General features: G+C 42.3%; 1 protein-coding gene and 1 long non-coding RNA gene across 7 annotated transcripts; both read left to right on the top strand.

The window, feature by feature from the left end:
- Positions 1-29,395: 29,395 nt before the first annotated feature.
- Positions 29,396-64,315, top strand: TIPARP (TCDD inducible poly(ADP-ribose) polymerase). 6 transcript variants are annotated; one of them, XM_072996108.2, is made up of 6 exons: positions 29,396-29,525; positions 33,674-34,676; positions 59,497-59,665; positions 60,899-61,080; positions 62,728-63,000; positions 63,542-64,315. In XM_072996108.2, exons 2-6 carry the CDS (start codon positions 33,760-33,762, stop codon positions 63,987-63,989), a joined length of 1,989 nt encoding a protein of 662 aa, XP_072852209.2. In that variant the 5' UTR covers positions 29,396-29,525; positions 33,674-33,759; the 3' UTR covers positions 63,990-64,315. The 6 variants fall into 6 exon arrangements, with proteins under 6 accessions (XP_072852209.2, XP_020637611.3, XP_020637609.3 ...); XM_020781952.3 differs by lacking the exon at positions 29,396-29,525 and adding an exon at positions 30,001-30,712; XM_020781950.3 differs by lacking the exon at positions 29,396-29,525 and adding an exon at positions 30,002-30,940.
- On the top strand, positions 39,314-59,121 carry LOC144587793 (uncharacterized). Its single transcript, XR_013542940.1, has 2 exons — positions 39,314-46,589; positions 51,895-59,121. It is a non-coding gene; the product is annotated as an uncharacterized LOC144587793 (long non-coding RNA).
- Positions 64,316-72,089: the final 7,774 nt, after the last annotated feature.

Below are 72,089 nucleotides of genomic sequence, written 5' to 3'. Positions count from 1 at the left end.
TCAGATGAAGGAGGAGTGAAAACTGGGGGATGAAACATCAATAATTGAAGATATGCAGATGACACCATCTTATGGGCAGAAAGCAACAATGACTTGAAACAACTTTTAGTGAGAGTGTCACGGCAGGACTACAGTTGAATATTAAGAAAATGAAAATCATGAGTACAGAAGAACTACACAACTTTAGCAATAACAATGAAGAAATTTAAATAGTGAAAGATCCGGTATACCTTGGTTCAATCATCCGTCCAAATGGAGACTGCAGCCAAGAAATCAGAAGAAGACTGAGACTCAGTAGGGCAGGGATGAAGGAATTAGAAAAGCACATCACATGTAAGGGTGGTCACTGGAGAGCAAGACCAAGCTCATCCACACTCTTGTATTCCCAATCACTATGTATGGATGTGAAAGCTGGACAGTGAAGAAGGCTGACATTTTAAAAATGGCTCTTGAATTACAGTGCTGGAGGAGAGCTTTTTTGATACTTCAGGTTGCTAGAAAGACAAAAGAGGGGTCCTAGATTAAATCAAGCCTGAACTATCTGTGGAGGCAAAAATGTTGAAACTGAGGCAGTCCTGCTTTGGGTACATCATGGGAAGGCAGGATTCTCTGGAAAAGATAATAATGATGGGAGAAGTTGCAGTTAGCAGAAAATGAGCAGGACCAAAGACGAGAATAACTGAGTCCCTGAAGGAAATCACAGGCGTGAGTTTACAAGAGCTGAAGAGGACTGTTTAGGACAGGGCATTCTGGAGATCTCTCATTCATGGAGTCACCATACATTGGGGGCAACTCAGCAGCATGTAACAACCGCAACAGTGGAAGCATGTATCCTCTTCATGGCTATATGAAGGAGAAGGAGACAGGCAGGAGAAAAGCTGTAACGCTGAGATTTCCTGACACTTACTCTTGTAAGTGTTTTAATTTACATGTAAACACAATGGGGGGACCAAACTTTAGGTCTTAAAAGGTAATTTAAAAAACTTGCTAGAACCAGGATTAGTTCTTTAAAAGTTCAAAAGACTCAGGGAGAAAAACTGAGGATGCAATTTGGAAGCGAACAAGCAGCCTACTTCTCCCTAGGTTGTCTGCATTGTAAACAAATGCATATACTGTATTCCGGTGCAGTTTGCTTTTGGAAAAGAATTAATTAAAGTTTAGCCTCTCTTGCTGAGGGCACAGAAAATGTGTATTTAGAAATGAGATCATGCCTTCATGGTGGTCACGGTTGCTGCCTATATGTGTGGCATAGCCTCAGAAATCGCTCTGTAATCCTTTGGCTTGTGTCACGACATCTCATCTTAAATTACATGGCTGCCTAATGAAAATACAAACACATGCATTTTGATTCTGCACAGCTATATATAGCCACTGGGAATTTGGTTTGTCTGTGTGAGCGCAATCATTTGGTGCAATTACCTCCATCCTGAGAAGTGTTGCTCCTCCCCAAGCCCTGTTCTTTGCTCAGGCTGAGCAGCTGAACATTTATATATTTAGATTCAGATTTTCTCCTCACTGTTCATATATACAACTGAGCAAAAAGAAAAGTCTTTCAGTTATGAAATTGAGAGCCACCCCATGGATTTGGGGTCAGGAGAATCAAGAGCAGAAAAATCACCAAGTCATTCTCTCTGGGATAGGAGTCTTGTTTTTCCTCTTCTTTCTTTCTTTCTTTCTTTCTTTCTTTCTTTCTTTCTTTCTTTCTTTCTTTCTTTCTTTCTTTCTTTCTTTCTTTCTTTCTTTCTTTCTTTCTTTCTTTCTTTCTTTCTTTCTTTCTTTCTTTCTTTCTTTCTTTCTTTCTTTCTCCTCACACACAGCCTTCTTTTTCATTTTTTTATTTGCCAGTATTTATAGCTGTGGGAACAGCATTTGTCCTTTTCAGGAGATAGGGTGATGATGGTGATCAGCCTGTTTTTGTTGTGGATGTATTGTTGTGATAAGGGGGAGATCCCTCGTCCTTGTGGCTGGCTAGAGTTCACTGATCATGACACAAAAAAAGACCAGCTAAAGACACCCATCAATCACAGTGACAGATAATCTCTCCCCCTTATCACAACAATACATCCACAACAAAAACACACTGATTACCATCATCACCCTATCTCCTGAAAAGGACAAAAGCTGTTCCCACAGCTATGAATACTCAACTATCCAACAAACAGCAACAGAGCATGGACAGAGTTCCTACTCCAGTCCTCTGAAGATGCCGGCCACAGAGACTGGCAAAGCGTCAGGAAGAACAACCTTCAGAACACGTCCAAAGAGCCCAAAAAATCCACAACAACCATCAGATTCCGGCCGTGAAAGCCTTCGGGGATAAAATTACTCCATCTAGTTTGCTTTCCTTCTGAAGGGCAGAATTTGGAAACGTTTCTTCTCAGGACTAGAACTTTCTAAACGGCCAACCCACATGGCATGATTGGCCGTCTGGGCTGGGAGGCTCTGGGAGTTGTAATCTAAAAACATTTTCCCCCAAGCGCTGTTCAGGACTTTTCAGGGGTACAAAGGAACGTTCCATCCAGTGAATCCAAGGCCTCAAAGAGATGCATGCACACCTGTTTTCGGCCCCAGTACCCTCAGCTCTTCAGTGGTGGATAAGAAATTGTAGTGGAGCTTGAATCAAAAAGCATTCACTGGTGGGTTAGAGATGGGGGCTCACAATACTATGTGCTGTGGCATTTGGGATGACCTCTAGGGTCCATAGGATGGCACCCCCTTAGACTTACATTGTTATCGTTTTCAAAACACTAGTCATGTTAGTCTGCGTAAGCCTATCCAGATTAAAACAAAGACGACAACAGAAACATTAGAACACCTTAACAACTGTTATACAGTATTTGTTATATTCCACCGATCAAGTCTGAGGAAGTGGATATGGTCTTTAATTTGTCTGGGTATAACCCCTTTGACTGTATTTCTTCATAACACAATTCAACAATTCACAGAGGGAAGGCATGGCCTCGCCAACATAGTCATCACCTCTAGGGAACATATTTATTGAGGTATATAAAATGCAGTAATGGTGTAAGCAATCCTGCTGCCTGAGACGAGAGGTCATGGTGCATCTCCACAACCCCCAATGGCCCCTATGGCCATTGGACATGAGCTACCATTGTCTATCCTGTGGCTCACTCTGAGGAGCCCCCAGGAAAGTGGATCTATGCTGAAAAAGTGCCCAGCACACATCTTCAGAAGCAATTTGTTTGGTTCTGAGAGAGGGAGAGGCATTCTTCCTCGGAGGCACTTCTGGGAGAAGAGCTGCAGGTACAGGCAGCCTCCCAATACCTCCCTCCCACAACACCTGACTCTGAGGAAAGTCGACCTTTGGGCCTTGCGATCTCTCTGGGGAACCAAACTGGCTGCTTTCACCAGTCAGTCTGGCTCCCCAGAGAGCCTTCCATCTGACTTGCTATAAGGGAGAGTGAGCCAAAAAGTGGGTGGATCCTCCAGATATACTTGCTCATTGCTTACCTACTGCAGTGTTTGCTCTCAGAAGAACCTGGTGGGGCAGTAAGATTGCCAGGTCTCGGGGGCATCAGCCAAAGTCTCAGGGAATTGCTAGGCTTCCCTTGGCTTCCAGGTGTGGAGATAAACTTCAGGGCTTGAAAAGAATACATTTTGAATTAGGCTTACAAGGTGGCCTTATTATTAATTGGTGCCGAGGCTCATTGACAGTGCGCACAGGCATGTGTATGTATGTTGTGCTTTCACAACAATGGTGCACCAAAAAGCTGGGAGAAATGGAAGGGGAGTGAGGAGAAAGCCATCAGGCATGTGCAGGCAGGTCCATTGTATCCCCTGGAGAAAAGGAGGAAGCACTGTCACTTTTGAGCTACCTTGTTTTATTACTCTGAAAACAGCAGCAGCACAGAATCTATAGGGTGGGAGGGAAGGTTGATTCTAACAAAAGTCCTACCAGGAATGGTGGGAACTGCTTATACCTGTATTTTGTTGCCTCCCAGACACCAAGAAATGTCCTCACCCCCACCTGACCAGAAGGCCCTGAGGTCCTGTTATCTGATCAACTGTGTTTATTTAAAATCTGGGCCCATTTACCCAGATCTCCTTCACGACTGTCTCCAGATCAGCTGGTCCACAAGCAGTCCTTGCCCCCTTCATCCTTGACTGCCTTGCCTCTTTGACATCACAAGGCCTGGTTTTAGGTTTTGTCCCTGAAATCTCATGCAGTGGAACGTTGAAGCTCTGGCAATGCTATCAGGGATGCTGGCAGGTCTTTGGATCTGAGTCCAAAGTTTGAGTCCGAGTCTTTGATACCATCTCCAGAGTCCCAAGCTCCAAGCCTGAGTCCCTATTAAAAACAAGCTCCCCCCCCCTGAAAGAGGGAGGGGTCTGACTCATTGAGTCAAGTCTGAGTCACTGAAGCAAAAACTGAGTCAAATCTAAGTCCAGTCACAGTTTTGACTTAAGTCTAACTTGACATCAAGTCCCACAACTTGATTCTCTATCACTGCTACCCTAACCCTTTGCATGTCTTTCTTTCTTTCTTTCTTTCTTTCTTTCTTTCTTTCTTTCTTTCTTTCTTTCTTTCTTTCTTTCTTTCTTTCTTTCTTTCTTTCTTTCTTCTCTCTCTCTCTCTCTCTCTCTCTCTCTCTCTCTCTCTTTCTTTCTCTCTTTTTCTAATGCTAATTTCCTGCATTGCCTACATTCCCATGGTTCCACAGTCCAAGCAGAGTGGAAGCCACATGCTGGGCTTCTCTTGATGTCTGGAGCACATACATATTCCATTTGGCTTCCCTATGGACTCAACTGCATCTTTAACAGAAGCTGAGGCACAGCTCTTGCTAGACTGTGCCATAGCCAGGATGAGGCAAATGAGTTTGTGACGGCTACAGTGATTCCCAATGAAGACTGGTGCAAAGATTAGCCTATACACCAGATTCCTGTTATCTGAATGTAAACTTTTCTATTTTTTTTGTTAGATTCTTGTACAAGACATTTATGTTTGAATTGCATCTTTAGTGCATATATCTATATTTTGTAAAGTGATCTCAGTGTTTGTTATATGGCTATGTTAACCAATGTATTAAATCTCCATTTTGTATTAAGCATTTATTTGGTTATTGTATCTGTCTTAACTCATCTGTTATGTTGATATATTGTCCTCTTGGTGTTAGGTTTATTCCTTTCTTAATGAGCCCTATAAATCCTGTATGGCACTAAGTCCTCTGGCTATTTTTATACCGCACGTAACATTTCTTTTGCAGAAAATGGACATTGTTATGTGTACATGCGCGCATACACAGAGGCACACACTTTACAAGTGGTACACAAGGCTCTGTGCACCACAAAATCCCAAAAGCCCCACACGAAAGGTACCACACTTCTAGACTTGCTTGTGTGTGTATTCTGTGTGGTTAAGTCAGAACCAATCTATAGCAACCCAAATAGGGCTTTTAAGTTACACAAGATTTTTCTTTACCAATTTTACCAGTTCCACTCCCCCAATGAGTGTTCATGACTAAGTATTCAAGCCCTCTTCTAGACTTGATTAGTTGGTCTTTAATCTCAGTAAAAGAGATGCTACTGATCTGGGAGTCCTGTTGGGGACTTCTCCCATTTGTGGAATTTTTAACCCACCCTCCTCTACTCCATCATGGCACCACATCAGGCAAAAAAAAAATCCCCCTTTCATCTAGCATTAGCTGATAAAACACCCCATCCTACATTGCAGAGTTTCCCACAATGATCTATAATAGAGATGTGAAACACTGCAGTAGAATCAAATGTAAGAGGAATAACAAGATATCCATTGGACGCAGCAGCAGCGGCATAACCAGATTTGTTAAAGGAAGAGTTTTAAAAGCACAGACAGAAAAAGCCTGCTTAAATAAATAGGGTTGCCACCTAGCAATGAGGTTTCCCTATCATCATCATAAACTCAGCATCAGGTGGATTTCTCTGAAGGAAGAACACCAGAGTTGCAGCACCCACTTGGAGAAGAGGTTCCCTTTAGATGCCACCTACCTAAATTTCAGTGATGGATGGAATGAAAGCAGGCCCTCTGGGAAAAGGCAGGTTTATAGTTTGGACATAGATTTGTATGATTGGAGTCAGATAGTATCTGCCAACTACAGGCGGATTCAGAATGAATGCAATATTGTGGCTGAGCTATGACTCAGTCCAAACCAGAACCCACACATCATTTTGGGGCCCAGTGCAAACTTGTTGCACATGCTCCCTTCCACATACCATGGCTTTATCCCATACATCAGAACACTGGAAGACCCAAGGTGGCACAGGAGCCAACCAAATAACTGAGGGCAGTGGGAAGCCCACAAGCAGGAAAGGATGGGATCCTACTTATGTGGTCAAAACCTTCCTGTTCCAGAAGGCTTTTAATTGAAATAACAACTGTGGGTCCTGATGATGGCAATTCTAATTGTATTTTAATTGTATTTTAATTGTATTTTAATCATATTATTGTATTGAATTTTAATTATTGTAAGCCGCCCAGAGACCTCTGGGTAGAGTGGGCGGCATATAAATTAAATAAATAAATAAATAAATAAAATGTTTGCCATTAAATGATCTCTTCAGTGAATTTATTTAATCCTTTTTTGGAGCCGTCTATGCTGGGATATGTGCAGTCTCATGAGTCATGAAAGGAAAATCTTAAATTCTGAAATGTTCTTTTGTATATTTTTGAAACTCTAACATTTTCTACAGTTCTACAAAATACTCCCTCACACTCAGTCGGCACCTCATATTTTGCTATTTTTCTGTGACATGGCATCCAGTCTGAAGATGCTTTATTGTATCCTATAAAATTTGCTGGATATTTTCTATGTTTTTGTTGGCAGCCACAGAGGTTCCCAATGTCTTTAAAATCATGTCCCTCATTTTTCTGCTGCCTTCCCTCGTTCCCACCAGTTCTCCTTTATCTCCGTCACCACACAAGGAACTGTAGGACTGGTGATACTGGAGATGCATGTCACAGAGTATTGGCAGTCTGTTGTCTGCACAGGCCTACCCAATGGCCTTGCCAAAGGCAATATACCTGTGTGTATTATAGTGACACACACATAGCAGCTGGGTAATATGGAACCTGACTGGTAAAAATCAAGGCTGTGAACCAAGAGTGTTCCAACCAAGGCAGAGAATCAGCTCACTTGAGTTGCTCTCTTGAGAAGCCTCTAGTCTTGGTGAAAGTGGACAAAGATGCAACAACACTTGCACTATGCCTCTGTGTATGGGCTATACATTGTGCATGCAGTAAATGTTTATCCATCAGTTGCTGGGGAATGGAAGATGGAAGATGCCTTTTACACTCAAGTAAAGATGGGCTCCTTAGCAGCAGCTTATTAGCCACTGTGTGAGCAGAAAAGGATCAAAAGGATTTTGGTCTGATTCAGCATGACTCTTCTTACTAAGGTCTACGTGCCTATGGGGGGTAGTTATGATGGATACACCATTTGGGTGTTCCCCATATGTCTTTCCTTTCTCTTTGCCTATAGACTGATAATTCTCAGGGATGACATCACTTCCTCTGTCCATAATTTCCCAGACATGTAACTTTGCAGACTAGATATTTGTGTTTAGGTGGAATTTTTATTACAAAAGGTTTCCTTTTCTCTGAAGGCTGTGGGTTGCTTAAGTAAACACTGTGCTTCCATGCATATCTCACATGTTTTGGGGCAAATAATGAAGCACATACCTTTTGGAAAGGCATAAGAATATAATTCAAATTCCCCATTGCTATTGATAAGGCTTCTCCCAAGGTCACAAGGAATGCTAATCAGAACACTGAGTGTGAGCAAGTTTGTGCAGGAAAAGAGTTTTAACCTGAGGACATAACCAGTTAGCAACGGTCCACACCCTGTGCCCTATTAAGAAGAAAGCCACCTTAGGCTGACTGGTTAGCATGGGATGTCTGGCTGTTGATCTCTTTGTTTGGAAAGCAACAGAGAAAGGACTCAAAATAGAAGAGATTTCTTCCTGTATCTTTCCAATCTATGATTAATAAGAATTGTGGGCCGTCAAGTCAGTTAACCCTTTTCAGCAGTTCCAAGGCAGAGAGTACCACTCCCTTCTTGAGGGGCAAGCTGAGACTGTGCAGCTTGCCAAGGCCACACAGGCTGACTATACTCACAGAAGCCACAGTAGGAAATTGAACTCTCAACCTCTGGCACCACAGCCAGTTAACTAAAAGACTATCTAGCCACCTAGTACATGATTAGACTAATCAAACCATTAATCCTTAGAGGATATGTAAGGACTTATAGTAGAAAAGCAAACAGAAATCAAATGCGTCAGGAAAAGCAGCCAGGTGTTCTGGTTTGATCTGCATTTACCTGGAGAAGAAGCTCTGCCTCTGACATTTTGAAATCTTGTTGATCCTGCTCAGTTCATTCTTGCTGGAACCACTAGCAAAAGCCTCACTTAACCCATTTTGTGGCAGAAAATGCTATTTTAGAGCCACCCTATCCACACTGGTAAAAGAAACACACCAATCTATTCTGTTTCCTAGGTCCCAATGCTGGGTCTAGAGACATTTCTAGCTTCTCCCCAAATATCCATTTTTGCTGTTCCAGCACCACCTATCACACTGCCAGCAGCTGCTGAGAAGTGTCTAGTGCAGAATGGGTGATCTCCAGAGGATTGGGAGCCCATCCGTGGAACTTAAAAGCGCAAACCCACTCCCTGGACACCAATCCCTGTGTTTTTAAAAATGAAATTGTTGAAGGTGGGTTACTAAAAACACTTTCAACCTTTAGGGCCTCGATACCTGGCGGAACGCCTATTCCCACCAAGTTCTACCCGGATCACACGGGCGAGCCAGGAGGTGAGGCTGAGGAGCTTAACGCCGAGGGAGGCCCGAAAAGAGAAAACAAGAAATAGGGCCTTCTCGGCAGTGGCTCCTCGCTTGTGGAACAACTTACCTCCTGGTATTCGCGGAGCTCCCTCGCTGGGCACCTTTAAGAATCTATTAAAGACCTGGATGTTTCGGCAGGCCTTCTCACCAGATTATTTTTGATTTTCTTTTCCCCTTTATTGTTTCTTTATTCTAATTCTTCTGTAATCTGTTGTTTTATTTTATTGTATTTTATCTTTGTTGTTGGCCGCCTAGAGTAGTCCATCGGACTAGATAGGCGGGATATAAATTAAATAAATAAATAAACATTTGTGTGGAATTAGGGGGTGAGGTCCTTCAGGCTCCTAAGGGGCCCTCAAAGCATAGCAAAATTGCTCCTCACACCACCAAGATGGCATACCAAGACTTTTTGAGCCTCTTCCCCATTTTAAATAAAAACTCTATGTGGTAACACTAGGGGGTCTACAGATGCTGAGAGGACACCGCTTCCCTTGCCTCAATTGAAAAGACTAAGGAGAGAATTTACTTCAGTCTATATATCTTTAGGATATACATCCATTCTTTAGCAATATATTTCTCCTCTCTCCTGCATTTTAATTTTGCTTTAATCATTTTTGTGTGTGTGTGTGTTTGTGTTTCTTGGTAGCAAACTGCAGGAAAACAGTTTCTCTTCCTCAACCTTGAAACCCCTCCTTTTAGCACCTGCCTCCCTTCTGTACAAGGGACATGGTGGCTCTGCGGGCTAAACCGCAGAAGCCTGTGCTGCAGGGTCAGAAGACCAGCAGTCGTAAGATCGAATCCACGCGACGGAGTGAGCTCCTGTCGCTTGTCCCAGCTCCCGCCAACCTAGTGGTTCGAAAGCATGCAAATGCAAGTAGATCAATAGGGACCACCTCAGTGGGAAGGTAACAGTGTTCCGTGTCTAAGTCACACTGGCCATGTGACCATGGAAGATTGTCTTCAGACAAAACGCTGGCTCTATGGCTTGGAAACGGGGATGAGCACCGCCCCCTAGAGTCGAACACGACTGGACAAAAATTGTCAAGGGGAACCTTTACCTTTACCTCCCTTCTGTACACAGAAACCTCAGAAGCCTAAATGTGCGTAGCTTCAAAATTCCTGAATCTGAAATCCAGTTCACTATAGTCTTTCAGAAGAATGTCAATCTGTGCTTTATAAATTACAGCAAAGATGTTCATCAGAAACTATGGGTTATTCTGAAAAAAAATGGGTGTACCTCCCCACATGATTGTCCTGATTTATGACTTGTATTGTGGACCCGATGCTACCATTAGAATAGAATATGGAGAGGCAGAAAGGTTTCCTATAGGCAAAGGTGTCAGACATGGATGCATTTTATCCCCTTATCTGTACGCAAAGCATATCATACGGAAAGCTGTACTAGATTCAGATGAAGGGAGAGTCAAAATTGGTGGAAGAAATATCAATAATTTAAGATACATAGATGAAACCGCACTCAGAGCAGAAAGCAGCAATGACTTGAAACAACTTTTGATGAAAGTGAAAGAAGAAAGTGCCAAATCATAGGGAAGAACTGCACAACTTTAATAGTGACAAAGAAACTGAAATCGTGAAATATATTGTATAACTTAGTTCAGTCATCAATTCTAAATGGCGACCGCAGCCAAGAAATCAAAACACTGAGACTTCGAAGAGCAGCAACAAAGGAACCAGGAAAAAAAATCAGTGTAAGGATGTTTCACTGGGGACCAAGACAAATATCATCCATGCTCTTATATTCCTGATCACTGTGTATAGGTGTGAGAAAGAAAGCTGACAGGAAAAAAAATTAACTCATTTGAAATGTGGTGCTGGAGGAGAGCTTTGCGAGTACTCTGGACTGCCAGAAACCTTGACAACCTTGACAACTTCTAGGAGCATTATAAATCTGCTCCAACATGACAGCATGTAACACACAATTCAAAATTAAATTTCCAAACCCTTTGACTGAGACTGACTAGACGTGCATAGCAGGAGTATGAAACATGTGGTCCATGGGCTGAAGGTGTTCCCTCAACATTTCTGAGGCTTCTGCCTATAACCCCTGTAATCTCTGAATACACTTCTGCAGTGCTGGCAAAAACAAGTACTGTTTCTGTTTGATACAGTGGGCAAAGGGCACCCACATATTTATTTATTTATTTATTTAATTTATATGCCGCCCACACTACCCAAAGGTCTCTGGGCGGCTTACAGCATTTAAAATACAATAAAGATATGTACAATTAAAATACGATTAAAATATATATAAAATTGCCATCAGACCCACAGCTAATATTATTTCAGTTAAAAGCCTTCTGGAACAGGAAGGTTTTGACCTGGCGCCGAAATGTCATCAGTGTCGGCGCCAGACGAATCTCAGTCAGGAGGGCATTCCATAGTCTGGGGGCAGCTGCCAAAAAGGCCCTTTGTCTGCAAGCCGTCCCTCTTACCTCCTTGAGGGACGGCTCTTTCAAAAGGGCCCCCTGGCTAGATCTTAACTGCCGGGTAGGCTCATATTGAGTTTCAATTTATTGACTCTCATCCAGTCCATTATCAGGTCCAGACACGAGTTCAGCACAGAAACCGCCTCACCTGGATTGGTAGAAAACGAGAGGTAGAGCTGAGTGTCGTCAGCATATTGCTGACTCCTCAGCCCAAACCTCCTGATGACCTCCCCTAGCGGTTTCATGTAGATGTTAAACAGCATGGGGGACAGTATCGAGCCCTGAGGAACCCCATGACATGAATGCCATGGGGCAAAGCAACTGTCCCCCAGCACCACCCTCTGGACACGGTCAGCCAGGAAGGAGCGGAACCACCGTAAAACAGTGCCCCCAACTCCCAACCCAGCGAGCCTATCCAGAAGGACACTATGGTCGATGGTGTCAAAAGCCGCTGAGAGGTCCAGGAGTATCAACAGGGTCACACTCCCCCTGTCTCTCTCCCGGCAAAGGTCATCATACAGGGCGACCAAGGCAGTCTCTGTACCAAAACCCGGCCTGAAGCCCGATTGAAATGGATCCAGAAAATCCATTGAACTGCAGTACCCAGCGGCTCTCGCTGGTAGAGCTAATAGTGAGGAATGCTGGGATCTGCAGTTCAGCAACATCTGGATGGTGGCACTTTGCCCACCCATGCCTTAAAATAACATGGATGGGGAATGCATACGTTGTTCTCAAGCCGAGTCACCCTTCCAAAATACATTTTTAGCTTGGACTAGGAAAACAGGGGAGGAGTGCTGATGTCATAGAAGCAAATTTGGCAGCAACAGAATAATATGCACATACCTCCAAACAAATTGCCTCCCTTTTAATTTTATTCATTAAAAATAACCTAGGATAAAATAAACAAATTTTTAAAAATCCAAACAAATATGAAACAAGCCTACATTTTCACTGCCTGCATGTAGAACTTCACCCCAGATTTCACTTTCTCATCGTTTACAAATTGCAAAATGTCTTCAGACTCCTACTATTCATATCAGACTCACAGTTTTATATATGGTGTTGTATCCCTGTTCTTATTGCCTTAAAGGGGAATTACCACAGTTCATAGAATTACATACTGACACATGACTGGGGGCAGAAAAGCTACAGTTCAGTCCCACCCATCTAATTAAAAAGGGCATTGTGGAATATTTGACTTCAAGCACTGAGCAATCCCAGAAGGAAGAAATATTATTTTACCCGTGTGAAACTTTGCTGGCTTCAGATTTAAGGCTCCCATTATTAATTTAAGAATGTTTGGCTGTGATGTAACTTCATATATTTGATTTCCCCACCCATTCACACATCAGACCCTTAGTTTTCATATGAATATTCTGCACACCCTTAGATCCTTCTGGGTTCAATGGGCATGGATTCAAACCTTTCTTATTAATCAAAGAAGATTCTCCTGGGATATAAATGCCACTCCAGCTTGCTGTTAGATTTTCATTATGTTATCTTAAAACTACAGAACAAAAAAGGTGTTTCTCTGTTCATCTCATCCTGGAGGCAGCAATGAGACACAGATCTATGTTGGCTGGTTTATTTTATTTTATTTTAATGCAAAAGCAAAGAAAAAAATAGAAAAGAAAAAAGGGGGCAGCAAAAAGAAAGAAAGAAAGAAAGAAAGAAAGAAAGAAAGAAAGAAAGAAAGAAAGAAAGAAAGAAAGAAAGAAAGGAAAACAAAGCAAAGCAAAACAAAACAAAACATTAAAGAGTGTTTATGCACAGGCTTCCATGAAGGGTTTCCAAATATCCAAAAATATGTCTATGTGTAGTTACTTTCTCTTTTTAGTCCTTTATCATGTTCATCTTTCTCTATGCCATACATTCATGTGTCACTAGTGTTGAAAGATCATCTCTCCACTGGATTACTGGTGGGCATCTGTCTTAGCATTATTGCAAAATAAGTCTTTTTGCACTTATTAAGGGCACATAGAGTCCATCAATGCAGGGAAGTGGTTAGTCACCAAGAAGCAGGTAAATACATAGTTTAAAAGTACATTAACATCAACAAAGGTCAAAGATTAGTCTAGCACAAAATTAACGCCAGTGCTAATTCCGCTCCAAAATGAGTTTACAACTGGGCGTGACCACAGCATACGACTAAGAGATGCATCAAGAGAATCACAGTGACAACATTAAGATGATTTACTCAAACCCTTCCTAAACAGACATTGTGGAGTCCACTATATTCTAAACATTATCTTTTGATGAGTCATAGCTTGAGATCTAAAGATATCTCTGGTGAGTGCTGTCTTCCATTGATTAGGTAAAATAAGATTAGACCTTTTTGTATCTTATTCATTAACTGACAATAAATCGTTATAAAGGAATAATCTACATTTCTTTTCTGGGACTGAGAAAATAGGCATTTCCAAAGGTACAGGAAACTCTGAAGTACTCAATCCTGGTGAATGGGGCTGCAGTCTTAAACATTTTTTCAAATTTCTGCAAAAATATAAAGTTGCCATGCCTCAGCTTTCCCACGTTGATGCTTGTAACTGTTAAAGGCTGATCAAAATTTTTTTCCCTGCATGGGTCAGGAGGCCCACTTTCACCATTTTACCTTGAGTTTCTGACCCTCTTCACACAGTTGTAGGCATATACCTGAAGCGTTTGAACCATAAACTTGGCAGGTGGTCTTAGAGACCATCAACTTCTACTAATCAAATTAATTTTTTCAAAGATTAATGATGGGCATATCAAACATATAAATGTCGTCATCAAAGAGAAACAAAGTTGAAAATGCTCCTTTTAAAAATTCAACTCTCAGCAGCTATCCTGGCTATGAGATTCTACCAGTTGTAGTTCAAACTTTTTTGGTCCAAGCTGAAAGAGGATGGATTATAGGAAGCTGTGTCTTAAAGGTACACCTGATGGCCAAGTTGGATTTTTGCTCCTTACACCATAATGATAATCATATGTGGAAGCACATTCCACTGGAGTTCTGCAGGGTTTACACTTATACAGAGCTCAAAGAACTACCCTTTTGAACTACAGGTCTCAAAAATCCTCAGCTAGCATAGCTACTTACTATGTTGGGTGGGGATGAAATTAGGTAACTGAAATTCAGGAACTAATTTTGTCATGCTCTGCATGCAGGATAGCATGCATCAATTTGCTGCTGTAGTGCATGGCATGACCAATATGGAATCATTCAAGAGGACTGGAGTGATCATAGGCATGCAGGCAGATTCCCTGATCTGCCTGCACTGGAATTTCCAATGAAATGGTCAACAAGACATATGTGACCTCTACCCAAAACTCTGTAGTACCAGAGTGGACCATGCTAGATTAGATGTAGTGTATCAGCCAAATTCCTATTAACCTTTTCCATGCATGTAAACGGAACAGACATGGGCTATTTGTATTTGGATCCCTGTGGATACAAATACTGTATGAATCACAGCACCACAGGTGCCACTGAGGCCAATTCCCTCTCCCCAGAACTGGCTGGTCCACTTACCAATCACCACATGGTGCTCAGGTCCTTTGTCATTGTTGTTGAGCCAATCTGGCAAGGAACCTGGCTAGCCCTTTCCCCACCTCCCTGTACAGCCAACAATTAAAGCAAGGAGACAAGACAGGAAGCCTCCCCACTCAGCTGATGAGTAGTCAGCTGTGTAGGGAGGCAGGGAAGCACCAACAGGGCTCCTTCCTGGATTGGCACAACAATAACAAAGAAAGACCTGAGCACCATGTGGCAACTGGTGAGTGGACTGCCTAGTTCTGGGGCAAGGGAATGGGCCTCTGTGGTACCTGTTGTGCCACAATTCATATCCCCAGGGATACGAATACAAATCGATCATGTCTAATGGGAAATACTTCTGTGTTTCCTGGGCTACAAAATCAATTGTGCAACCAGAAAAGGACTAGGATGGTTGGAGAAACAAGAGAGATCAGTTGTGTGATTACCCATCTCAACCTTTAGCTCTCTAAACATTTTGGACATTGGCCTCAAAAGCCAATGGTCATGGATTCTGGGAGTTATCCAAAACATCTGGTAGACTGAAAAATGATAACTTGAAAAAGAATCAAACCAAACATCTGTTTAGTCTAGTGTTCTATTCACAGAGCTGGATAGCTCACTGAGCTGGTTACCTGGCTATGGAGCCAGAGGTCAGAGGTCTGACTCACCATGTTGCCTCCAAGGACTAGACAAGCCTGTGTAGCCTTGGGCAAGCTGCACAGTGCCAGAGCATTCCTCAAAGAAAAGAAAGTTAAACCACTTCTGAGTATTCTATACCTATGAAACCATGGAAAAATGGTCACCAGGAGTTGGGACTGACTTTACAGGGCATAATAATTATTAGCTGTCCCTACAGTGACCAGTCAGATGCCTATGAGAAACTACCAACAGGACCTGAGGGCACTGTTTTTTTATTTTACACAGTAGGTTGCAGCTGGTATTCAGAAGTATGTCCCTTTTGATCCTACCAGCAGCAAGAACCATCACAACCAGAAGCCACTGATAAAATTTTTCTCCATGCATGTATCTAATTCCATTTTAATGCCACTGAAATGGATGGCACCACCCTCGTCCTTCAGTCTTGAATTCCACAATTCTTTGTGAAGAAGTATTTCTGTTTATTTGCCCTGGATTACTCACCATTCAGATTCACTGGATAACCTTGGCAGGTTCTAATGTGCTGGGAGAACAATTAAAAATAGTATTATGAGAAAAGGAAGAGGTCAAAATGAGGTTGCCAAATTCTGGAATTGAGGAGGATAAAAACAGAAAATTCATCCTGACAAAAATGTTATAGCCATGGTAACTGTAGTTACTTAAGCTCTAAAACTGAGACTGTAAATTTGCAATGTGTGACGTCTTTAGGTTGTACGCCAAGGGATACAGAACCAATCAGCTGTCTCCATCTCTATAAGCATGGAACTTTTCTTGTTCTGTACCATTAAGACACTTCCGTTTTATGACAACCCTGTGAATTAGTGATTTCTGACAGGTCCTATCATTTACAGCTCAGCTCAGATTGTACATACTAAAAGCTGTGATTTCCTTGTTTGATTCAATCTATCTCATGTTAGGTTGTCCTCTTTTCTTACCATCCCAAAGTAACTGTGGGATCATGATCTTTTCCAGTGAATCTTTTCTTTTTGTACATCCAAAAGTAAAATAACCCCAGGTTCAGTCATTTTGGCTCATAAAATGTAAACGTTCCCCTTGACATTTAGTCCAGTTGTGTCCTACTCTAGGGCGTGGTGCTCATCCCCGTTTCCAAGCTATAGAGCCAGTGTTTGTCCATAGAAAGTTTCCATGGTCACATGGCCAGCGCAACTAGACAAGGAACACTGTTATCTTCCCACTGTGGCGGTACCTATACGTCTACTCGCATTTTTACATGCTTCAAACTGCTAGGTTGGCAGGAGCTGGGACAAGTAACGGGAGCTTACTCTGTCTCATGGATTCAAACTGCTGATCTCCTGACCTTGCTCCCTAGAATCCACTTATTTGTCTTTCTGACAGTCTATGATAGCTATAAAGCTCTCTTCCAGCACCACATTTCAAATGTTAATTTTTCTTGTCAGTTTTCTTCCAGAATTCACACCTCTAAACAGTATTCAGGAATACCATACTAGAGATTATCTTGATCTTGATTTCCAGTGACACATCTTTACACTTGAGGATCTTTTCTAGTTACAGTGGACCCTCTACTTAAGGAATTAATCCATATTGGAATGGTGGCTGCAAGTCGAAAAGTCAAGTCGAATCTCCATTGACCTACAATGCGCTGAAAACCGATTAATTCCGTTTTGGTTTTTTTCTGGTCTGTAAGTCGATTCTCTGGCTGCAAGTCGAATCTAAATTTTGCAGCCAGAGAAGTCTGTAACTCGAAAAGTCTGTAAGTCGAGGGTCCACTGTACTTGATTCCAAGTGTCATAGAATCATAAGTCTTTTCAAGCTTGTTCTGATTTATTTCCTGCATTCTCAATTTTGACTGGTGGATGAACAATCAAGGCATAGAAAATCCTTAATAATTTCAATGTGGTTGTTTTTTTAAAAATCAGCACTAAATAAATAAATAAATAAATAAATAAATAAATAAATAAATAAATAAATAAAGAAAGAAAGAAAGAAAGAAAGAAAGAAAGAAAGAAAGAAAGAAAGAAAGAAAGAAAGAAAGAAAGAAATTATCTGGTGTACATGGGTTTTGTCCTGCCTTTTTTTGAGAATATTCTCTCTCTCTTTTACTTTGTATTTTTATTTTTGAAGATTTAACATAAAATGCAAATTTAAAATGAACCAAGAAAGAAAAAAAAAAAACAGAGCAAGAAATGTTAGTACTATAAACCACTATTATAAATCCACAATATAGTTTCTCTCCATACATCTTATATTACATATATAAATCAATGTAAGCCTTCCAGATGTCCCTGTAAATGCCCTCATGAAATTGGTGTCTATATACCTGTTCAAATGAAGCTAGTGCTAACAGAGCCTCCAACATTGTGTAGTGGATGATGGATATTGATCCTTCCAACTTGGAGTACAAGTACTCATGTCTGACTCTAGGGCACGGTGCTCATCTCCGTTTCCAAACCGTAGAACCAGCTTTTGTCCGAGGACAGTTTCTGTGGTCACGTGACCAGCATGGCTAGACACGGAACGCTAATACCTTCCCACCAAGGTGGTACCTATTTATCTACAGTACTCGCATTTTACATGCTTTTGAACTGCTAGGTTGGCAGGAGCTGGGATAAGTGACGAGAGCTCACTCTGTTGCATGGGTTCAATCTTATGACGGCTGGTCTTCTGACCTTGCAGCACAGAGGCTTCTGCAGTTTAACCTGCAGTGCTGCCACGCCCCTTAGACACCATAAGGGCTCATAAAGGCCAGTTTCATTGCCCCTTTTGTTAGGCTCCACAAGACAGGAATATCCAGAAATATCAAAGATTTCCTCAATACCGCATTAATACAAGTGACAACTTTAATCCAAAATAAATGTATTTCTGGATAAGGCCAGTTCATATGTGTCAAGGATGTATCCCCAATATTACATCACCAGCATCAGTCAGAATTTGACAATCTCTTCCAAAACAACTGTTGTGGAATTTAATATACTCTAAATACTATTTTGTTTGAGCAATCTCAATTTCAAATGTAAAGAAACATCTTGTCTAGATTTTAATACAATTTTCCATTGTTTAGATTGTATTTTACCTTCTAACTCCCCATTCCATGTCTCTAAGCTCTTGAATATCTATCTTATAAAGATCCATTAAACTTTTATATACTACAATTTCTAACCAGATTCAATAATTCCCTGCAGCAACTCATGAGATTCAGAAGCATTCAATGCAGATGGATCAAAGACCAGCAAAAGCAGAAGCGGGAGATGCTGCGATTCTATATTTGTAGGTAGATTGCATTTAGCACGTAAAGTGGAAAATGTTAGAAATTTGTTGTCCGAACCTATCAACTGATCTAAAATATATATAGTACATCCCACCTGTTTCATCCACAAAAAGGGGCTTTCTATCTTCAAATCTGGATTTTTCCATAAAATTATTTTAAGAATCGAATTGTAGCTGACAAGCCAGTATACCCCATGTATCTCTGGCTGCTAAAACTGGAGGAGATATAACTCCTTTCTTTTGCAGTGTTTTGAACCCAGGACAAATCATCCATGAAGGAGTGCTAGATAGGCCATCTCTAAAAATATCCAAGCTAGGTATTTACAGAAACAGAGACTTGCATCCCTACTTCATGGTGGAAAGGGTGGGAGACGGCACTGCTCTCTCGGGGCGCCAAATGTTGAAGAGTTTTGAAATGCTGTGCTTAACTTTCCTCAGCTGTGCAGCAGAAGTGCAGGGACTCACAGAATATAATAGTCACTAGTTCCCAGATAATCCACCCTTCTATTAACTGACACTTACAGTCTCAGTGACTCAACCTGAGACATTCGTTGTATCTATAATAAAAATGTTCCAATTACTCACAAATGTAAATAAACAACAGAATATTAACAACATACAAGCATCATGATTGCTTTTAACAACTCTGCTTCAATGTACTTTAACAGACAGCTTTCTGCTCATCACCATCAACAGACATTAGCAAACTCTCTGAGGCAAAAAAAAAATCTCTCAGTAGAGAGCCGCAGCTCACTTAGAATTCTGACGCACAGGAGAGAACTATTATTTAATGCTGGACAAATTGACAGTGACTCTCACAGCCTATAAAGATCCCTTCCAGTCAAGCAAGCAAGAAGGCAGCATGTGAAGTTGTAAACTCCAACACCAAAATGGCTTGTTTTATCTCTGGGCCTGATATATTTTCCCTTCTAATGAATAAGGGAGGCTTATTCCTGCTTTGCTTGAGCCTCACAGGATCTTGAGTTATTTAATGGCTCCAAAGAGTTTTAATGTCTTAAATAATCATATTTTCTATAAAGGAACTATTCTGGTGGGCAATCCTGTGTGTCTTTATATCCAAATTTCCTGCTGAAGAAACTGGCAACTACATTTGTCATGTGAACAACTGTCTTGACTTTATTAGTCAGCTCAACACAATTTACTCATTTGAGGGTGTTAATTACCAAGAGGAACTGAATTATGCTACTCTCAGCTTACTCAAAATTGATGGTCAAGGAGCCTCACCTTCCGCTGAAACCGACTAATCAAATCTAAGTATGTGACTCACACACAGAAACAACTCCGCCAATGGCCCTTATGTGCTCAACCCACCATGTTCTGACATGCACACATAGAAAGACACACAAAGTGTACAAAAGCAAAGAAGGCAGAATACTTAACAAGCAGGTGCTGTACCAATGTAAAATTAATAATAGTTTTCAGAAAGCCACACAGGCAGATTTATATATATGTATGTTTATATGCACAGAATCTGCAGAAGATTCTAATTGAGAAAATTTTCAGAGAAGGTAGCCATCTTAATCTGCTGCAGCAGAAACAACAGAAAGCCTTGTGGCACCTTGAGAGCTAAAGCATGTTTATTTCACATAAGCTCTTGTAAGCTTTAGCCCACTTTTTCAGCAGTAGACTCAAGTCCAAAAAAGCTTATACAGTACCAAATAAAACTGGTTAGCCTTTAAGGCTCTTTGCTGTTCCTTTTGAAAGATGTTAAAAGGGTATAAAACTGATATGTGCATTACAATAAATATAGCATACTTTGGGTGAGCTTTACATAGATAAAACCATATTCTAAGGCAGCATAACTTTTCAGTTCAACAAGCAACGTTTGTTTCTTTTGCACCAGTACTCTAGTCCTATCCCTCAGCTTGCCATGATGGATTTCTTCACAATTACAAGATGTATGAGGATACTGTATGTTCTTGAGGGAACAGTATCTACTATCATGAGGAGGGTCGAAGTACTATTTGAGCTGAAAGTGAGGAAAAGTGCTTGAAGATAAATCTAGATATTATTAAAAGAGGGACTGGAAATAAAACAGTCAACATTACAATGCCATTCTACAAGACGATGGCAAAGGCTGCACCTGGAGTATTGCATACAGTTCTGGCATCTCAAAAAAGACATAGTGGAATTGGAAAAGGTGCAGAAGAGAGTGACTAAAATGATTACTCAGATGGGGAACTTCCCTTATGAGAAAAGGCTACAGCATTTGGGGCTCTTTATTCTAGAGAAAAGGCACCTGAGGGTGGGGGACATGATTGAGACGTATAAAATTATGCAGGGGGGTGGATAAAGTGGATAGAGGTAATATGTTTTCCCTCTCACACGATACCAGAACCAGGGGACATCCACTCAAACTGAGTGTTGGGAGAGTGAGGACAAAAGAAAATATTTATTTATCCAGTGTATTGCTAGTTTGTGGAACTCCTTGGCACAGGATGTGGTAACGGCATCTAACCTAGATAACTTCCTTCATAAGGGGATTGGACAGATTCCTGGAGGAAAGGTCTATCACAGGTTACAAGCCATGATGGGGATGTATAATATCCAGGCTTAAAAGGAAGGTTCTTCAAAATGCCAGATGCAGGGCAGGGATATCAGGAGACAAGTATCTAGTGGTCTCATGTGCTCCCAGAGGCATCTGGTGGGGCTACTGTGAGATACAGGAAGCTGGACTAGATGGGCCCTTGGCCTGAAAGATAAATCAGCAGCTGCTCCATCATGCATTGGAATTTGTCCCCACCGCCCAATTCAAAATGAACTATGAAATGAGAGCCTATCTCCAAATTTTCCAGCTAGAAAATAACGTAGGACATGAAGGTCATAGTCAATAAATATTTTCTAAACAAATACTGTATGTTTTATAGCTCTTCTGTCACAACAGTGCTAAAATATAAAATCACCAAGGAGAATAATATTCTTTCAAATCTATTTTGCTCTCTTTTTTTTTTTTTTTTTTTTTTGGAACTGCTGTTCAGTTTCAACTTATGGTGACCCTTTCCAGGATTTTCTAGGTAAAGAGTACTTGGAAGTGATTTACCATTTCCTTCTTCTGTGGATGCTCTGGGATTGTACAGCTTGCCCAAGACCACAGCCAAGTACTCGTCTCGCTGAGCTAGCCACCATTTGTTTTTCTGAGGTGTTATACTTTGCTTGTAAAGCCAAAAATTTTTCCTCATCACTGTTATAGTTAGAGGCAGGATAACAGATTTATGGTGAATGACCTCACTTGGTACCAGGGAGGAACTTGAAATACAGAGATGTATGACTCATTAGTTTTGAAATGGAATCCTGGAAGATTCCTTACAATTCAAACAGAGAAAGCAAAGAAGTGGCCATAAGTTAAGTTCAGTAATTAATAAAGCCGGTTGTAACTGGAATGAGTCAACACACAATCAAGGTATATAGACCTATTGTGATGTTACCAAAACCAAGCCCTATAAGGAACAGTTGAGAGAACTATGCACATTTAGCCTGGAGAAGGCTGAGTGGTGAGCTGATAGCTATCTTCAAATATGTGAAAAGCTGTCAGGTGGCAGACAGTGCAAGTTTGTTTTCTGCCGCTCCAGTACATAGGATCTGAACCAATGGATTCAACTTACAAGAAAGGAAATTTCATTTCAGCATTAGGAAAAAAATTTCCTGACAATGTAAGCTGTTCAATAGTGGAACAAACTATCTCAGAAAGTGATGGATACTCTTCCTTGGAGGTTTTTTTTTAAAATAGGGGCTGAGTTCTTAGAAAGAAAGAAAAATATTTTATGCTGGCTGGATATTGTGGTGATCTGGAGCATGAGAGTTTGTGCCTACTGGGAGAAGAGCCAGCCCGTGTAGCCATGGGCAAGATGTACAGTCCCAGGTGCTCCCAGAAGAAGACAAAGGCAAACCACTTCTGAGCACCTTATACCTTGAAATTCCTGGAAAGTTAAAATCAACTGTACAGCATATCATTATTATTATCATTAAGAAGATAATCTTATAGCTGGAGCGAGTGCAAGACCAAGTCGAGATGCAATATTTAATACAATTCTCTTGTTTTGTTTTGTGTTTTTTTGTCATTTATTATGCCTTGAATAGTCAATGTAATTAACTTTACTATTGTTTGTTGTTACCTGCCGTCCACACTGGTGAGCTTCCATGGCTGAATGGGGATTCAAACTGTGTTCTCCGCAATCCTAGTCTATCACTCTATCCACTACACCACACTGCTATTGCATTATTTGGCCTTTGTCCTGTAGCTATTTCACTTGTGCTTCTTCTGCTGTTGCTACTGCTATTATTGCAATGCAATCACTAACATTTATGCCTTTTTACTATTTTGTCTACTAATTGAATACCGGTAAATTTCAAATTGACTTTATTTTTAGTGTGTTTTTGGCTTATTGGTCACCTTCCACATACTCACTGGAACAAAGCAAAATTGTGGAAATAAAGAACCCATTTTTCATACCTAGACTTGTGATACAGATTGTGGGAGTTAAGAAAACAAGCAAGGCAGCTGGTTTACCAGTCTATTATATATTTTGGGTGCAGTCTGTGCTCTATATTCCCCTCCTCATTGCAAAATGTTAGTCTGTACCTTTCCTTCATGTTCCCTGCACAGACAAACAAAAAAGTGTTGACAGGCTTATTATTATCCCTCCCTTTTGAATGTGGTATTTGGCATTCTGATGTGTCAGTTCTACTCCACATTCCAGCCCTGTGCAAATATCAAAACGTAACCATCTGTGGAGGGAGACTGTCTCTCCTGTTCCTCTCATTCATTTACCTTATTTTCCTTTGTGGCATAAAAAAACACCTTAAGAGTTGCAGCAGTTTCATGCTGATCAGCAGACAGGTAGGCTGCATTCTGATCTATAGTTTGGAGGAACACAATTTGTTATCTGTCATAGCTGGCATGGGATTTTCTTCCTTGGATCACTTACAAACTGAAGCAAGTCTCCCAGTTTATACGATAAATATGACTTGCAAATTGAAACAGCCTTGTATAAGAGGCAGGGCTGGGTGAAATTTGCTAATGCAAATTGATACCTACAGATGCAAAAGGTAGAAGCAATTGCAGTAATTTCAACAGAAATGCAGTTTAGCTTACTATAGGAAGTGACCAGAGGAGCCGTTCATTCTGTCCCTTGGGCAACTGCAAAGCCCCTCCCTCTCCTTTCTTGTATTTCTCTGTCTTTAATTCATATGTGGTCTGGACATCTCTTCCAATGTTCCATGGCAGCCATTCAGAGGACAGTCTTCAGTGATGCAGGACACACAGTTAATGGTCAGTTAATGGTCACATGGAATACACATAAGCACAAGGAAGCTCACAGTTCTCTCAATGAATCATTAATAGACAAATGCATCTAAAAATACAATAGAAATAAGTGGTTGCACACAATACAGGTTAAAACCAAAATACAAGGCATTTTTGAAAACAACTTACAGGTTGTAAAATACAGGCATTTAAAACAACTGCCAACCTAGCAGTTCGAAAGCATGTAAAAATTTGAGTAGATAAATAGGTACCACTACAGTGGGAAGGTAATGTCTAGTCGCGTTCCATGTCTAGTCACGCTGGCCACGTGACCACCAAAGCTGTCTTTGGACAAATGCTGGCTCTATGGCTTGGAAACAGGGATGAGTACAGACACAACTGGACAAATTGTCAAGGGGAACCTTTACATTTACAGGTATGTTAAAAAAGGTAAAAAGTGCAACACCTTCCTTCACAACCAATCATTTCCCAAAGTCTGGCTGAGAAAAAGATCTTTGCTTTCTGGCTGAAGGGCAGCAAGAGGGGGACCAGCCTGGCTTCCTCTGGGAAGGTGTGGGATCAGCCACCAAAGTGGCACTGTCTTATGTCTTCATCAGCTATGCCTATAAAGATGGCAGGACTGAGGGAAAGACCTGCCCAAAAATGGTCAAAACTAGAGAGGCTCGTATGGGGAGATGTCCCTCAGAACGCCTGGACTCAAATCATCTAAGGCTTTATAAGTCAAAACCAGCACTTTGAATTGTGATCAGAAATGTGCTGGCGTTCACAGAAGCTCTCATAATAAGGAATTTTTGTTCTCCATGCAACCAGCAAGATGGCTGCCACCTCTTGCGCCTGAAGTTTCTCAGCACACTCCAAAGGCAGCCCAACAGATACTGGTGATTTTTCTTAAAAAGCCATCCAGTTCATGAGCATGTTTTGCATCTCCTATGTATATGGGATCTTCTGTATACATAATTCTTTCTCATAATGGGATTTTAAATTACAAAACACATAACATTCCTGACATTCGCGCAGCTCCCTCGCTGGGTATTTTCAAGAAACAACTGAAAACATGGATGTTTAGGCAGGCCTTCCCCCTTTCTACCTAATACCTTTTTCTGTTATAATATATCCTGTTTCTCGCCATCTTTGGGGAAAAAAAATTCTATCTTTTAATTTATGTAAATTATTATTTGTGATGTGGTTTGTTATTTGTTTATTTTTTAACTGCATGTTGTAAGCCGCCTAGAGTGGTCACAATTGACTAGATAGGCGGGGTATAAATGAAATAAAATAAATAAATAAATAAAATAAATAACGTAAACTCACCTCTATCAGTTCTAAAGGAAATGAAGGCATTTCTGATAACCTCTTGTCATCTCTACTTTGGAAACAATTTTTAACAGCTATTTAAAATACAAGAGGCTGTGTGTGTATGATCAGATCAGATCAAGTTTAATACGGTCATACATCAATATCCAAACGTACAATTAAATGTACAAAAAACAGTAAAACTCATATATGAAAACATATACAAAGTTAAAAACATCCTAACAGAGTAATACATTATACTTCCTTAGTCTCCCTTTCAGATTCCCATTAATAACTAAAATCAAGTAATTTTTAAAACCTTCCTTTCACAGATTTTAACAGCAGCTGCAAGAAATTTCACCACATTCTACCAGATACCTATATTGCATCCAGACAGCAATAAAAGCATGTAAAAAGTCTCAGAGTGCCTAGGGAGTAATTTTAGATGAGGTTCAATTAAATTCCTCCGAATATCAACATAATCAGGACAGGAGAACATGTGTAACTGTTCCTATTGCACCCAAATTACAAGAACATCTACATTGAGAGTATGGAATTTTCTTATACTTCTAGTACTTCTAGAGGCTGTGTGCAAAAAACTCTATACCACATAAATAATTCTACCTTATGTTGTTCAAATAATGGTAATCTTTGTATCAGTCTTATAAGGTAGGCCTGCATTATCCTCGCCATACCACCTGAGGCTGAGAGCTGTTGAAGAAATTGCAGCAGAAATGAGATTTGAACTATAACCTTCCTACACCTATCAATTTGTATTAGACCTTGTTCTACTGTTTGGAGAGATGAGGCACTGATCACACCAGCAAGGGTGCACAAAGCTACTGCTTTTAAAATTAAATCACATAAAATAGGAAGTTGTGTGGCAAACTAGATTTAACTGGCTCAGTTTTTAGTGACTCTAATCTATTGGTCATTATTGATTCATACTCATTAAAATATGTTAGTCCAAAAAAGCTTAAGCGATAATAAAATGTGTTACTCTTTGTCACTGTACTCCACCACTTCAAGATCTACAAAAAGCTGATGCTTTGAAAATTAAAATGCTCAAAGCTCACTTCCGTACATAGAATTTGCATGCACGTTTTGTATTTTTCTCTATAACTTTTCCTGGCATGTCAGGATGAGTGTGCAAAAGTCCCAAGAGGCAATGACAGTTTCTCTTCTTGTAGGCAGAGTATGGCCGCAGTCACACTAAAGAAATGTTCCCCCTTCTTTCTTGCGTCTTCTACTTACTCTATGGTCACGCATTGTGGTCACATGGCATATATCCTGTGATAGTGGCTCATACGTTTTTTAACCATTCCACCTTTTTAAAGGTAAATCAGATGTGGCATGTTTGTCTATACCCCTCAAGCAGGACATATCCTTCCTTTTCTGTGTGTTTGTCTGCCCCCCTTCCCTTTTTTAAAAAACTTTTTGGGGTACATCACTGTGTCATATCTGTGCCACAAGAATACCTCAAAAGTGCATTTTCTTAGCACCACATAGCAGAAGCATGCCGTGGGTGGCAGGCTAAGAAAACCCTCCTCAAGTACTTTGACAGAAGCATGGCAACACGCTGACACCCCCCTTTGAAAATTATTTTTTTAAAAAATGAAGGGAGTAGAACGACAGCAGGTGGGGGAGGTAGGACCACATGCCAGATGTAAAGAAAACAAATCAATTTAGTAGTACACACTCAATGGAATGCTGGTTTTACTGTGCGATGAAACACAGAACAAATATAGTAGTAGCCTTCAAGTGGTCTTGATTTGATGCAGAGATAGCATAGAGGGGGAACAAAAGAATCAGTAATGGCTGTACATCATCTGAACCCCCCAAAAAACAGTGAGGAGTAACTTGGAAACATTTTGCTGGTGTGACCACAGCCTATTGTATATGCACAAGTAAGAAGGTATGGTGGTGATTTTTGCAGCCATTGTGTAGTTGCTCAGAAAGTTGTTTACAAAACTATATCTATATTAAAAGACATCTCTGCCAGCTAGATCACTGGTCTTTAAATCATCTTGGAAAGGGAAGAAGAGAAAATATGGTTAAGCAGGTGGATGAATTGGCAGATCAGAATCTTTGATAAGGCTCTGTGTTGTACTTCCAGGCCCTTGACAGAAAACAAGAAGAATGGTTTTCCACCTCTCCTACCTTCCCTTTTTCTCACACACATATATTTGAGCTGAATGGCTGCCACTCTCTTAAGCCTGCAGGTAATTTCTTTCTCTTTCAGAAAGTCAGCAGCTACCTGTCTGTCAAGCTGCCAGCAATGTGCATAATGGGGACATTTGAACAAACAAACCAGGCAGGTCTCCTTGTTTCTAATTCTTACAGCCCTGCCAGTTCCAAAGAATAAAATGCAGGCCAGACTTGACACATTTGTTCAAATGCCGCTGTCAAGGATAGGGTTCAAAATGGATGTAGGGAGCATGCAAAAGAGAGGAAATAATAAGCTGATCAGAAAATATGATGGAAAAGTGGGAGGAACAGTACATACTCTTTAGGTATATCTGCACTAACCACTTGCATCAGTTTGATACTGCTCAAACTGTCCTGATGTTTAAATTCATTATATAGCAGCCCAGCTATGGAAGGGTCATAGAAGGCTAACTTTCACTAACTCCTCAGCCAGTTCACTCTTTGCCTGCCTTCTTACTAGAGGCGGTATTGAGGGTGGTGTCAGGGCCCTGCCTGTGCTCTCTCCAAATATGCGTGTGTGTGAATGCTCTCTGATCTCCCTGGATGAGGAATACTGTATGTTGTTGGATCTTTTCAGTTGTTGGGATCATGCTATTTTGCTGGTGGGAGGCCAGTACTTTTAAAAGTTGTCTCACAGAGAGGGAATTTTAAAAAGCAAGTGACATGACTATTGTATTCTCACAGCATTGCAAGGGGAAATGCAAAATTACTGAACTTCTTTCAGCTTTTAGCAGTTTCCGAACTGTTCAGTTGTTTCTAAAGCTCTCGTAGAACTTTTGGATGGAGAGGATTACATCCAGAAGTTTTACTTTTTGCTTAAAAATTTAGCATGCAATCCTATACATGTCTACCGTGGACTGAATCCTATTGCATTGGTAGAGCTTATTCCCAGACATTTAGGTATAGGAATGAAGCCTTAAATGTATTTTTTTGAATTGTAATTCATGAGTGAGAGCACAACGCTGAATATTGGTAGGGCCTAGGGGCTATGTAAAAATGTTCTGTACTGTATTGTGTAGGTTTCAACTAAAGATTTACTGAGTTCAGCGGGGGAATATTCCTAGGACAATGTGTACACTGTATAGTAACTGTGTTCTGTGTTCATTTGCTGGGCATTAAACTCCACTGAATTCATTGGGGCTGAGTAGAGCTGTATAAGAGGGCCCCACTGCTCTGTTCCAAATCAAAACTCTTAATTTTTCTTGCCTAACCTTCCTCATCTGTAAAATGGGGTTTGTCCTGGCTTGCAGGTTCAGGAGGACTACAGTTTGAGAGGGAAATCTCTTCACCTAAAGGTTGTAGGGCACTTTGTAAATTTAGGGGGAGGGGGGAAGAAACACCACCACCAAGTGCTATACAGATAATACACGGTGCTGGAGACGAGAACACTAAATGAGTAAATAATCGTGAAATTACCACTTTCGTATCTGTAGGTCGATACTAGTCATTTGTGAGTGTGCGTGTGTGCGCGCGCGACAAAACAGCATATCAAATATTTTCTTTTTCTCACGAACAGCTTCCTCACACGGAATCGCTGTCCTTGAAGCTATTTTTTCCTCAGCTTTGACTTTCGTCCCCGCCCTGTTTCGCAGGGCTCCGCGGTTCCTTTTTCCCCTTCTCCTCCTCCTCCTCTTTCATTAAAAAAAAAGGTGCAAGTCTAAATCCTCAAGGAGTCTGCATGTGTGTGCATATGTGTTTGTGTGTATGGAGGTAATATACTTCGAGTTTCCTGTTAAGCCAGCTGGGACAGCCTGACAAGATGGTGGGGGGGGGAGTAAATCATTCCCAGCTCTCTGGTTCCCATTTCCTCCCTTCCAGCTCTAACAGAAACTGAACACTGAACTCTCGTTTGACCCGAAAATCTACCCGGGCTGAGACGGCGGCGGCTGGTTTGATCGACCACTCAAGAGTTGCCCAACAGCCCTGTGACGACGACAAGGCAAGAAGAGGAGGCTGCCCGCATCGTTCACTCTCCTCTCCGAGCCAGCTGGTTTAAAGGTCGCCTGGGATCACCTCGACTCGGGGAAGCAAAAGAAACCATAGGTAACCAAGCAGCGCCTTCCCCCCCCCCCCGCGCTCCGAATTCCCTCGTTCTCTCTGCCCCTTTGGAACCAAGCGGGCCTTGCAAAACAGCCTTCTGCGTGGGCGCACACTCAACGAAGAGTCCTGTGCCGCCTTAAAGACGGCATCCTTTTATTCGGCATCCACTTCCGTGGAATAATAGCGTGGAGTCGGTTAAGAGCTCCCTTGAGTCGGCTACCCTCCCACGAAAGTTTATGCCCGTCATCCTTAAAGCGTCACAAGACCCTTCGTAGCCGCCGTTCCCCGCGCAGCGTTCTGTGTTTCCCCCTTTTTTTTCCCCAAACCCGGCGACAGGGAGGACCGGCTCCAAGCTATGCAAAATCATTCCCCCGGGATTGCCGCGAGGCCCCGCCTCCGGGGCCGGCCCCTCTTGGGCGGGACCGGCGTGAAAAGCCACGGCAAGGAGGAAAAGGCAAGCTGAGGCGGAGCTTCGCTTGGAATGCGCTCCGGAGTAGGAGCGGGCTGGTTTCCTTCCTTGCTCGCTCGCTTGCTGAAAGGGCAGGCGGGGGGGGGGGAAAGAGAGAGGAAGAAACCGCTCCGAGCCTTTCCTCGGTTGCTTTGGCTCCTCCCCCGGGTCGTGCAGCTGCCTGGGCCGAGGGCTTTTGAGGAAGCGGAGTTTAAAAAGGCTCCGAAGGACCATGTGAGGAGCAACACCGCCGACGGCGCTCGGAGCAGGAGCAGCAGCAGCAGAACAAGGAAAGCGGCGCCGGCTGGGAATTGGTGGTGCAACAGCCGCTGCCGCCGCCTCCTCCTCTTCCACCACCACCACCACCACCTCCCCGTCGGCCGGCATGGGTGCTTTGTCACGTACGGGGAGGCTCAGCAGAGCAGGAAAGGCTGGCCCAGCCTGAGGAGCCGTGCCGGCGCTAAGCTCTCGCCCGGCGGGCCTGCAAGAAAGAAGGGGCTCGGAGAGAGAGACGCCGGCGGCGGCGGCGGCGCGCTTGTCCTTTCGCTCCTCGGCCGCCTCCTGGCGGGCTGCTTCTTCGGCGAGGCTGCTCCTCCTTGGCCGGTCCCGCTCCCGTGGACATAACCAGGCGCGCCCCCCCCCCCCTCGTCCCGGGTTTTGGCTCCGTCGCCTCCTTCCGACCCTCTCCGCTGGGGGCCGGCCGCAGCGGGGAGCAGGAAAGAGAAGCGGCGCCCGGACTCCGGTAACTTCCTCGGGGGGGGGTGGTCCTGGCCCGCCTGCCTGCCTGCCTGCCTGCAGTTTCCAGTTTAGAAAGACTTCTTGGAAAGGCGTCTGGAGGGGACGGGAGAAAGGAACCCGCTGGCTCCCTCTCTTCCGTGCTGCTAATTAACTTGGAAAGAAGGCGTTTCCCGCACTTGAGCGTTCTCCCTTGGCAGCAGGAGCCTTCCTCGGAGCATGCGAGGGTTTACTTGTGAGTAAAGACGCCTGAGGTCGGATTGCAACGCTGCTTTGCTTCTTCTCTGCACCTTGAGCTCGTAGGTTTGCCCCCATCCTGCCCTCTCAAATCTAGCCCCCCCCGTTTTATTTTATTTGTAAATTACTGTATTATTATTATTCGGTAGTTGGGTTCGACTTGAAAGGGAGAAAAGACGGATGAATTCCTCACAGGGTGTTCCTCGGAGCACCTTTCTAGACGTAGTTGCTCGGAAGTCAAGGCCCCCCCTGGAGGGTTGCGAGACCGGCCGAGAAGTTGGATGCCTCCTGCCTGGTCTACGGAAGCGGCCGATCCCAGTCCCGTTTTGCCAAACAAAACTTGTTAGTTTTAGGGGTGCCCCGAGACTCTCCTTTTTGCTGCTGCAGACTAACTAACGCGGCTATCCCTTTGGAAGCCTTGGGGAAAATAAAAGCTCTGTAGCCCTCGAGGAAATAAATCTTCGTGCCCCCCAGAAGTAATGCGCAGTGTTAGCCTTCAGCTCAGCTCAAGCAAATGTCTTTCCTTTTAATTTAATCAGAAAGAGTCCTCATAGTGAATGTGTTCTTGCACCTACTAATATGGATTAAAGAAATCCCATCACACATGTACAGTTCACTGGCAGAGTCGTTCTCTCCCCCCCCCAAAAAATTGAATAAATTCTTATTTCTGGCATGATTTAGTTGTGTGTATGTTGGGGCAGAAAAGTGATAACTAACTTGTGTTGGATAATTAGCACCCTGTGCGTGAAATAAATGATCTCAGAATTAGATCCTTTAGGAGAGGAGGCTGGGGGTGCTTGATTTTGAAAGCTCTAGGAAATGCAATGAATGGAACTTATATTTTAAGATGCAGGAGACTGTTCCTTTGGCTCTGAAGCTATCCCACTCATCTCCTGTGCCACACAGGCTGCGACACTCTTTAGGGATTTGTACAGGAAACCACCTTAAGTTGGCAGCCCCTCAAAGCTTAGACTTTTTTGCTCTAGAAAGGGACTCCATAGTTAACTGCAGCCTAGCTGGCAGGAGATTCTTCTGTGCCCTGTAAATTCTTTTTTTTTCTTCCCCTTAATTAGCTGGGACTGAACTCCTCATGACTGAGGAGGAGGTGCTTTTCTGTTCAGCTGGCAAAATGTCAAGTGAACGTATGTAATCTTCACTCTGATGTTGAAGATGAAGCTGTTTTAGACATCCTGTGTTACAGCTCAGTACATGCTGTTGTGTAAAGCAATGTTTCTTTTTTGAACAGTGCAGCTCTTGGAATAAGTTGTCCTGGAATTGTTTTGTGTTGCACAACAAAACTGTTAGCCGAGACAGTATCTGTGAAATCAGCCTCATCTCTACCCCCCATTCCCAATTGCTAGCCTGCAGGAAATAATAACAAACAAAATAAAACCCCTATGCTGGTTGAGGAGGAAGAGGTTTTATCTTTCCGACCTGCCAGCTGGCTTATGCTGAGTGCAGGGTTTTTCAATTCTGGACAGCCAGAATTGGTTTCTGTACTGAGCACAGGGAAGAGAGACAGGCAGAAAAGAGCAGCGAAATCCTTCTCTTTGGCTTGCTCATGTGTCTGCACACAATTTGCCTGTGTGCCGTTCCTTCTTTCCTTTCGTTAATGGTCAGCTGCTTAAACACAAAGCTGATTGAACTGCAGTATTTGAATCTCATCTTTATCTTTCCTACCGCAACTTGTGTAATTTTAGGGGATTTCTCTGTAGCTGAGTGTTCTTCAAGCCAGCATTGTCTCTGACTTTCTGTACAGATGCATCTCTTGATCTGCCATCAGAACACTTTGAAGATGTGAAGCAAGTCTGGCTTCTGTGTTCTCAGTAACCAGTTGCAAACTCCACCCCCCCCCCCCCCAATTTTGTGCTCCCTTTACTATTTCTCAAAGCCGCTTGGCAAACTTTTCCTTTCAGTGGTTGCAGTAGAAGCATTGGGCCTGCAGGGGGCAGGCAAGGCAGGCTGGCAAGGGGGTTGGCTGTGTCACTTTTTGTCAGGAAGGAGTGGTGGGGGCGGCGGCGGCAGCTGAGTTCTTGGCCAGTGATTCAGACCCAATGACTGGCAGTATGTGGGAATGTGAAACTACAAAACGGCTCAGAAAGAGGGAGTGACTAGGCACTTAACTGAAGCCGCGAAGGGGCGTGCGCCATGAGTGATGGGAACAGGAACACCATCTCTCAGGAATCTGTCCAGGCAGAAACTGTTTCAAACAGTTTCACATTCCCACATGCTCTTAGTCTTCTCCTCTGAGTTGCACATGGAACTTTGTAATGAATGAGGTAAAATGCCATCTTTGTGAGCGAAGGTCTTTCTGTAAGAAGAGGATGTAAGTAGCATTTTGGGGGATGATCTAACTGTCATGGAACATGTATTTATTCAATAGGTAGGAGTCGGGGGGGGGGAGAGGGACAGGAAGGAACAATGTAGTCCTTCAAATGCATTCACATGAACTTAAAGAAATCCTGTTTGAACAAAAGGGGCGATCGGAGAAAGTGTGTGTGAGAGAGGGGGAAGGAGAGGAAGGAAGGAAGTAAAGGGTGGAGGGAGGAATGATACATTTATTTGAGGAATTAAAGCCTTGTATTTTGTTTTTGGTGTCTGATGATGCCTACAGAGACAGTTAAGGTAGTGGCAGAGCAGAGGGAGAGCGTTGCTTTCTGAGAATCCTGTTTTGTGTCAGCTGTGAGTAAATTAAAGATTAACGACCATGTTTTCCCACTTCTTGCCTTAGATTGGATCTTGTGAATTGCTGGGAATTTGGAAGGAGACTCTGAGGAAGAAAGAAGGGGTGAGAGGTAGAGGCGGAATCCAAAAGGGATGGAAACCGAACTAGCTCCACCTTGCATCGTTCAGCAGACCCACTGCCCACAGATGCAGGATCCTACTCCGGCAGAGGTCTTTCCCCCGCCTGTGCAGGTTCCCAAAAAAATACCACCAATCAAGCCTTGCTTTAAGAAGAAGCCACAAGTGCAAAAGAGACTGGATACGGAAGCGCTGCGCGCTTTACGGCCCATCTTTACTAGTTTGCTTGGTGCTGGCACCTTGGATGGAATCTTCGTGGCCAGGGGACAGAGCCGTGGCCATAGTAACTTGTGTGAACCTGTTGTGAAAAAGAACCTGGTGGCGCCCGTTCCATGCCCGCAACCAGACAACAATGGACCAGTGCTGGTGGCAGGAGCCTCGAGTGTCCAGGGACAGATATCCGATAGCCATCCTGAGCAGGAGGCCCAGCCTGGTGAACAGGGCTTCCCCTCTGTTACCTCTCCTAACGAGCCATTCCAGGACCGCTCCTTGCATGCTGCCTCCAGTGATGCTGCTGCCTTTCTTTCATGCCCTGACAAGATACTTGAAGGTTACCCTCCTGCTGCAGTGCTCCAGGACAACAATAGCAGCAGCTGCCTAGTCCAGAGTAACACAAACCCAAGTGATATGTTTGGGACTGGCCTTTTCCAGAACAAAAGTGAGGAGGCTTCGCTTGATCTTGTGTTTGAACTGCTGAACCAGCTGCAGTATCACACTCACCAGAAGGACGGGATTGACATCTGTGTGGATTTCCTGCAAGGCATGTGCCTCTATGGAAGCGATTGCCCCAAGCATCACACTGTTTTGCCCTATCATTGGCAGGTCAGGAGGACTGCGACCCAAATGTGGCAGAGCGTGACTACTGACTCACAAGAGCATCTGGAACGACTGTATTGCAATCCTGACAATGACAAGGTCAAAATAAGATACCGGTGAGTCATAAGCACATTGCTGTACTTCAGATGGAACTAAGCATAAGGAGCTTTGAGAGAAGTCTCATTGAGTCTGAAAAACATTATCTCATCAACATATCTTTTGCACAGTTTTTCTGCTCTTAAAAATTATTGAGTGTTTTTTGTTTAATGTAATTTAACAGGTTTTCACGTCAAACTCTCCTTCATGCTTTTAAAGCATCTGTGGGGCCTTCAGTGATTTTGGCTTTTCAATTAACAGTTCAATTAATGATCTGAACTGAAGGTTGCAGCAATGAGTAGGTACAGGTTGGCCTAACCACCCCACTGGTCCTAGTCAGTATGTTGAGTTTTGTGCCCAGTAAAGGTTATTTAGCTACTACCTAGGTTAAAGGCAGATGGCCAGTTGCCACCATAGTTGTGTGTTATTCAAGGATTTTCAGTGTATCCAGCCTAGACCCTCTCATACCTTAATGGAAACTATGTACATAAGTACAGGGGTGTTTTAAACCTTTATCTTGGAGTGGGTGTTCTGAAGGCAAAAACTTACAGCAGGTTGGTCCACAAGGGTAAGGCGATTAATAGAGTAAAACAAATAGGGAACAGCTGTTGCCCTGTTGGATGAGATCTGTGTTGTGTACAGCATCCTGTTTCCCATTTATTTGTACAAAAGCTTGCCTCTTGCTGTCCTGGGGTTTGCACACAGAACAGTTTGCAAAGGTAGGCAACATCAGTTAGTAGAAGGGATATAAATTTTGCAAAACTATAATAGATTAATAATAGGAGTGCAGCATGTGATGAAACACAAGAATCAGATGTCAAGCATAAGGAGAAATCTATGAAATAATGTGGTGAAATAAATCAAAGCAAATGCCTTGAAGCAAGAGATTCCCAAATTTTGATGTAACCTCTGAGAAGTTCCTTTATCTTCTCTCAGTCAGATGGCCTCTGGGAAGCCCATAAACAGCCCATGATATAATAACCCTCTCCTGCTGTTTCTTCCTGCTGGTTGAAACATAAGTCTGTATAAAGGCATTACAATGCTACCTATTTTATTTATAACAAAGTGTTTGTTGATGTGGCACATGTGTTTACCGCAGTACTAAAAGACAGCAATTCTAGAAAAGTGCTTTTTAGTGGTGTGAACAAGAAGCTGTGTAAACAGGACTGGACTTTCATACTAGCTCCTGACTAATCTAGAATAACTGTATCATGTGATGTCTATATTATCACTGCTAGAATGGATTATTAAGCTCTTGGCGTTGGAATGAGCATAGAGAAGAATATTCACAATTCTTTTCAGTACTGCTTGTTTATATGATGGGATGACTGGGAGGAGCTGGGGTGGACTTTGTGCATGCTTAACCTAGAAGCCTGCACGCTATTCAGTTGATTCCAAAGATTATCAGCTGTTAGTGTTATAAAGTATTCCATCTTCTCTCCCCCTTCCATCCCACATTCCTCACTGAGAATTCATGATCAGAGCAAACAACTCCTGTGAATCCTTGAGGACATCCAGGCAGCGGTTTGCTTGATTTTCTTATTCTATTACCAAGGTTGCCCCTTAATGCAGAGATGAGTGAACTTTGGCGTTCAATTTTCCATCCTAGATTCTACCCTGGACTGAACTAACTAGTCATGAAAAAGGGAAGTGGACTCAGGACTTAACTTCTAGTTTTTTTAAAAAAAACCTGTTGGGGGAGGGAGCAAAATGAAGAGCATGTGGTGTTTCCAGTGTTTTGTTTTCAAGGTGAACCACATGTTTATTCTTTTTTTCAGGCTTTTTTGGGGGGGTAGGTGGGCGGGCAAGGGAGGGCTACAGGTATCCCATCCCTGTTTTAATCTCTACAACTGTGTGCAATTCATACTTTGTATCAGTAGCCAAGGTACTAGTCTCAAAGGCATGTGTTGAATATCCCCTGGGAGCAAGCATCCCTTTTGGGTCTAGCTACTGTGATAATCATTTTGGAAGAAGGGTATGCAGGGAATGGAATCTAAATGTTGCTTGGATTCTTGGTGTTTTTTGTGTGTGTCAGTTGTTGCACACAATGGGAAAAAATGTCAGCATAAGCAGTTGCCCAGATCTTACACAGCTGAAAAAAACCATGGAATGTCTATGTTTCCCTAGCCAGGCAGCCAAGGGTGCTGAAAGAAATCCCTTGAAACTAAGCAAGTGTCTAATAAGTCTGAGCTCCCATCTTCTCCTCTGCTACTTCTGGCTCTGTGTCAAAATGCCATTGCTGTGTGTTTTGATTACTGCGTTTGTTTTCTCCTCTTGTATCTTGAGGGGTGAACCCTTGCACAGAACAGTTTGCTGGATTTGACTTGGATGCCTGTAGGTAGATATTTTAACATCCTTTAAAAACTATTTATTCAGCATTTTGCACTTCCATAGCATTCAGCAGTTGCCTGAAGCAAATAATACTGATAGCAGAGGAGAACTCATCCTACAGTCAGCCAGACTAAGCTCAGGGCATCTTGCCATACAGAGTAGTCACACACAAGATTTTTATGAGCCATCCTCTGGTATTCCCTGTGAAATCACGCAAGGCTGTTGGGCCATACCGTCTGGATTTCATATTCCCTCCTTGGTACCTTGAAAACGCCCTGAATAACTTCCCGTGTTGCTTGTGAAGTTGAATGAGTCCTGCAGGCACAACTCAGAATTCCAGATTCTGACACATGCTGCTAATAGGAAGTAGTGAAGGAAACCCTGCGGTACTTGTGCTGATGAGGATGGAGCATAAAATAGCAAGGTTCAAGTTGTAACAGTGAGGACTTGGAAAGCAGGAGGTGGGGTAAAGAGGAATATCCAATAGCAGGAACAGCTGGGATATGTTACCTATTTTCCTTTGTGACGTTAGAGAAAAACTGAAATGAAGTTCTTTCTGGGGTGACTTGGATCTGAGGGATCCATCAGCATACATGTTATAAAATAATGAGACTAGCAAGTCTCTTCAGTTCCCTGGTCCCATGGCTTCAGCCATTACAGTGCTAATCCATGTACTGTAATGGTTCAAGTAGCATCTTTGTGAGCACCTGAGAAATCTCTTCTAGAGTTACAGTTCTGTTTAAAATCTTGAGTGGGGGCAGCTGGAGGAAGAGATCTGAAAAATGCATGTTTTCTGGCAATTGTGCTAATATTTCACATGAAAGTTCATTCTACATTCAAGCAGGGCGGCTTTTATTTTTATTTTTTAAGTCACTATTTTGGGTATAATGCTCTTTCAGATGTTAAGGGCCAGTTTTGTGATTATCTAGAGGTTTTTTGGGCCACCATGGTTAGGGAACCAGATCACAGCTCCAGAAATTGCATTTAGTAATTTTGTATACTGAAAGAAATTTCTTACCAGGAAGTGCATGGAAGATACATGTGGGGAAGTTCAGGTTGTCATGATGTTCCATGATATGTCTATGCAGCATTATGAAGGCTAAGGTTTAGACATTGTGCATGAGAAACAGGTCAACACAGGTAAAATAAATAATGACATGTAGTTTTTTTATGTGAAATTGAGATCTTGATAGAGAAACTGAAATGTTTCAAATGAAGCAGTCTGCATTTATTGATCTTATCTAGTCACCATGTAATTTTATGATTTCAAACAACAGCCTGTGTCTTAGAATCTTAATTTTCTGACTGTTTTTATTGGTTAAAAACGGTCTCTTGGAATTATTATCAGAACATCTGCATAAAATTTGAATTAGTCATCATTGCTGAAATCCAGCAGCATAATTTTTGCTGTGTAATCATCATCATTATGCAGTGTAAGTTGCAGCACTGGACTTCAGACAGTATATTTTAAAACTTTGGTAAATGCATATCCCTTACAGTAGCCCTGTGAACTGGGATGGGCAAACAGTGTGGTTGTTCCAAAGTTACAGACTAAACCCACACCACGGTGGACCTTTTCTAACACACAATATGGTAGCTACATCTCTTTATCTCAGTTACAGAAACTGGATGTATAGTAAAGAACAAGAATAATGAACTTGGATTTAGTGGATGCTGGCATAGTAGAAGGTTCTCCCCCCCCCTTACCTTATAGTAATTTTAAGGTAGAGGAATCTGTGTATGCCAAAATAAACCAATTTAAACAACTATAAAATACATATGAGTACAAACATATGAGGGGAGGAGATGTTTGTGGCATATACTGATGTGATGGCTCCACATCTTCTCATTCAGGGGTCCTGATCCAGAATCTGTCCTTTGTGCTGATTGTGTGGTGAAAGAAAAGCAGTGGCTGATAACTTACACTGAAGTATTGTTTAATTTGGCGCAACTATAGGCAAGCAGGCAGGTGGCCTGATGATGCCAGGTTGTGTGCCCTAATTGCCCTCATAGAGTTAATTAAGCCAGGTTTTAAAAGAATCCCGAAAGGACCAATTGTGTGTGTGTATAAGCTTAAGTTCAAGAAATGCTTGTGTATTGATTTGTCTCAATAAGGTAGCATGCCTGAGTACAGTGGTGCCTCACTTAACGAGTGCCCTGTTGAGCGATTAAATCGCTTAACGAGGGGCTCTGGGCCATCGCTGGAGCATTCGCTCAGCGATGGCCCCTATGGCGTTTTTTCGCTTTGAGATATTAGCTAAGCGATTCGCTTAGCGAATATCGCATAACGAAGCGGGGGAGAACAGCTGATCGGCAGTTCCAAAATGGCCGCCGGAAGGTCCATGCCGCATTTTCGCGCCCTGCCCTCGCTTACCGAGGGCACGAAAATGGCAGCGCTATGGAGGAAGATCGCTTAACGGTGAGTTTTAAAGCCATAGGAACGCATTGAACGAAATTCAATGCGTTTCTATGGCTTTTTTATTTCTGTTTAGCGATGTTTCGCTATGCGAGGCACCACTGTATTGTCTTCTTGTAAATTGAGAACAGGGTGGATTCAATTTGAATCAAATTGATTTAAATAAAACATTTGGGTTTTTTTTAATGATTTAAATAAAAAGTCATTTAAAAATTTTAAATTGTGATTTCATTCAATTTTATTTTTTAAAAAATTCTTTGATTCCTATCCTTATTGAGAGCCTGAGATGCCTCCTCAGTGTGTTTTTCCTCTATTTCAAGGACTAAGCTGCTCCCAAATTTGTGTCACCCTCTGTAGTCCTGATGTTGAGGGTGTAAAGATTTTGATAATTTGGGGCGATTCCTCATAAAATTCATCTGCTCTTGTTTGTTTTCCCCATGAGACTTGCCCAAAGCTGAAACTTTGGACGTCACTGACCTGCTCAGTTTGCAGACAGTTTTCATTTGCCACAACCTTGTCCCAAAGTCTCGTTTTGTTTTGTTTTTCAAATACCAGCCCACAATTTGACAAGTTGAGACAACTGCACCTTCTAGGTACCTAATGTGTCACAAGTTGGTTGTTGTTTTTTTGTCCTTCAGTGGCTTGGAAACCTGAACCACTGGGGACCAATCAAGTTTTTTAGTTACCTGCTTGTGGCCACCACGGCCAAGTTTCCCTCATCTTCCCAGTTTGATGCTGTGTATCCTGGCAACTCGAGGCAACTAACGGTGTCTTTCCACCTGGTTCCTATGAGCTGCTTGAACTTGTTTTGCGAGCTTCCTAGTTCACATGGTTACCGTTCCAATTTGGCTCAAGCTGTTAATCTGTTTTGGTCAGCCTAGCTCTAGCAGCCTAGCTGTGAAGCTTGTAGGCAACAACAAAATGTCTGTTTCAAGCAGTTCCAAGTATTCAAGAAAGGGCAAGCCGAAGCCAGCCATGGGTAGTAACCAGCAGGGGGTAGTTGTTTGTTTCTGCTTTGTTTTGAATACAACTTACATAGCACAACGACCCATCATTACGCTCTGTGTTCATAATATCTTCATTGTTTGGTGCTTCAAGTAAGTTGTTGGTTCTGGGCTGTTGATTCAACCAAGATTGGAAGAACTAAGTGGCATAACAGTGGTGCATATTTCAATTAATCTTCCCACCATCATCCCATATGTTCTGAAACTCTCTGTGCATTAATAGTTGCTTGAGCCTTTCCATTTCATCCATAAAACAAAACTGCTTTCCTTTCCTTACCCTCAAACCTATGACTGTGTGTTTTCGGCAGTGCAAACACCCAAGCTGGCTTTGCTAGGCATCCCCCGTGACCAGCATGAGGGAACTCACTGCCGATACCTGGAGCTTCCTGTTCTCCTTCTGGTTTGCCTGTAGAGTTGTCTCCATGAGGTATGCAAATAGTGACTGGAGGGGAGGGGATGAAGTACAGGTCTGTGTCCCTTTTCAGCCCAGCCACTCAACCAGCCTGCAATGCTATGAGTTTTGGTCCCTGGCTGTCATTTCAACAGCAATTTTAAAAAGGGATTTTCACTCTTCTCTGCTGGGAAGGAAGGAGACACTGTGTCTGGCCATTCTGCAGGACTCTGTGGTGCCGGATTTTGGCATGGTTGCAACACCTTGGAGGCTTCTGCTCTGTTCTAGGTGGCTGAACAGTTTGGGGTCTGAAGGAGAGTGTGAACTGATGGGCAGCATAATATTAAGGAAGTCAAGTACCCACTTTTGAAAAGCTTGGCTGCTTTCTCAACAGGACAAAACACTTCAATTAAAGAATTATAGAACTTGTGAAATTCCTTGCTTCCAGTCAAAAGCAAGACAAACCATTTTGGTTTTTAAGAACTATTGGGAAGTCTAAGATTGTTCTTCAAATATCAGATTCTGTTGCCCCGTCTTGCTTGAAGCTGAGGTAGAGCAACCCTGGGTTAATTCAAGGACAGTACTTGACCACAGTATAACTTCTGTTTTCTTTAGTCCTTTATCTAAAGTCAAATGCACACTTATAGCAGAAAGAATTAGGAATGCTCCTGAAGTGAGAGTATAGACTGATCTGTAGAAGGTGGAAGTTGATACAGTGGTGCCTCGCTTGACGAGGATAATCCGTTCCAGCAAAATCGCTGTAGAACGAAATCGTTGTCAAGCGAAAGTAAAAAAACCCATTGAAATGCATTGAAAACCGGTTCAATGCGTTCCAATGGGCGAAATATCTCAGCATCCAGTGAAGAGCCTCCATAGGGCAGCCATTTTCTGGCACCTGTATAGCGAGGAATCAGTCCTAAAACACAGCGGTGAGCCATTTTGAAAACTCGACAATCAGCTGTTTTGATAGTCGTTAAGTGAAAAACTGGCTCCCGAAGCAGGGAACCGATCATCATTACAAACATCGTTTGCGATCGCTATAGTGATTGCAAAATACTCATTGTTAAGCAATTTCCTCGTCTAACAAGGTAATCGTCAAGCGGGGCACCACTGTATTTTTGAATGAAAACTGGCACATTATGCATAAACCTCAATTACAGTGGTGCCTCACATTACGATGTTAATTCGTTCCAGCGAAATCGCTGCAGAACGAAAATATCGTAAAGCGATTTTTTAAAGCCCATAGGAATGCATTAAAACCCAATTAATGCGTTCCTATGGGCTTGAAACTCACCATCCAGCGAAGATCCTCCATAGCGTGGCCATTTTCGCTGCCTGTGCAGCGAGGAATCTGTCCCAGAAAACAGCGGCCGGCCATTTTTTTTACCTGGTGGCCATTTTGAAACCGCCAATCAGCTGTGCAAAAATCTTCGTTTTGCGATAATCGGTTAGCGAAGCAGGTAACGGATCATCGCAAAGCGAAAAAACCCCATAGGAAACATCGTTTTGTGATCACTTTTGCGATCGCAAAAACTTCGTTATGCAATTTCTTCGTTAAACGAAGCGCCCGTCTTGCGAGGCACCACTGTACTGTACTTTCCTGTTTCAGAAGAAATTTATATTTTTAGATCTCTATAAATGGTCCATTTAAAATAATATTCATTTCCAGTGTTGTACTCCACTCTACTGTCTTTAGATTTTTGCACCTCATTCTTCTGTTTGCAGGTTCAGTGCCCTGCAAACCCTTCCCCTCCTTGCATTGCAACAAAGGATTCAAAGGACATGTGCTAATCAGCTTTCTAAAACTGAGTGTAATGATTACATTTCTTATAACATGGTAAAGGTGCCTAAAATGGCTCCTGTTAAGGGAGTAAGTTTGCCTTTTTAAACTACAGGTGTCGTGTTGGCTTCTCTGGGAAAACCGTTTGTCCATCATGAATCTCTTAATTTGTATCTGCTGCACCATATGATTGATCATGCTGCTATGACTGAAACTGGTGCTGTCTTCCTTGCTTCTAGCCACTAAAAAGTACTAAGCATTTCTTATGAGGGAAGGATATGCCTTTTATTTATAGAACAATTGGCTGTAAATTTGTGGGGGGGGGGAGAGAATAATTTGAAGTCTGCAAGTTGAATTTTCAGTACCGTTCTAGTATATTCCTGGATTGTGGGATTCTGCCTTACTTGAACAGTTAATAGTAAATCTGTATCAGAACTTGGAAAAGTTGTCTTTTTGGACTACAACTTCCAGAATCTTCCAACTTCCAAAATGGCTACTGCCATTGGGAGATTTTAGGAGGGTAATCCAAAAAAGTAACTCTTCAAAAGGTTCAAATGAATTTAAATTATTGGCATTGACATATACAGAGCTGGAAGAGTTGAAAGACATTTGTAGAAAAGGATTTGAGGGTGACAGTGAGGATAATAGTCAACAGTATCCAATTTACCTCTGTTACTGTACAGCAGATAGGATTGGGAAACCAGCTGTTACCTGGCTGCAGGTCTAGGTCAGCATGTTCCTTGTCTACTGGTAATAAAAGTTTGCCATTCTAAGAAGAAAAGAAGCTGTGCGTAAAAATCTTCTATTCTGTTTTAGCAGTCATTCCTTCAAGACGTTTCAGTCTTATTACCTACTAAATTTTACTGTTGTTTTTCTCCAAACTTCAAGTGAGATGCCTATGCCGTGGCTCCTTAAACTTCATGGTTTTATGAAGGTAGGACTGCAGGAGTTCTTTGACTTAAATACAGATCTGTCTCAATCTCAGTAGAAAATGTGTCGGGTGTCACAATGTGAAAAAAAATTACATTTTGGATTTTGAATGCCAGGATTCCCCAGCAGCATGCTGTGCTGGCTGGGGGATTATGGGACATACAGTCCAATAACTCATTCTTCCTCCTCCCGCAGACTCTTGGTGGCATATGTTGAAGATAGGAAAGTGGGCATATGAGATGTGGCTTGGGATTAACCATCTCTATAGATGGCTTCAATTGCTTCTTTTACAACTGGGTCAGTGCTGTTTTGGAAGCAAGGTGGATAAAAATCCATGATCGCTTTCTTTAAAAATCAATTTAAATCATGATTTAAATTTTAAAAATGATTTTTAAAATTTAAGTCACCAAAAACCTAATTTTTAAAATATAAATTGTGACTTAAATCAAACCCACCTTGTTCTGAGAAAAAGAACTAAGAGAAATAATTGTGCAGTAGGTAGTAAAGGTTCTGAATTCCTTACCCGTGCAAGCCTGTTTTCTTAGAGTGAGACATAGTGACTCCTCTTCCTTTATGCAGTCAGAATCGTTCTCTACTTAAGTGTATACTGGCTGCCTTCACAATGAGTTTGGCCCTTCGTTGTTGGGGACTGGCCCTTGTTACCAATGGTGAAAGCTATACTGCATGTGTTTTAAGTGCTGTATTTTGTTTTCAGCGCCCTTATTTGTTGGAGGACTTATTTACTGTACTGAAAACTTCCTCTTGAGCCAGACCTTGATACAGAGAGAACCTTAATTAAAAAGGAAAGGTCAGGCAAGAATTTGCAACACGTACCGTATTTTTCTGTGTATAAGACCTCCCCTTTTCTAACCCAAATTTTCTTTCTTCACAAGAAAGTGGAGGAGGAAAGCAGGAATCAAAGTGCTTTGATCCCTCCCCCCCTTACTTCCGTGTATAAGATGGTCCTCAATTTTTAATCTAAACATTTTAGACAAAAGTATCATCTTATACATGGAAAAATATGATATATCTTTTGGTCACACTGTATTTCTGCATCAGCCTTATCTTCCTTGGGCATCCTTTTTGGACGGCAAGATCAGAGGCTCAGCATTATCTCTACACTCAGGAAGCACATGCATTATGGTAGTTATATTCAACTTTCTGGAACTTGAGATGTTCTAGAAGAAATGAAGGTGGATAGTCGAATGGAAGGTACAGCAGTGCCATATAAGGCCGGGAAGTCCTGTTTTTTGACCACAGAAAGAGCCAGTGTGAAAATATATATTTGGCTGTACCAGTAGCAGAAGTAAGCCAGGCATCGCTTTGTCTTATGACCAGAGCATGGAGAGGGTCTTTTTTTAATGACAACTCCCCAAATTCTGCAGACAGCATTGCAGACAACCACTATGGTTGCTTGCAGTGGACCAAAACAAGGTGCTATATTAAGCTAAGACTCTCCCACTGTGAATCTAAGTTTCTGTGTCAGATACTGTGCACCATAGAATTTGCTGCCTCCTGTAAGTGGTGCTGTGGGGAACTTAAATACTATCCAGGTGGATCAAAGAAAAACTTATACTGAGCTCTGGGGTGTTTTCTGACTCCACAAGTATTCCAGTTTATTGAAGGCTAAGGTTACATATTACATACCTTGTATTTCCTAAATGCACCGAGATTTCCAACACACTCACCCAAAGGGGGCCAGCCTGCTGACAGCCAAGGTACTTAACTTCTGCTTCTCAGTATCTTGACTCACCAGGAAATAGCATAGAACATTTTTTGTCCCAATGCATTTCATTGGCTGGGCCAAGAAAAGTACCCCATGCTACTGTTGTAGAGTTGTTTTCTGTTAGCTGTCTACTGATGGAAAAGAAACTTGATTTAAAACAGTTCTTAATATGTAAATTTTGGTATTCAGTGTAGCAGCCATTCTCAATGGGGAGCCGTGGCACATTTGAAGGGGGGCCCAGACTAGAAACAATTATTCACACAGAACTTTATGAGGTTGATTATACGACATATGCCATCATGATCTGGCCTATATTTCTTTCATACAGTGATTATTGCCGTATTAAAAAAAAATAAAAGAATGAGAGTGGCTGTTGCATCTCAGGATTAGGATGCAGGTGGCCTGGGTTTGAGGCCCCCCCCCCCAGAACATCATTTAGGGTTATGACATTGGCAAGTCCTTGCTTGAGCAGACAAATAGTTGGATCCTGGAGAAGATTGCCTGAAGTTTATTGATACCGCTTCCCACTTGGATGCAACCTGATGCCATTTAACATAACACACCTGAGTCCTAAAGTTGCTAAAGGTTACTTCTTACTCAACACCGCCGATTAGGCATTCCGTTTAGTGCCTGTCTGTCACTATCGTGGGAGCTGGAGCAAATGTTAACCCCCTCCTTCCCATCTGCCTTCTTTGATCCCATATCACATGGAAAGTTCACCGCCTGGCATTGCACTAGCAGGTGAACCTTCTGTTCTCATACTACACACATACATAGTTACTGTTGCTAGGCCACAAAAGGGTTAGGCAAAAAAAGGGAACAAAGGGCTTTGTCAGCCAGTTTCCAAGCATGATTAAGCAAACCTCACTCTTGTGTATGTATGGTTCTTCTGCCTTTTCTTCCTGCCTGCAGTCTGTTTACCAGGCGCGCACCACTTGACCAGTGCTGATGAATGTATAGTCATTGAAGCTAGATGAGTTGTCAGACTATAAATAATAGGGCATGCTGCCCTCCTGTCTCCAAGTCAGGAGCATTCTGGTCAGAAGACATTGCTTAACTTTGTATGTACAAAATCTTCATGTGATGATGGACTGATTCTTACAGACTGTCTTGGCTTATTTGTGAACTGTGTTTCTGTCTGCAAATCATTATAAATTTCACATGCAACCTTATTCTGACATGCTAGGGTTGCTTGTTAAATCCTCACTTACCTCATCCTTGCAAAGAATAGGGAATTGCAACTTTTTTCTTCTTAACTATGTGACAGATATTTTTTGGCACTGTTGGCAAGAGTTCTTGTGTTAGTGAGAACTGTTTGGGGCCAAATTGTGCAATTGCACACAAAACTGTGGTGGGTGCTGTGACAAACCCAGACCTACTGGGATCTGCCACACTTTCACTAAGCTGCCACCAACCATTCCCTATAAGAAGTCACACAGACCAGGGATGGATTTTTAAACAAATAAAAGAACAAGGTTTATTTAAATACAACACACAGGGAAAATAAAATAATCAGGTGAATAAGATAAAGTAACGTGGCTTAGTTTCACTCATACATACACACAGTTTGGTTCACACAGAACCCTTAACTTGAAGCACAGACCCTGAACCTATCAGTTCTGGCTAACCAACAGACACCTGAACCTATCAGGTTGGTACTCTGACACACAGTAGTACCCTGTCTGACACACAGACTCCCACACCAGCTTCTTCTTCCCAGCTGCTGCTTCTTCACATCCCAGCGTCTCAACTTCTCCACACAGGCTTCACCTATATATACAGTACAGCCCCTCCTCCTGATGTCCCGCCTTTCACTCCCCATAGGATGGAACTTTCCCTCCAAACCCATGACAGACAGGTAACATCAGTGCTGTATGTAACACCTCCCCTCTTTACAAGTTGTTTTGTAGGGGGAAAGCTAAGGTGCTTTTTCCCAAAAAACAACCTGGATAAAACACATAACAACAGTTATACATACTATATCATACTTACTTATACTTACATTCTAAGTTAACCATAGCAATTAGGCATTTAAACATTTACCATATACATTACATCAAGTTACCTTTATTCATACAAACCAAATTCAAAAAATAGGTACATTTAACTTTTTGTCATCAATATATATACATAGTCCAGGTTCTTTCGCCGTCTTCAATCTTCAGGTCTTCTTGACAAGGCGTCAGCAACACAGTTCACTGACCCTCTGACCACCTTCACTTCAAAGTCATAGTCCTGTAGGTTTAAAGCCCACCTCATAAGTTTGCTATTGTGGGTTTTCATTGTCTTTAACCATTGCAGTGGTGAATGGTCAGTGCACAGAACAAAATGTCTTCCCCAGATGTAAGGCTTGGCCTTCTGGATCGCGTAGACTATGGCCAAACACTCCTTCTCCACGGTTGCCAAATGTCTCTCACCTTTTTGAAGTTTCCTACTCAGGTAGGACACTGGATGCTGGTCACCATTCTCATCCTCCTGGCACAGAACCGCTCCTACCCCGCTGTTAGACGCATCGGTGTAGATGATGAACTCCCGGTCGAAGTCTGGAGCGCGCAGCACTGGATAGTTGATGAGGGCCCCCTTCAACCTCTGGAACGCCTCCTCACAGTCGCTGGTCCACGGGATGCGGTCATCAGCCTTCTTCCTCGTCAGATCGGTCAGCGGAGCCGCAATCTCGCTAAACCTCGGGATGAACTTTCTGTAGTAGCCCACCAACCCAAGAAATGATTTGACTTTTTTCTTGGTGTTGGGTCTGGGCCAATCACGAACAGCTTCTATTTTGGCCTCCAGGGGTTTTATCACTCCTCCCCCTACCATGTGACCCAAGTATTTTGTTTCTGGGATACCCAGCTGCAGTTTGTTCTCTTTGCAGGGCCTGGGCCAAAGCACTCCCTCCCCTGGGTCAAAGTGCCTCTCCCTGGCTTCCTGGTCATCCCAAGCTTTCTTTCTGACCTTTTGAGCTTGCAGGGTCTCTGTTGCTAGCTCTAGGTTTCTCTTTAGGCCCTTCCTTAAAGAGTCTATATATGTCACAACGTCTTGTGGGTCATCCTGGGTGATCTGCTCCCAATTTTGTTTGATCAAATCAAGGGGCCCTTTCACCCTTCTCCCAAATAAAAGTTCAAATGGACTGAACCCGGTGCTGGCTTGTGGCACTGATCGATAAGCAAACAAAAGGGATTGCAGCTTCTGGTCCCAATTGTTTGGATTCTCTGCCAAGTAAGCCCTAATCATGCGCATTAGAGTCCCATTGAACTTCTCAGTTAACCCATTACTTTCAGGATGATAGGCAGTGGTTTCCTTGTGCTTAATTCCACAGATTTGCCATAAGCGTTTCATGAGCTTTGATGTGAACGATGCTCCCAAATCTGTGATTATTTCTGAGGCAAATCCCATCCTGGACATATACCCCACCAAGGCATCTGCCACTGTGTTAGTTTCAATGTTAGTCAAGGGTATGGCTTCAGGGTACCTTGTGGCATGGTCCACAATTGTGAGAATGAACCTGTTCCCCCTCTTTGTGGCCTTGGGCAAAGGTCCCACAATATCCACCCCTATGCATTTGAACGGAGTGTCAATCACAGGCAAAGGGCACAACTTTGCTTTGGTCCTGTCGCGGCTATTCCCCTGCCTTTGACACACATCACATTGTTTACAGAACTCCCTGATCTGCTTCCCTATGTCAGGCCAGTAGAAATTCTGTGTAATTCTCTGCTGTGTTTTGTTCACCCCTAAGTGTGCAGCAAACATGTCAGAGTGCCCCCTTTGTAAGATCATGGGGCGATACTTTTCAGGTACCACCAGCTGACTTCTGATCCCATCTCCCCCTTTTGAGATATTCCTCAGGGTCTCTCTATATAAAATCCCCTTTTCCTCCAGAAATCTCACTGGGGTTTCAGGTGTTAGCTGGGCGTCAGTCACCTGTTCAAAACACTTTTGGAGAGTGGCGTCTGCCTTTTGCTCTTGTCCAAATCTGCTGTCTGTGGTTAAGGTTTCCACCACAGCTTCTGAACTCCCCTCTGCTTCCGTCTCTGGCTCATCATTACCCCCCTGAACTGTCCCCGTGGTGGCTTGTGAACGTGTAATCACTAGCACCCGTTTCACATGTTCAGCCAGGTCATTTCCCACGAGCACGGCTGCTGGCAGAGTCGATGAAATTGCTAGCCGCCAAACTCCCCTCCAGCCTTGAAAGTTGACAGGTACCTCCGCGACTGGCAGTGAGATCACCTGCCCCTCAATCCCTGCCACCTTCATGCTCTCATTTGGGATTATATATTCCCTAGGAATAATATCTGGATGGCACAGGGTCACCTGAGAACAAGTGTCCCGCAGCCCCCGATACTGACGGTCAAGTATTCCTACGTCCACCCCTGCTGTCTCAAACAACTGAGAATCTGTTCTCACCAACAGGCAGCGCCTGACCTCTACAAGAGGACCATTTTCCTCAGCCTGATCAGCAGATGTAGCTGTTCCAGATTGAGTAGCCATGGCAACAGGCTCCCTCAGGGACAATGAGCCTTGCTCTTTCTGGACACAGAACACAGCTTTTGGCTTGGTTCCACTCGAATCCTGAGGCACCATTCCTTTTAGCTGCTTTAATTTCTCACACTCTGAGATTAGATGGCCCTTTCCCTGACAGAAATAACATTTTCTGGTGTATTTTGATTCTCTCTCATCTTGTTTTGGTTTTCCCTCCAAAATCTGAGGTCTTGGTTTCATTTCTGAGGGCTTCCCTTCACCATGGGCCCCTCCCCCTTGCTGGTTTTTCCCTGGTCCCTGAGAGTACTTGCTGTAGGTTTCTTTGGGTTTTCCTACAGATTTCTCCTCACCTAAGGGCTTTCTTATCTGGTGAATAAAATCTGCAATCTCGGCGGCTTCTGCCACAGATTTTGGTTTCCTTTCCCTCACCTGGAATTTCAATTCCCCATGCAGGACTGAATAGAACTGTTCCAGCGCTATCAAATCTTTAAGCTGCTGAAAGGTCTCTGTCCCCTCCTGCGATAGCCATTTCTCAAGCAGCCTCACCAATTGGGCCCCCACTTGGGTAAAAGTCTGCTCTGGCTTTTTGGTGATTGACCTAAATCTTTGTCTCAACTGTTCCGCATTTATCCCATGTCTTGCAAACACCAGTTTTTTAAACTCTGCAAAATCTCTCATCAGTTCCTCAGGCATCTCGGCATAGACCTCAGCCAGGCTACCACTGATTAAAGATCGCATGATGGTCATCTTCTCAGTTTCCCTCACTGAGAAGTCCACAAACGCTCTTTCCACTAAGGAAAAGAACACCTCAGGACAATCTCCCTTGTGGTACACAGGGAATTTCTTCAGGTCAGCCTTAGACAATTGGCCTCCCTCAGAATCCCTATTGTTATTATTATTCTGATTCATCAGTTCCAATTTTCTTAGCTCAAACGCCATTTTCTCTCTCTCCATTCTTTCTTCTCTTTCCATTCTCTCAATCTCAAATTGCCTTCTTTCTCTCTCTAATCTTTCCTCCTTTTCCATTCTCTCTCTCTCTAATCTTTCCTCCATTTCCCTCACCCTCAGTTCATGCTGTTGGGCTAGGAGTAATTTTCTGAGTTCTGGGTTCTGCTCTCCTGTGCTGTCACCCTGCACTGAGCCAAATTCATCCTCAGAACCTTGGTCAATCTGGGGGTCTTTCACTTCACCCATTTCTGCCATCTGGCTTCGAGTCAAGGGCATACTCCCCCCCCAGAACAGGCTGCTTTAAAAGTCAAGCCTCAAAATAAAACGACCACTTTTTTTCTCTTTTGCCTCAGAACCAGCTCTCTATAGATTGCTGCTGTTCCTCAGCACTCAACTTGCAACTGTAGCGATTTAGAGTCTACCCCCCTCTGCTGGGCCTCTCAGCAGGCAGGCTAGATCACTGTCACTACACAGTTTTGCCTCAGCTTTTTTCCCGCCAAAACCAGGCTGCCTCAGAGCACTCTAATCTAGTCTCCCCAGTTGGCACGTTCTTCTACTAGCGCACCTCCCCGTGAGGTACACCTAGAAGATTACCTACGCGCCTCAGATTGTCCCTGACTAGACCCCCCTTGCTCTGGGCACACTTGCCAAGGCTTTGCTGGACCACTGGACAACTGGACCAGTCGTATCCCACACGCTGGACACCAATCAATGTGACAAACCCAGACCTACTGGGATCTGCCACACTTTCACTAAGCTGCCACCAACCATTCCCTATAAGAAGTCACACAGACCAGGGATGGATTTTTAAACAAATAAAAGAACAAGGTTTATTTAAATACAACACACAGGGAAAATAAAATAATCAGGTGAATAAGATAAAGTAACGTGGCTTAGTTTCACTCATACATACACACAGTTTGGTTCACACAGAACCCTTAACTTGAAGCACAGACCCTGAACCTATCAGTTCTGGCTAACCAACAGACACCTGAACCTATCAGGTTGGTACTCTGACACACAGTAGTACCCTGTCTGACACACAGACTCCCACAACAGCTTCTTCTTCCCAGCTGCTGCTTCTTCACATCCCAGCGTCTCCCTTCCACCACACAGGCTTCACCTATATATACAGTACAGCCCCTCCTCCTGATGTCCCGCCTTCCACTCCCCATAGGATGGAACTTTCCCTCCAAACCCATGACAGACAGGTAACATCAGTGCTGTATGTAACAGGTGCTATTTTGTTGCATGCAGTCCTTAAGATTTATAAGCATTGGCTGAGCTGGTTGTGGTTTGTCTTTTTGTGCTTACTTGTTATACGTGTCCGATTTGCACAGATTGCAGAGAACTTGATAAGGGAAGGTGTGTCACCTAATAATAGTCTTATGGTGGAGGCAAGAAATATGGTGGGATTTAAAAATTCCAGTTTGAGATCATATCGTTTGTAGACACCTGAGATGAAAATCATGGAACACAGAGTGAATTCTTCACATCTGAAATATTCTTGTCTAATGGAGTGATTCTCAGCTTTTGAGCCTCTGTGTGCTTTGGACTTCATCTTCCAGAATCAATCATTGGAGTTGAGGTTTCTGGGAACTAAAGTCAGTAACAAACAGCTGTGTTTCCCAAAATTGATGTAAATTTCTATGACTCCATGGCATCCAGCCACTTCTGGCTCTTTTGTTTCTGAGGTAATCCTCCCACCGCCCTCTCAGCCCATGGGGATTGTGCTTGTATTATTTTTAACATCAGTTGGAATCATACTCCCTATTTTTCACAAACTAGGAGTTGTGTAATAATTCATAATGATGGCAAATTCTCCCAAATATACTCCCAAACTAGAAGATAAATTTTAGCATTTCAATTGTGTTTTTTCTGAGATTACAGACTGTAAATTTTACGACACCCCTGTGAGGTGAGATGACAGTATACTAATGAAGGCAATGTTGAGGCTGAATGCTGTCCTGCTTTTATAGCTCAGCCAAGATTTCTGTTGGGAACAGGAGGGAATGTGATTCACACTTTGCTGTGTCCTCCATCATTTGTACAACTGCATGCAAAATCTGTCCTGAATTCATGAAGCAGCGTGTGATGCAGTTCAAGTAGACTTCAAGGCCAGGTGCTTTGTAAATGCTCCTTTTTGGACTACAACTGCCATAATCCCCAGTCACTAAACATGTTGGTGAGTTGTACTCCAAAAAAAGTAACTTTTCTAAGTGCTGTTCCCCATATAATCTAGGAAGCATTTAGTTGGGGAAGTATAAATGCCAAACTGCTAAAAGTTACAAAGGTCTTGCCAACTAAGCTGAGCTCTAAAATACCTTGAGTTTGAGCTCATCTCCAGCAGAGAGAATCCCACACTGGCAAGGGAGACTTACAGTGCGTGCCTTTTCTTCATGCCAAGTTCCTGTCAGGGCACAGATGCTGCGGCCATGTGGGTGTTCTTGCTTGAGCTTGGAGATGGTGGCAAAACTTGAGAAAGAAAGTTGATTGTGAAGTAGGGTGTGTAGGGCTTCAGAAGCCGTAGCAAGCTTGTTAAAGTTGTGACTGCTGCCTTTATCTGGATTAATTATTTCTGACCTCTTGGGGATAGATGTCTACTGATATACTGAGTGGCTGCTGCTTCTTCACACAAAAAGGCTAGTGTGTTCAGACAGCTCAGAATTCTTATAAGGTGGCTCTGAGATTAAGCAGGTTTTGTGAGGATTCTTCTGTCCCTTTAATTTAGTCTGTTTTGTACAAACAGTGCTAATAAAATAGTTGGATATTTGATGGCCACTAAAACTTGTGCATCCTTACAGAGTGCATAGTTATACTGAGGAATTTAGTGGCATAGGGTGTAGTGATGGCTCCAACATGGAGGCCTTTTAAAAAGTGATGGGGGGAAATTATGGAACACAGTGTCGTCATCAGCTGCTCCTAGTTACCCCCCCAATATTGGGGGCAGTGTGCCTTTGTGTATTGATTCCTGGAGAACTTACAAAAGAGGGAGCAGAAGAAGATTGACTTCTGCAATACGTATGTATAAGCGTGCAGACTTTTGTACTAAATTAATATTGTACTAAATCAACCTGATCAAATGTAACTCTTCTTATGTCCTCCTTAAGCAAGATTTGCTGGAAGTTAAAAGATTGCCTTTTTGTGGTCCCATGGAATTTGTACACTGGATTTGTAGACTAGCAAGAACAACTTAAGTGTACTAGGCTTTAAGATGAGAATGTTAAATGTTGCCTTCTGAGGAAATCCAGTAGTAGTTTAATTTACTTAGTCAAATTTATTTTTCAGTTATACTGTATGTCTATTGAAGCTGGCATGTGAGGACTCTGCTTCCTGACGTGCCTATCTTATACCTAGGACTTGGCCTTCTAGATTCTGCAAGGTGCTGTGAAGCAGAACTTGGAAAAATTACTTTTCTTCACAACAGTCCTCAGGATTTTGGGAGTTCTCCCAAAAAACTGATTTGTCCAGACTTTGCAAAGGAAAAAGCTAAAGGAAATGCAATGGTTAACATTTCTGTTGGCTTCATATTTTGTTATTACAGCTGTGCTGTCAACCCCTGTTTATTGGCGTATGTTCAGTGATGCCCTGGTGGACTTATAATACTTGGCATGGCCCATGTTTTGAATTTGCTAGGTGAACAGTCTGGCTTTATGAAAATTGTCCAGATTATTTTGAAGGAGTTTTCCCAACTTTGCTTTAATTCCTCTCTTGCAGTATGCAGTGTTCACCAGTGTTATAAAAACAATACACTTAATGCTACTCTGAATTTGGTGCTGTTGACTGAACAGAAAACAAAAATAAACAACTCACTTAAAACTGGTCTTTATTTATTATAATTTACTCATTCCTGTATTTGTTATTCTGAAATTTTGTAGATTACATACAGTATGTAAGAGCATATCTGCAACATCTGTATACAAGTTGTCCATGGAACCATGACAGATACAGTATCACACTGCTGAGCTTATCTTTTTAAAAGGTTGCCGCTTTCCTCCCTAGGGACACTCTATGACATATGAAGGTGATGGTACTGGAAAACATTTGCTTAACTTCCCATGTGGTTTTAGGGCAAGGAAGAATTTGTGTGTCCCTTTCATACATTATAAACATGTTCCTATAAAGTATAAACCAGTAAATTTTTGAAATCCTTCCTACACCTGTGTCTGTGAAATCTGGCAGGGCCTTTGGAACAACACTTTCATTTCTTAATGTTAGCCAAATGGGAGACATGAAACTTTGGATCTCAGGAAGAGTAGCTCTGATTCAGATCCTGATCAAAGCGGAAAGACTCCAAAATCTTTGAGCCAAATCGGGTTGCTTTCCTAATTGCCAAAGCAAGTCTCTTATGATACTGTCTGATGTACACCTGTGCTAGGAAATACTTTGTCAATTTAACTTTTGTAGGCATATAAAACAAACAACTTTTGAGAGGTGGAAGAATAGATGAACTCCCAGAGGCATTGCTGCATTTGAGATGGGCAGCATCTGAGGTGATATGGAACAGATTCAAGCCCCCTTTCTGTCCACCACCATGCAAAGCGACACCAGGCACAAAAATGGCTGAAAGAAAATGCCCAACAGGAAGAGGCCCTCTCAGGTTGGGGATGGGTGGAGGGGGGGGAGTCTTGCTCCCCAGGTCCAGGAGCAGAAAACTGCATTCTTAGGCTGTTGCTTTGGCCAAAATAGGTCATCTTCGGTGAAATAAATGAATAATAATTTCCTTGGAGAGCTCGGAGGAATCCCTGGGTCCACAAAAATGCCACCCTGAGGTTGCATGCAGTCTGCGGGCCACATTTTGCTCACCCCTCCTATAACAAGTCAGCAAAACTTGTTTCTCATTCCACTTGCTAAGTTTCAAGCATCTGTTGTAAGAGTGCAATATAATCTGCAGTTGTTCCTTTGGAATGTGTAAGCAAATTCATATGTATTGAGTCTCACTAATGCAGTTGTTCAGCTAAATTCTTAAATATTCAATGTAACACACAATGGGCTCATGAAGTGTGTAGTCTTCAAATGCTTCTCCGTCTATACTGGCTGCCAACAAATGGTACAGTAAAATCTTGATATGCAGTTTTTAATGTTTTAAACATATATATCTCTTTCAGGCACATGTGTTATTTCTTTTCACCTTTTCACAAACCTGTGAGGTAGTTCAAAGTCACAAAGGGTCCCATAGTCACTCACAGTGAGTTTTCTGTCTGGGTCTCGCAAGTCTTGATCTAGCACTCAGCAACTGCACTACAGTGACTTTTTAATGAGTATAATAACACATGCTTTAAAATTACTACTTGAATGGTTACCTACGGTGAGTTGAAATTTCCTTCAAGTGACCAAGCAGAAGCTTGTGCATAAGTGAGCTGGTGTGTTTTTGTGTTTTTGTTTGTTTGTTTTAGAAAGAACTTAGGTGGAATTGCTTACAAAACTAATATTGTCATGCCATGATGATTTTTTTTTCCTCATTTCTAACCCTGTCATCATTCAAATCTTTAAACATGAAGAAATGATTACTGCTCATTTTGGAAGAACTTTGGAGGTAGCTGACACTCTTATAACTCAAGCCAGTGTAGTGGCAGTAAAATTGCCAACAGACTTCACAGAAGTGTGCCTTATGGGAGGGTCACAATTGAGGGCAGAGGTGTGTTTATTTGTGGTTTTTGGACAACTACAGCAATTTCACAGACAATTCAGGGCGATTTTGTGAGTTGTAGACAAGTATGCTTGGCTTTAATAGAGAGCTTATTGTATGGTGGTAGTGAGGAAGAAGTGACGTAATAACCTACAGTAATTGTATTTGAGAGCCAAAGTATTATAATGTTTTAGGGTCTTGAATGGAGGCCTAGCTTCAGCTCTCTACTTGGCTTTTGAAGAGCAATGTACTTTCTGCGATAATTAGCCACTTAACTCCCTTCCAGCCCATCCTACTTGACAGTTTTTTTTGGGAAGGTGAAAGGAAGGAGGAGGAACAACATATTTCTCCTCAAGGTCAGTTTGCAACATAGAAAGTGGCCCTGGAATTCTGTCAATTTATGTCCAAAAAAGTATCTTTTTCAAGTTCTTTTCCTGACAGAGCTCCCCTCTCAGCCTCATTCCTAAAGTCTAGGAGAGAGAGGAATGCCCTATCATTGAAGATAGTGAGTACTCCCCTGCCTGCTGTCCCCTGAATAGGGAAGAACAGGAAATGTCAGTGATCAGATGATATAACAGCGATTCTGTTTGAGTGCAGTCCCACGTGCAAAAACAGCTACTGTGCAAAGCTTGGCATGCAGGAGCAAACGAAGCGTGCATCCACCCAGCCTTGCTTCTTCCCCCTGTGGAAGAGGACGTGCCAGCCATGTACTTAGCTTGCTCCTGCGAACACCAGCTGGCTGCTTCCTCCTTTGCCTTCCTGCTCTCCCTCCTCTCAACTTTATTCCCACTGATCATTTCCCTGCTCCTGAGCCAGATAATAAATCCTACCTTTGGAAAGGCCTCCCTTTCAAATTCCCAGTATTCCTTCCAATATGATATTTCATATGTCCACAGTTATTTTTTTAATGATTCCATATAAAACACAAATGTGTAACATTGCACTTTCTTGGTGGCCAACATGTTATTAATCTTTAATTTTTCTTCGAAGAGCTGCCCCTTCAGAATGTCTTGTTACTACTAGATAGAGATATCTAGAGTTGTTTTCTGCAGATTTTATCTTTTTTAAAAATTCCTCCATCTCAGGGTGGGAATTTACATGCTTCTTACCTCCAGTGGTTACATCCTACATTTGAGATCCTGAATTCAGCAGGCGGTTAGACTGAGTGACCTCCAAGGGAACTGTCACCAGGCAGAGCAGAATCATAACTTGAAAGGGAACATGCTGTGGAAATTTTGTCTTTTCTTAACTTTTAGTACACAACTGGTACGAGATTGTGGTTAACTAATCAGATGATGTCTGGTGTGCAGTCTCAAGTGACCTGATACGGCTTGTATTTCCCAACACTTGAAATTACACTAAAAGTATGTTGAGAATGCTCTTCCATCAAAGCCACCACTGAACCTATGTTTTGTTCCTAAATACTCAGACAGTTGAGTATTCTGTACTCAAAACTCTTTGGAAACACTTCAAATAGCGTGCATAAAGTTGCGTGTTAAAAGGAAAAGGCTGGGGGGAAGTTTGTCTAGCAATGGAAAAACAAACCCACGGTGGCTTACATTTCGTAATGGATAGAAATCAGCAGTCTTTTGTGAACTCTTAACAGGGTCTTCCTTTTCCTGCACTGATGAAGGCAGATAAGTTATTACAACAGGTGAATTGTTAGCAGATAATGAGTGCCTGGTTTGGATACACATTGTAGTTCTCTTTTGCAAAAGCCTAGATTTTGCCACCAAAAAAAAAAATCCTTTGGCGAGCAAATGAAGTCACTTCATAAGGCATTTGCTTCCTGGGAGTAAAGAAATAAAGTGGTTCTGGATTGCACATTTATGTGTTCCAGATTATTCCATACTTTTTGGACAAAACTACTAGCTCCTTGCTAAAGGTGGTGAAAAGCTATAGTTGCACAGAAAACAGCTGGGGTGCAGAAGACTTGAAGGTATGCTCTCCCCTTTTTCAGTTGCATAACAGAATACTGGCCTTATAATGTACCTCTTGCTGTCTCTTCCTCACAAATGATACTGTCATAAATATATTTCAGTCTTTAGTATTTGTAAATGAAGGTGACTGTGGGGAATGTGCACAACTGGCTTCTATCAGGTCACAGTGCAATAAGCGTAGAAGAGGAGATGGTGGTTTGTGTGGTTTGCTCCAACTGATAAACCAAGTAAGCACAACAGAGGGAGGGTGGATAGCTTTAAAGTAAATGAAAAATGAGAACCAGTAGAGAAATGAGTCTGTTATTCTACAGCTGTCCTTAGTGGTATGTTATCACTAAAGAAAAGAGAACCCATTCATTAGAGAGAGGCTGTAATTAGAACTGAAAGCACATTAATATTGCAAAGAAGTGATTGAGGCTATCTCTAACATCTCTTTCTGACTTCAGTCTAGGCTTTGGGAAGAATGGAAGGTTCTGTTGTCAATCTTGAGGGCAGGCAGAAAGAACATGGGAAATTTTAGAGGCAGGTTTTCTACACAGCCCCAATTGCATTTTATTCCTTGTTGTAGTTCCATTTGCTTCTAGTTAGGCCCGTGCTTGGCTTTCCTATTTCTCTAATTTCCCAAAACCAGTTCCCAGATTGATTGATTGATTGATTGATTGATTGATTGATTGATTGATTGATAAAAGTATAATAATAGCTGCTATGAGTCATGTGGAAAGTGGGATCAAAGGGCTGAGGAGGTAACTATCTTCTCTCTCTGTTTCTGTCTCTGTTAAATACACATACAAAAACACAGATGGACACCATGATTCTGATTGACAGTACCTCTTCTGTGTGCATATACATCACCAGCAGACGGGGTGGTTTTTCCACATTTGCACCTTTCCCAAATACATACAAACATGTCCCCCTGTGCCTACACTTTTAAAATATGGCAGTTAATAGCTTTTAGACACTTAGCCATCGACATTTGCTCTTCATTTTCCACTGCAACTAAGTGGAAACCCCACCTCATGCATGTAAAGTTCCTGCTGCAACCGGAACCAAATGAGCAGCCACACTAATTGCAGGTTCGCAGCACCAACACAGCACTTCGCAACCACGTACCTGTGCAGCTTAGAGGGAGTGTTGCCTACCATCTAACTACTTTGCTGCAAAGTCTGCTAAAAACATTTGTTGATTTGATGCCGATGTTCTAATGTCCAGCTGGTTCTTGAGTGACTGGGAAAACTGAATTGTTTGTCTCTTCTCTTTTTCCCTCCTCAGGGGTCATGAGTATTTAGTAGACTTGAACACGCTGACGTTTTACGATACAACAGAATTTGACCAGTTAAGAAGGCTGTCGACACCTCTATGTACAAGTGCCAATTCCAACTACTACACCATTTGGAAATATTTCTGCAGGGATTACTTTGGCTGGAGGGAATATTCAGAGGTATTACTTTGTGGACCATTGTTTGTGGGGGTTGGATGTAAGAATTCCCTGCCTTGCTATTGGGGCCACTTTGTGGTCTTGATCTGTTGACTGGTTTGCTAAATCTTGCAAAGTGAAAAAAAATAAGTGAAGAAGGTTAAGTAGTATATACACCGAAAAGTGTTGTTTAAAAGCCAGTAAGTTCTGTAATAAATGGCAGGTGCATGAAGGAATTGTGTTCTCTTCTTTCTTGACCATAATAAAATCAATAAAATGACAACTGTAGATGTACACCAGAGGCTTTCAATCAAAGATTTGGCTTATTATCTCAAACTGATCTAAAATCAGTATATTGACATATCTCCTTACATGTCACATAGCCTTGTGGTGCAGTGGTTAAACTGGAGTACTGCAGTCAAGACTCTGCTCATGATCAGAGTTCGAACTTGATGGACTCAGGTAGCCGGCTCAAGGTTGACTCAACCTTCCATCCTTCTGAGATTGGTAAATTAAGTACCCAGTTCACTTGGGATGTGGGTGGGTGGGGCAATTTGTAGACTGCACAATTAAATTGTAAACTGCCCAGGGAGTGTGTTAAGTGCTATCGGGTGGTAGATAAGCAGCACACTTGGCTTTACTTATCTCCATCCATTTCTCTTTTCCCTTTGCCTGTTGGATTTTTGCTTACAGGTTTCTGCTTGTTCCTCTCACTGCTTTACTTTCCTCCTATCTTTGGTCCTAGACCTTCTCAGCTCTTTGTGGTTTTCTTTCTTTCTTTCTTTCTTTTTCTTTCTTTCTTTCTTTCTTTCTTTCTTTCTTTCTTTCTTTCTTTCTTTCTTTCTTTCTTTCTTTCTTTCTTTCTTTCTTTCTTTCTTCTTTCTTTCTTTTTTCTTCTTTTTCTTCTTCTATTAAATTAGCTTCAAAGTAAATTCTTGAACATTGGAGAAATGGGTCTTTGCACAACCATTCTTTGATGGTTGTCTAAGAAATACCAGAGCTAAGCATCTGCTTTTTATGAACAATCTGAGTATATAATCAGTTTTTCTTATTCCTGTGGACATTCATTTGAGAAAGGAATAGTTTTGAATCATATTCTTGAAGGATTAAATGTAACAATACAGATCTTTACTTATTATTTTTATTTATTTGTATTATTCATATTTAATTAGCATCAATATCTGGGAAAAATGCTTGATCATAATGTATCTTAGCTTTGATTAAATGGGTTGTGCATTTTTCCTCTTTTTATAACAGCCTGTTGTACGATTGATAGAAGAAGCTAACTGCCGAGGGCTTACAGAGGTTCGGTTTGTTACGTGGCACAACCGCTACATTTTGAACATTAAAGATGGCTTCCAGCAAAATGCAAGTGTTCGAAGAGAAATCAAGAAAAGACCTCTTTTCCGTTCCTCTGTGATCCTCATGCCGTACTTGCAGTAAGTAAGGAGTCCATCTGCATATGATATGGGGTTCTTAATAACATTTACAAGATTAACACCAATCCTCTTCCTCAGCTTCATACAAGTTAGTTAAGCGACTTTATTAGATACTCTTGGTATGTCCACATGTCAGGAAATTACGGGACAAATCTAATCATCATCATCATCCCTCCATGGATGCAGGCCTTGTTGAGGCAGAGGGGCTTGTGTGCTTCAGTGAGATTGAGAACTATGCTAGCAGTTGTGTTGCTACCAGAAGGGTTCTCAAGCCAGACAGGTCTCAGCTGAGAAGCCGTGTCTATCAACCGTCAATTATGATGAAAGGAATAGAAATCCATGATGGATTGGTGGTTGCCCAGGTCAGCAAGGACCCACATCAGATGCTGTAGCCTCTGGACATCTGGTGACATATGGGCTACAGGGCTCAGCAGACCCTGTTGAAGAACCAGGACAGGCTGGTGCAAAGCTGCTAGAAAAATGTAAACACAAAACTTGGAAATTGAGAAATTATATTTGAAAATTGAGAAATTATTATATTTAACAGATATTTAGGTTTTTGATTAAAGCTTTTATATAATACCAGTCAATGTTTTTATAATTTTGATTGACTGTGCTGGTTATTTTTTAATAATAACCTTACCACTGCAGAGATGGAAGGGACCCTATGGATCATCAAGTCCAGCCCTTGTCAAGGAGGCACAGTGGGGAATTGAGCTCACAATCTCTGGCTTCACAGCCAGAGATTTAAACCACTGAGCTAGCAAGCATATTTGTCCCAAGTAGAGTAGACCCGCTGGAATGAACAGAACTTATTGGTCACAAGTAATATAGCTTTCATTTCTTTTTGTCTGACTTGGTCTTTGAATTACTCATAACTAGCTTTCCACATTGATGTCATGTAGCAGACGTGCTTCTAACTTGTCAGGGTCCAACTGTCTCTGTTGGGGTGAGTGTGTGTGTATGACCTTTGTGAGAATAAATTGATAGCTGGACTGAAGTTCACTGTTGTCCCTATTAGTCAAGTGTACTCCAGCATCAGTAAAGGCTTATAGATCTTAAATGTGATTCCTTGTGAGGAAATGTTCCATGTACTGAGCATGGGCTGCCACTTCACAAGATGAAATCCTCCCTTTTTTTAGGGCACTCTTCCTCTTTGTGGGGAATGGAAGTGCCAGAACTATTCCCCACCTGTAGCTGGTTTTAGATGTGGCAAAAATAACTTGGACACGATCACTGTTGTTTTGAACTACAATTCTTGGAATGTGGCTGGGGAATTCTTGGAGTTGCAGTCCAAAACGCAATCTTTCACAGCTCTAGGCCTGTCCAGCATATAAAAAGAGAGTAAAAGCATCAGGGTCTACCGTGTTGTTGTTCATACTGTGACCGTAGAACAGTCCCTTGTGTTTTTTGTATCTGTGGAATTATATTGAGACTTGCCCTTATTTTGCCTGCAGTCTATTTTTAATTTTGTTTTCAAGAACTTTTATGATTAAAAAAAATACAGACACTTAAGGTAGAATTGCTCTTTGTGGTCTAGGCATATAATGATGCTGTAAATAAATCCTCCCTTTAAAAGTACATATCCAAATTAATACTGATTTTTTTCTTCTTCTTTTCCTCTATCCTATTCTTCCCCCATGCTAGGACTCTGGGTGGCAGCCCAATGATAACACCAATAGCCGAGTGCATCTCTTCCCATGTCGTATCCCCAGCTGCTGTTACCTCTGCAAACTTCTATCCTGAAACTTGGATTAACATGGATCCATCTCAGGACTTCATTCAAGTGCCTGTTTCAAAAGAAGACAAAAGCTACAGAACCATTTATAATCTTTTTCATAAGACTGTGCCAGAGACCAAATACAGAATTTCAAAAATATTGCGAGTTCAGAACCAGTTTCTATGGGAGAAATACAAGAGGTGAGCCAATGTTTTAGAAGTAGCGTCTTTCTTAGCTGGGTCGTTTCCCTTTCTGGGGGGAAGGGGTGCTGATGGGACCCACCTGGGAAAAATATTATTACTTGCAGCAAGGTTTTAAGCTTCAGGAAATCCTGTGAAAATTAGGTGGCTGTAGCACCAAGTTGTGTATGTAATCTGTACTACCATTAGTTCAAAGATGGTGAATCTTTGACCCACTGGCTGGAAAAGCAGAAGAGAAATGCTATAAAGGGAGAAGTGGTTGTGTTAACCCCACCCACCACCATTTGGCCCTCAACAATTATCTTCTCTGCAATACAACCTTAATAGGAAAAAGTTCTTCATCCTTATCTAAACTTTCCAGAGAACTAGAGATTTTGTTGTTTTTTGAACATGTTTTGTAAGACAAGGTGTTTCTCGATGGGGATGGGAGTAATTCCAGACTCTTGAGACCCCATTAACTGAAATCTGTGCTAATGCCTTGCTTTTAAGTTGCAGTGAGCTGGTTTAAGGTCTAAAAGCCTTGTGTTGTTTTTCCTTCCAGAAAAAAGGAATACATGTCTAAAAAAATGACGGGACTTGACAGGATCATGAACGAGAGACATTTATTCCATGGGACGTCCCAGGATGTGGTTGATGGTATTTGTAAGCACAATTTTGACCCCCGGGTATGTGGGAAGCATGCCACCATGTTTGGGCAAGGCAGTTACTTTGCCCGGAAAGCAAGCTACTCACATAACTTCTCCAAGCGGTCGCCCAAAGGGATTCATTATATGTTTCTGGCAAAAGTCCTGACAGGAAGATACACCGTAGGCAATCACACAATGAGGAGACCTCCACCTGTCAATCCTGCCAGCATCACCAGTGACCTGTATGACTCTTGCGTGGACAACTTTTTTGAGCCTCAGATCTTTGTCATTTTTAATGATGACCAGAGCTACCCCTATTTTGTTATCCAGTATGAAGAAGTTAGTAACACTGTCGTGATCTGAAAAAGAATATATATAATATATATATTTCATGTTGATAAGTTATTGTTGTAACAAACTTTAACCTAGTATTTGTAGAATGGACCCCTTTTGTTGGGGACAGAAAAGGAAAACAGTGGTGGAGCTTTTAATAGGTAAAGGTTTGAGCAGGGATAGGGTGGGGAAAATAAACATTTTTTAAAAACTCTTGACAAGACCAATTGTGCACTTGCTCTTTTCTGTGCAAACTGTAAATATTTTTCCATTGTTTATAGTCGAGATAAAAAAACCTGTGCCTTTTGTTATAAACACTATTTATGTTAGTAAACTTAATGTTTTAAGAAAAAAAATAGACATGTGGTCTAATGTTGTCTTCAGTGTAATTTGGTTTGACTGAATGCTGGTGTTGCCACCTTCTTAGGAGCTCCTGCTCTTGTCCTTGAGCAGAAGCTTGATCTATGCCACCTACAACGCAGAATTGTGTGTGCTGCTTGTAAGCAAATTAATTTGTGGTTCAAGGCAGAGGAGCATCCCAAACTGTTGTACTCTGGGCGAGGGCAGCTTCAGATGTTGAATTTAGAGAGCGCCTGTCAGTATTTGCTTCCTTGAGGTCTGGCTGCCACTTCTTCTATCTTCCTCTTCCTAAGATGCAGATTTTCAAATCCAAATTGAGTTGTGGCGGCAGGAGTGGCCATAACACTTGCCATATATGACACTCTGCTGGCAGCTCATCCTAGTGTAAATTGGTCCAGCTGTATAATAGAAGGAAGAAGGTGGGGAACACTGTTCTTGTGTTCTCTGGTTCATATAAAAACACTGATAACAGAAAGGGGAGGAAGCTAATTTTCTAAACACTCTGCTTTCCTTTTGTGTATGCTGCTCATACTCAATGCAGTGTTAGATGTGTGTAAACAGTACAGCTGATGAGTTAAAGAAAACAAAATCCCAAAAGAGGAAATCCACGATCCATTTATACTTGAATTAGTGATTTTCCGAACCCCATCCCCCAGACTTGAAAGTCCCATTCAGATCAAGTGGGAGAACTGTTTATGATCTGTAGAGCCCAGAAATGAGCAAGTTAAAGTGGAGAAAATACTGCAGGGCATAATTTAACTGCATATCTTAAGGGGAGTATTCTTGAACACTTTTCAGGAGTAGAACCAGAGCTTGGAAAGTTACTTTTGCTTTTGAAATGAAAGTAGTTGCTATTATAGGTACAAGATTCTGCCAAATTTAACATTATAGTTAGGTTTTTAAAAAGGAAGTCTTTTCATTCCCATTTTTCAAAAGTAAGTAGAACAGTGACTTTTTCATTACTTTATAAAGTTTTGAATGCTTTTCTGTGATAGAAAAGAGGCTCTGTTCCTGTTTGTCTCATAGTTGCCTCTACATTCACAAATATGCTAACAGCAGCATAAGGCAGTACTTGAAGCAGATCTGCCTCTTATAGTGAGTCAACTTCCACATGAACTATAAAAATAACTGAACATTAAAGTTACACTGAAAGGAGTGAAGATACGCTTCATTGAGTTATCATAATGTAACTTAGCTATACCTTCATTACTACACAATAATTACAAATATTTATTAGTAACTAGTTACTTCGAGTTCACTTGGAGTTCATGGTTAGCAGTAGCAATCTCACCTAACTCATTGGGTTGTGAAGCTAGCATGGCTGTGTGTGAGACCCATGTACATCATGCTGAGTTTCCTGGAAAAGAAACAGCAATACCATCTGTCACGTTCATAATCTTATCACCCACATGGTGCTTAAAAAAGAGAATAGGAAATAAAGCCTGTAAATCGTTGCCATATCAATCTTCTCCTTAAGTCTATGGTGTTAGCAGTCCATCACATCCTTGCTTGTTATCTGTCTGGCCCAACCAAACATGGGAGCAATTCTTAGTCATTGCTCTTGCCTTTCGTGATCTCTTAGGAGAATTGGTTCCCAACTTTGGGTCCCCAGATATTCTTGGATTACAACTCCCAGAAATCCTGACCAGCACAGCTAGTGGTGAAGGCTTCTGGGAGTTTTAGTTCAAGAATATCTGGGGACCAGAGTTGGGAACTATTGTGTTAAGAGTGTGTTGAAACAATGCCAGCTTAGTTGCACAACTAGGCCATTCTAGTCATGCTTGAATCATGAGCATGAGTAGGATGGTGGCAGTAGGATGGATCATTCACATTTCTGTGGGCTTTAGCACAAGAGTACTTCATGTCAACCATATCACGTCTTGGTCTCAACAGAAGGAATCTTGAAACACATTGAAACTTCCATGTTGTCAGTATCACTTTCTCTTGAGACTTCAGGGCCAAAATCTGAGATAAAGGGAGAGCCTTGTGATGTCAGCAGTGTTCGAGACTTTGTAATTTTGTAAGGGATAGACCTTTTTGTACCACCTGCAAAATATATATGCATCCGCATGAGGGGGGAAGGGCAGGACAATGTGGATTTCCTGCAAAACAAATATTACAGACAATATATAGATGGCTAGATGTCTTAAGTCCTATATAAGCTATACAGAGCTGATAAATAATGTAGCCAAAAATAGGGAGGGGACTGGTTAAGACAGGTGCAATAACAAAGTAAATACTTAATACAAAAAAAGCAAAAGTGTGCTGCTTATATACCACACTACAGCACTTAAAGCACTTTCTGGGTGGTTCACAGTTTAATTAGGCACACTAAACATTGCCCACCCCCCAGCAAACTAGGTATGTATTCAGTTTAACAACCTCAGAAGGATGAAAGGCTGAGTGAACTTTAAGCCAGCTAGCTGGAATTGAACCTGGGTCGTGTGTAGAGTTTTGGCTGAAGTACAGAAATTTAATCACTGTGCCACAGGGCTCCTCTTATGAAGATGTAACAATGTACATGTCTGTATTACATACACCATAATTACATTACAAAATTTGGAAGGTATCCACTGTGGACATATCTTGGCCTTTAAGATCTTGTTCAGTGGTTACACAGAAAAGGATAGCCAAAGTCTGCAATTTAATTGCAAAAATCAAAGTTATACTCACACAATATTTCCCCAAGCAAGCAGCATAGCTTGCAGGATTTATCAGTCTCATCTCTTGAGGCACAACCCAGTGAAGAGCTGGGCCGCATGCCTCTGTTGATCGCACAGCTCGGCACACAGCAAAGCTGGTAAATATTTTGCTGCCTGAGATCGAAAATCAAAAGGCACTCCCCACACACTCAAGTCAAGATACTCAGTACGTAAAGTCAGCCACATAACTTCTGGGGAGACTGACAAAACAAAGCAAGCCCCTCCCCCCATCATACACACATGCAAGTACCTCTCCCACCTCATTTCCTCATAATAGGGCTGGCCCTGGCTGAAAGGGAATGTATATGTTCCAGCCCAGCACATTGCTTCCACTCTCACTGGACTGGGAACTGTTATTACAAAGCTGTATACGGTGGTGCCTCGCATAGCGAGGTTAATCCGTTCCGGATTAACCTTCGCTATGCGAAAACATCGCTAAACGGGACTAAAAAAGCCAAGTTCCTATGGCTTGAAAACTCACCGTTAAGCGATGTTTCTCCATAGCGCCGCCATTTTCGCGCCCTCGGTAAGCGAGGGCAGGGAGCGAAAATGCGGCGCGGACCTTCCGGCAGCCATTTTGGAACCGCCGATCAGCTGTTCTCCCCCGCTTCGTTTTGCGAAGATCGCTAAGCGAATCGCTTAGCGATCATCGCAAAGCGAAAAGTCGCCATAGGGGCCATCGCTGAGCGAACGCTCCAACGATGGCCCGGACCCCCTCGCTATGCGAATTCATCGCATAGCGAAGCACTCGCTAAGCGAGGCACCACTGTATTACTAAAGGGCAGCTGGGGGGGGGGATGGCATTGGAAAGGAGAGGTGAGCAAGGCAGGCAAAAAACAAAATTGGAAATGGATCACATTCACCACCGTTCGTTCGTTCGTTTAGTCGTGTCCGACTTTTCGTGACCCCATGGACCAGAGCACGCCAGGCCCTCCTATCTTCCACTGCCTCCCGGAGTTGTGTCAAATTCATGTTGGTAGCTTCGCAGACACTGTCCAGCCATCTCATCCTGGGTTGTCCCCTTCTCCTCTTGCCATCGCACTTTCCTAACATCAAGGTTACATTCACCACCACCCTTTCTCTAATCTCTACACAGCCAAATATTTCAATAAAGCTCACCAACAGACCATTCCCTGCATTTCTCTCAGCCAATCAGAACCATTCTTACTAATCCATAGGGTCTCTTTCAGCTCTGCAGTTCTATGATGATGATGATGATGATGATGATGATGATGATGATGATGATGATGATGATATTCCATGCTCCTCAGTTGCCCCCTCCCACCCCATACCAAACCATAAACAATACACTGAAACATAACTAGGCATCACAAAGTGCATTACATTTGTATTTTATAAAGACAAGCCTCTGGATCTTCTTGGCTTAAGAGACGCATGCATTGATGCACAACCACAGAAGGGGCCACTGACTGGAGCAAATTCTCGGTCCCTTTCAAGGACATGCAGATTGCTCACCTTCCTCACATTACCTATCACCCTTCCCCCCCCAAAAAAATCATACTATTAGTTTAAATTGTATATCTCCTCCCATCCCATAGCAATAAAAGTGCTATCCAGTCAATTCTGACTGATGCTTAATGGTTACTGCGACATCTTGCTGCTGTTAATGAGTTTCTCACCAGCACTTTATCTAACAATTGCACTAGTTCCTCAATATTGGGGAAATTGGTTTATAATGACTTTTCCGAGAACAGCACCAGGCCTGCGGGTAGTACACGGCACAGAACACCTGGTTTTTATTTTATTGCTTCCCTTTCTGATTCATTTCACCGTTTGGGGCTTTACCCCAATAGCAGGCCTCCATTTCCTTACTGCGGAAAACACATTGTGTGATAGATGGATAAACTGCCTCCTGTAACAACGCTTATCTTCATTTCCTGCACACAAAGGAGAACACTGTACACACCTCGGAAAGAGAACGCTTTCTGTGCAAGAAGCAGCTATTTCTCAGCCTCCAGAGGATGTGATTTTTGCCCCAGCTAGAGATGGGGAGTAACAGTTCTTTGGTGTGGAAAGTATTTCTTGTAAGAAAGGTTTAAGGTAAAACTTAATGAGCTGGGCTGTTTTTTTCTTTTGTTATTTAAACAACCCCTTTTAAACTGAACAAGCAATAGATTGCCACTTGTACCTAATGTCCAACCTTTACAAAAGCACCAGAGTCTGGTGTAGCCTTAACTTCGAGGTATAGTGGAGTGGAGCCAGAGCTTATGGGGTCAAAGCCCTGGGACTTTCTGAGTAGCATGGACTATGACATCAGCTGCCAGCTCCCTAAGGCTCCTCTCTTCCCTCTGAACATAACTCTATTCCTCACAGGTGCTGGAAGAGAAATGTATTTTTCCAGGATACATTGCTGCAAAGTAGTCCTGTTGTACTGAAAAGGATCTGTGGGTTGTTTGGTCTTGAATGACCAATTAAGATCTACTTTACAAAAGATCCACTGTATTGTTCATTCATGTATCAACCCAGCTGCCTGCATTTTTGGATACTCCTATGGGGAATGGCATTATAAGCACCTGCACTTCCAAATTTCCCGATACACCACTGGTTAAAATACAACTCCCATCACTGTCAGCTAGCACAGCCATTGGCCATGCACACTAGAGGCAATAGGAATTAAAGCCCAGAAGCTTCGTAAAGTGTAAGGTTAGGGATAATTCCTGAGTCATTCTACCTCATCCTTAGCTCCACCTTATGTGAAATGGAGCCCTCCCTAGCTGACAGATCCACTGCTGTTGCAAACATACTGCTAGGACATTAGACTGTGCTTTCAGCAGATGACTCTCCTTCTTTGGATCTAAGGAACTAAAGAAGACTCTATTTCAAGCAACATATTATGGATTTCCAAGACAACAGATCTCATGTGCTGTGCCATATCAGCAATGTCCAACAGCATGGTCTGAGGTCACTGAATGTGGCTTGCAAACTGAGCTAGGGAGCATTTCACTCTGAATTGTGGGAGGGAGAGCATGCTTATGCTCTGGTCATAACTATGATGCAGCCACCTTGCTGAACAGGTCTAAGTCTGAGTTACATTTTCAGGACCTACTCTCTTATTTTTGATGAGACACAGCTGCAGAACCTGAGGCCTTACAGAAACCTTAGCCTACTTTTCCTGTCAGCCCCACACAGCCTGGCCAGTGACAAAACATGTGTTTTGTCCCACAATGTCTGGAGGGTCAAAAGTTCCCCATACTTGGAATAAAGTGTTGGAATTTTTGCAGTCTTGCATGCTGCCTTTAGTAGGTTTGGCTGGGAGGGTCCTTTCTGGGCTGGGGTGACTGTCAGTCAATCCAGCACTAACCAATTATTCCCTCCTGCCTCTGATTTCAGAGAGAGCTCCACAATTCTAGTGAGTGCTTTTTCCCTCTCTTGAGTCTGTTTGAAGTGTGTTGCTGAAAGCAGTCATGTTTGTCTGTTTGCTGTTTCATCTCTTTAATTGTACACAACAATACCTTTTTATTATTTTTTACTACAGTACTAATGCATCAGAGTGAGTTATTGAGACCGTAAGTGCCAGTTAATGAAAAAAGGGGTGGACTATTCTGGGGAACGTGTTGGTATTTTGCTCTGTAAATCCCTGCACTTCTGCTGCACAGCTAGAAGAACTGAAGCAAAAATTCCAAACTGTACCATAAACCACACCATGATAAACAGAAATGGTAACTGCAGAATCTGCTTTTGGATTAGATGGCAGATAAATGTGCGGTACAGAATTGCTGAGATAAATAGAGGCACAAATCAGCAGCAGTAACCAGAAGGCAGAGTTCCTCCAGATGAGACGAGGTTCTACTAAAACGTAACATTTCTTCCTCATTAGCTGATCGGGGCATACCACATGCTGGTAACACACATACCATAACCACTCTCTAGGGATTAACCGAGACCGTTTCTGGAGAGCCTGCTAATTCATTTACATCTGCAGTCTTTTCACAGTTGCAAGAGAGGGCTGAATCTGATGACCGTGCATTCAACCGTAAGTTCATTCCAACCAAGTCTAAATCGTGCTGTGATTTTGTTAAAAGCACAAAATAAAAGCATTTATTTCCATACAAGTATTTTCCTGGCATCCACATTTTCATATGATTTTTCCTAATTTATGCGCTCTTGTATATGACATGTCATAAGGTATATACTTTTTGATTGCACCTTCCCCCAACACTTGAATTTTTGGACATTTTTCAGCTATGAAGAAGAAGAAGCATGCAGTCCAAAGGAGAAGTGTTCTGAGAATATGCAAATTAAATGAGTCTGCTTAAAGGGAAGGAACAAACAAAATGATCCAGTGCTCTTGGAGCAATCATTGTTTAAATCAGCCTGGAGGCCCCAAATGACACAACTCTTCCAACCCAAGGTCCTTCAAGCACCTGTGCCCCACTCTTGGCTCTTGAATGACCCAGTCAGTTACCATGGGATTTCTCCAAGGTGGAATTGGAGCATACAAAAATTCTTATTCCCATCAGAAATGTCCAAGGGAGAACGAACTGAAATGCCTTCGACTAATCTTAAAGAATAAATATCTCTGGAAATTGACCAGACATAGGTCAGGGCTGGGGACTTCTGGTATTTCAAACGGTTTGGCCTACAACCCCCACAATCTCTTAACATGCTAGTTAGGACTAGCACTGAACTCTAAAGACTTGGCGGGCAAAAGCTTCCTCACTCCAGCTCAAAACTGCCGGTTCAACTCTCTTGTCTGTGTTTCTACTCTTACTTGCTACTCACCTGTTCCCCAGCAAATGGATTTTTGTCTTCTTTAGTCATCCTGAGCTGGAGACCCCATAAAACTGTACATCCATTCCATTTTCTGAACAAGACCCATAAGGCAGGACCTCCTAAGTGGAAAAACGGGCATGGGAGGTGTTATGGTAAAGCTATTTTTCCCCACACAAACGCTACTAGTTCAGAAATAAAGATATAATCTATATACTTACCTTTTCCTCCTCATTCCCTCCCACTTTAATTGTATCCATCCATCCATCCATCCATCCATCCATCCATCCATCCATCCATCCATCCTGTACTTATTGCATTTATACACTGCCTTTCT

This window comes from Pogona vitticeps, chromosome 3, assembly GCF_051106095.1.
Source record: "Pogona vitticeps strain Pit_001003342236 chromosome 3, PviZW2.1, whole genome shotgun sequence".
Taxonomy (NCBI): domain Eukaryota; kingdom Metazoa; phylum Chordata; class Lepidosauria; order Squamata; family Agamidae; genus Pogona; species Pogona vitticeps.
This window is presented reverse-complemented; position numbering and strand designations above follow the sequence as displayed.

What these genes read in the sequence shown, in the direction of transcription:
- TIPARP (XM_072996108.2), top strand. Translation starts at nt 33,760, where the DNA reads ATGGAAACCGAACTAGCTCCACCTTGCATCGTTCAGCAGACCCACTGC. An exon ending in AAGGTCAAAATAAGATACCG is followed by an intron (nt 34,677 to 59,496) that starts GTGAGTCATAAG and finishes TTCCCTCCTCAG; the next exon opens with GGGTCATGAGTATTTAGTAG. An exon ending in GCTGGAGGGAATATTCAGAG is followed by an intron (nt 59,666 to 60,898) that starts GTATTACTTTGT and finishes TTTTTATAACAG; the next exon opens with CCTGTTGTACGATTGATAGA.